This window comes from Plectropomus leopardus, chromosome 14 (assembly GCF_008729295.1).
Source record: "Plectropomus leopardus isolate mb chromosome 14, YSFRI_Pleo_2.0, whole genome shotgun sequence".
NCBI classification, from domain to species: domain Eukaryota; kingdom Metazoa; phylum Chordata; class Actinopteri; order Perciformes; family Serranidae; genus Plectropomus; species Plectropomus leopardus.
The window spans coordinates 29,624,594-29,696,682 of record NC_056476.1 but is presented as its reverse complement, the minus strand read 5'-3'; the positions used below and the strand labels follow the sequence as shown (position 1 = coordinate 29,696,682).

The 72,089-nt window shown below is 38.0% G+C and overlaps 1 protein-coding gene and 1 pseudogene across 1 annotated transcript; one reads left to right on the top strand and one right to left on the bottom strand.

Annotated features, from left to right (window-relative positions):
• Positions 1-19,187: 19,187 nt before the first annotated feature.
• rragd (ras-related GTP binding D) lies at positions 19,188-62,937 on the bottom strand. Its single transcript, XM_042501177.1, has 7 exons — positions 62,673-62,937; positions 58,372-58,667; positions 57,987-58,186; positions 56,729-56,843; positions 47,559-47,701; positions 29,436-29,584; positions 19,188-19,867 (listed from the first exon to the last, which is right to left on the bottom strand). Exons 1-7 carry the CDS (start codon positions 62,797-62,799, stop codon positions 19,716-19,718), a joined length of 1,182 nt encoding a protein of 393 aa, XP_042357111.1. The 5' UTR covers positions 62,800-62,937; the 3' UTR covers positions 19,188-19,715.
• LOC121953649 lies at positions 62,895-67,018 on the top strand (annotated as a pseudogene).
• The last annotated feature ends 5,071 nt before the right edge of the window (positions 67,019-72,089 follow it).

Below are 72,089 nucleotides of genomic sequence, written 5' to 3'. Positions count from 1 at the left end.
AAACAGACAAAAGGGCAAATGAACCAGTTAACACTGTGGTGACAAATCTATCTCAGCCTGGTAGTTTATTTATCCAAAGAAACAGTTTGAGGCAAAGAGACAGATTAAAACTGAGACAGAGATCTTGGAACGAATTCAGAGGTTGAATGGAGAAAGAGATCTTGAAAACCAGAGACAACCAGAGACCAGAGGTGGGAGGGGGCTGCAGCCTATCCCAGTTGTCATTGGGTGACAGACGGGGTACACCCTGGACAAGTTGCAGGACTCTTGCAAAACTGACACATAGAGACAGACAACTACTCATGCTCAAATTAATCACAACTGGCAACTTAGAGGCACCAATTAACCTCATCTGCATGTCTTTGGAATGTGGGAGGAAATTTGAGATCCAGGAGTATACCCATGCTCCACACAGAATGGCTCCCTCGGACAAGGACCGAACCTTACCTAAACCCAGGCTTGAATCAGGGACCTTCTTGGTGTGAGGTGACAGTGCTACCCACTACACCACCGTGCCGCCTTTCCTGCCAGTGTCCAGCGAGAAGAGAAGAACTGAGACAGAGACCTCGAAACAAACAGAAAGAGTTTGAAACAAACAGACATAAATCTTAAAAAAAAAAAAGATGAATCAGAGACAGAGCTCTTGAAACAAAGAGAGAGTTTAAAACAAAGAGACAGATCTTGAAACAAATGTGGAATAAATGACTTTGTGGAAATAAAAAGACTATACCTATAGTTTTGGTCGGAGGAAGTCGCTTGCGTCAGGAGGCGTGTCTTAAGGGGGGCACTGTGATGACTGTGATGATTCTGTTTTGGCTTTGGACTATTTTGGTGTCTTTTTGTTCTCTTCTTCCTGCAGGGCATGTGGCGGGGGGGGGGGCTCCTCCTGAGGCTCACCTATCTGCACTCAGCTCATCAACCTGCCTATATAAGCCTTCACTCCACCAGATCATTCTGTATAGTTCTTGACTTCTAGAGTGGCTTATTTTCTAGCAGCATTTAAGTTGCCAGTTTTGCAGTGTTTCTCGTTTGCTTGTGTTTTTTGTACTTACCAGTGTATTTTTGTGTGTGTGTGTGTGTGTGTGTGTTGTGTGTGTGTGTGTGTGTGTGCTCAGGTACTCCTGTGTGGCTCCCTGTTTCACCAGCCTTAGTGGCTTCAGTGCCATGTTCCACAACACCTATTGACATGCCCTCCTGTATACACAGTTTTTTTTTATTAGCACCAGTAGCTCAGATTGCAGGTGCTCAAGCCAGCTCATTGCTAACATCATTAACACAGAGGCAAGAAAGGAATATTTGCTCCCAATATGGTGCCCCAGGAATTTGTCCTAAAACCTGGAAATCCTTTAGCATTTCAGCACCTCCAGTGCCCTTGTCTCAAAGTGAATGAGTTTTGTTTTTTTTTCGGTTAAGTGTCTGTTATGTAGTCTGTTATTAACACAAGCTGACAAGACTTTCATGTTTTGCTCTATGACATAAAATATGTTAGTTGATCTCTGCTGTAAACTTTGACGCTTTTCTGTGTCTTTAAAAGGTGGTTGCTAACAAGCAGCTAAATGAGACTACAAAACGTCCAATGGCCAAATCCCATAGGCTTTTTGACGAGGGAACCAGGGCAACACTACCCTCCACATTGGCCCACAGAAAACAGATCTAAACCAATCCAAACTCTTGTTCTTAATAAACAAGTCAATTTTCAAGATATTGAATGCATGCAATAAAAACCCGTCCACTCCAAAACTACGCCTGTCAAACCATTAAACCATTGAACCATTTAAAAACCTAAAATACACAAGTAGTTCCTTATTACATACAACTTGTATACAGTGTGAACTATGTTGTACTGAAACAACATACTGTGTACAGTGTGTAGTAAATTAATTAAATTTACATTTCACTCAAACTAACGTACAGTACTAAAGTGTTTAACAAAACACTTACTCTCACAAAATGGTTACTATTTAACCAATGCAACTATGTCCACATGGCTCATACCAACACAAACAAGTCAAGGGAGTGTGACTGATATGATGGGATGATGAATGATGAATGCCATTCAGGCTTACATAAAATTAAATGCAGGCAATTATTGTCAGATTGGAAAACTACCATTGCTTTTGCCCTATAGGCCAGCACAATGACACTCCATTTAACCCACTGAAACCTGAACTGACATCAGTTTTCTTGTTCTGTAATTAGACACATTTCAAAAGCTATTTGCCTCTATAAGACCTGAGCAAAGTGGCTTCTTTCTTAAACACGGGGGAAAAGGCAATGACCAACTTGGCAAGAAATGTACCACGAATTGCAAGAAGTTAGCAAAAGATTAAAAAAAAAAAAAACTACCTAAATTTTTGATTATTTGAAGATTATTATAATTAATATTATTATTAATGAAAAATTATATATACGGGAATACAAAGAACACGTCAATTAAGAATAGCTTTAATAGCACTGGTTCATTGGTTCTGGCACACCAATTGATGTTTTACAACAGTTTGACAAAGGTGTTAGCTCTGCACATGGGGAGGATTGGTTATTCGTTAGTTCTACTGCAGCACTCATTGGTTGTTTTTTATTTAAACCAAGAAAGAAGAATTCACATCACAATGACAAATGAATCAATCAACTCCAACTCAGTGGAGTAGGTGTGGACAAGGCCAGAATTTCACTGGATAAGTAAAAATTTTGACTTGATAATGTCCCTTGATGAAGAGTAAGAGGATCACCAGAGTCATTGGGATTCATCCTGTGGGAACAATTGGCGTCTCTACCAACGTCCTCAGCAATCCATCCAATATTGCTGATATATCTGAGCCTGGATAAAAGTGCCATGTCACTGTGTGAGGCAAATTGTGATTAGTGATAATGGGCTACATCAATAAAATTGACTTGACTGGCTCTTATTTTGGAATGTTTGTGACAGCATATTTAATGCTTGTATCTGACAAAGGACAAAGACAAATGCTTTGTTCCATCTCATGCACCACATCGTTAAACCCTCGCTCAAAGCGTGCAGTGTGTTTTGTGCGGCTGACATGTGTGTTTATGCATGTCAGGCATGACTGATCACACACAACATGTGTTGGACTTGACCTCTGGCCTGTGCTTCATGTTTTCTAACATCTGTTGATTGAAGCTGTTGATGACTTCAACATATCAGAGGCTTTTTAATCCTTGGTAGGATGATGGGCATGCTGGGTACCAAACCAGCACAGCGGGAGGCGGGATGGCGCTACAAATGGCAAACTAAGGAGCTTTGTAATCAAAATGGAAAAAAAAAGAATGCAATTCAGTTTTGAAATCTATAAGGAGATTATTATCACGTCTATTCTAAAAGAATTCTTGATGTTCAAGTTGTCATTTCTCTGAGCTCTTTAAGGACGTTTTGTGTCAGCAGCTCTGATATTTAATGTTTATTCTTGACCTTGGGAACAGTGCAAGTTGTAGAATGTTTTCTGTGGCTATGGGGGAGCTTTGTTAAGAATATAACCTGAGTGATGCCATAAGGGATATTAAATTGAGAGTTTATTCTATAATTTAGAGGGAGTGCGTTTGAAGGACATGGCTCCTAAGAGGCAGGTTGGAAGGATGGCTCAACAAGTCCCCTTAACATAATAATTCAAACTGTCACCATTACAAAAATGATTCAGAACAGCAGTTTTCTCATTAACATGCTCTGTGGTTGAAGTTGGGTTATGAGGAGGAGACTAGCTATATTACACATTCTCATTTCAAGTCATCACATCTTGCTGTTTTGTCAGTGGACTTCTGTCTCACATATTATGCTCTAGGTATCCCTCTGCATTATGCACATGCCTAAGATTAGGGAGCAAAGGCAAAGATGGTTTGGGAAAAAGGATACATGGTCAGGTATAGAAAACATGCATCACATTTAAAGAGGAAGCAAACACGACTCCCACAAGACAGTTTGGGGTATGTTGGATGCATCCACTGGCCCTCTCACCCTCCCTAAAGGGACCTTTGTGTGCCTTATATTACATTGTTACCAACAATGTTTTGACCTGACACTGTCCAGCGGTGTATCATGCTGATGTGGCAGGCACTGTCCAGCTGCATAACACCATGAATGGTTCTGTCCAACTGCGTTCTCAGCTGATGACATCCAGTACTTTAGAGCCACACTATGAGCATACTCGCACTACCTTCATAACATGGTTTCTGGCAGCGTTATTAGCTGACGCTGTCCTTAAGCGTTTCAGGTGCATGCGACCAGTTTCGTCCAGCCACGCTTGTGTGCTGAAAGCACTGACAGAGTGCCACCATTGGCGAGTTCAGAATAAGAACAGGTTGTGAAATCACAACCTTTGTTGGCTTTCGCCAAGACCTTACAGAGGAGGCTGTGTAATGATCACTAACTTTCCTTGTTAGGTAAGAATTAGCGTATGATGTTTTAGGTTTTTAGGAACATATGAATTCATCTTGGCTGGTGTTATGTGTTCTTCTACATGTCAATAAATCCCATGAAATACTCAAATCAACAAAGTTTGTTATTCAATGCTTTTTCTACTCTGTAGCCTGTGGCCTGAATAAAGGTCCTGCTCATCACGCAGAGCTACATATGTGTGTGTGTGTGTGTGTGTGTGTGTGTGTGTGTGTGTGTGTGTGTGTGTGTCAGCCTCATATTTACTGCCAGTAACCTAAAAACCCTGGTGAGTTCACACCCCTGCACCTCCCACTGTGTGCAGCAGCAGCAGGCTGCTTGGTTTTGTCAGAAGTGATCTTCAGATGCTGTTGGTAGATATTCACTCTGACATCCTCTTCATCTCTCAGATCACAGATGCCCTCCCAGGAGACACCTGCAGTATATTTAGAGTTTATTTTTACCTGCTTCATTTTACCTGTTGGGACTTTTAGATTTGTCACTCCAAAACTTTAATACTACACTCACACACAATCATCAGGAGGAGTCGGGGCTGATGGAGGATAATGTTGTTCATCTTAAAATGAAAATTTGAAGCTGCATTTCCTAAAAGTGACATATATCTCCCAACAAGGAGAAGGTGGAGGACACACCGATAGAGAAAAATGTGGCTGGAGTTTCAGGTAAACGTAGGCATTTACTAAGTCAGTTAATTCGCCTCTCTCTGTACAATAAAAAAATGCACTGATATGCTGAATGCACAGCAGCTGTAGCAAACACAAGGCAAACAGATCTTATCCATGATGATTATCCTGATTATCCCACAGAGCTACAGTATCGCTGTAACTTGTGTTTTTCATAGTGTTTCCTTGCATTTTCCTCCCCTGTGTTCCTGTCTGCCTGTGTTCCCCTGACTACTTTTGTCTGTGTGTGCTGGCTTGGACATGGTCCATTCAGTTTAGTTCAGTAAACATTTTCTTACGTTTTCATTGTGAGAAGTTGTGGATGGTTCCTTTAGCACTTTTGGAACTGTCTCATTTTTGGTCACCCCTCTGCTTGGGGTACCTAGCACACAGATACTAAAAGGTGGAGCTAGAAATTCTGCCCGCTCATTGTTCAATAGAGAATCAGCACTGTGTGCTCAGGGCTGCTTTATACACTGTTCATTGTGTTGCAAGTTTGTCATAAATTAGTAAACTGTAACTATAAAATGAAAGGATGTTTGCAGCCTCTATCAGCAGCTGTAAACTGAGAAATATAAAGTTCAGTTCACTGGGCCAACTGCCAGCAACTTTTAAAGTGGAGCATTTACTTGTAATGTAAATCAATGCATGACATGATGACGTAAATCCATTGACACAGCTTAAATTTCAATTCAACAAGTTTGACCTGTCCATCTGTTTTTATTGTCTCTCTGCCTGTACAATCTGTACTCATGCCAAGGTTTCCTATCACTGAACCACTGGCTTACTTTGACCCCTGCCGGTCCCCGGTCTTACATTGTGGTGTTGGTGCTGAATAACAAGCCTCATAAGGATATATCATCTTGACATCCTTAATATCTACACAAAAGTTTATCTCAATTCAGATATTTCCCTGGATTAAACTACCCTGGTGGTGCGCTAGAGGAAAAGTCAAAGGGGCATGTCTACACAACATTTCCTGGCAATCATTGTAATAGCTCTTGTGTAGATATTTCAGTTTGTACCAAAGTGGCGGACTGACAACAAACCAACGTGCTGACACTGCCAACCACAGAGCCACTCTACTGCTGTGGTTAAAGATATTGATTTGAGCAAATTTAACACAAATGACCTCATCTTTTATATACATTTTTAGGTTCCTGTTTTTGGTTGGGAGTTGTCTTGGGTAGGCTTAAGCAAAGGAGAACAAAACATCTCATGACATGCAATGCATCATTCCACATACTGCATGCAAGCAATTGCAAAAGGTTTTGCATCAGTGTTAATTTTGTTGACAAAAAATATGATAAAATTTTATTTTTTTTTCTTCATGATGAAAACAATGCGTTGACGAACTAAAAATAGATCTTAATAATAAAGACTAAGAGAAAATCTATGTTTCAACTACACTGATGAGACAAGAGGAAATGAGCGGTATTAGATTGTGTGTCAACTGGCTGCAAACTCCAGTTAATAGTCTGTACCATGATGTTTGGCGAGCCTGCCAAATACTCACACCACGGCAGTGTCAGTTGTTAGTGCAAGCTGTGAGCTGTAGTTCAGCAGTAAATCAGACGCTGTGTGTGTCAGACTGTGGATGGTGGAGCTGCTGAATAGATTTGTGGAATTTGTTCGGTGCAGCGGAGGCTGTTAGCCATTAGCTCAGTTTGTTAGCACCACAGCAGAGTGAGCCCTTCAGACTCAGATCCAGACCGTCAAGAAGAGGTTTCTAGTTTGATGCTGTTTGACAGGCAGGCAGGAGATCTGTGAGAGTAACTGTGCTGTATGTAAACAGTCTGATCTAAGTTTTTAATCACCAACTCTGGAGAGGACATGAGTCAAAACACTGCTGGAGAAATGCATTTTTCTAAGTGTGTAAAAAATACAGTTCTACCTCTGACATACTCCAAAATGGAAGCCTGCTGGCACCAGTGCAAGTATAAATGAAGTATAAATTTGCTTTGAAATCCTAAATCCCTGCTGGCAGCTCTTGTATCAGTTCAAATGTGCTGGGCAGGATGAACAACATTATACAATTTCCATGTTTATTGAGCTTTGCTAAAACCAGGTCTACAATTTTAAAATGTATCCTTCTTGGATTACTCATCTTCCTGAGAGCATAAAATGTGCTCAGTTAATTCATGGCAAAATAGAGTGTGGATTCTTTGATAGTGTGTATTCTGAAGAAAAGATCAGGGGTTCAAAAATATCTAGTCACTGTGTTGGTCGAACGGGGCATTCTGACCTGTCTTTAAACAGAAGGCTATGTGGTGTATTGTGTGTGTGTGTGTGTATGTGTGTATGAAACAGCTCTGAGGGGAGGTGAGCGCATGGCTCTGGATGAGGACAGCCTGGAAATCCCAGATGGGGAGCGCTCAGGCAGCACAGGCCGGATTATAACTCTGAACATCAAATTGTCTTATGTAACACATTGTAGTGCAGACGACAGCCACCAGCAGCTGTTACGCAATCCACTGACCTGGCAAGGAGGAGACATGCCTGCACATGTGCACACACACACACATGCACACACAAGCACATGCAGATATTTGAACAGATACACAGGCAAGAAGGTGCAATAGAAATAAACAAAAAAAAAAAATGCAGCTCCAGTTTTTGGTTATTTTATTATGTTTTTTTTTAGTACTATATGTTTTTGAATGAGCTGAGAAATTACTGAACATACAAAACCATTGAAACAATATAGCAAATTGTGATTCTAGGATTAAGAACAGCATGGACTGTGAGAAGTTGAACACTGAGTAGGATCAAGACCTTTAATAACCAGCAGGTTCCAAATCAGGACCAAATCTGCACCAGGCCACACTCTTCTTTGGGAACTCTATAGCCCCCTATTGGTTGGTTGCAGAAACATCTTGGGGATATGCTTCAACAGTTTAAGGGACTACTTCTCTCAAAAATGACCATTTGTATATTACTGGGCCTCATGCAGAAACGTTCATTTAAACATCTCTCATATTTTCACTTTATTATCTGGTGAGAGAAAATATAAAAGAAGTCAACTCCAGTTGCACCAAACACTCCCAACCATCCAAATCTGCTCTGACCAGGTGTGCTCAGTGATTAATTCCTCTTGATCATAAGTCACCTATTAGCACAGGTAACGCCCCCTAAACACTAAATAAGGACAAGGTTTGTGTCGTGTGCAAAAACTCTGACACATAACCAAGATTGGAGAGATGACACCAAAAAGGCTATAAGAGGAAGAAGAACTTCTGCATTAGTGACATTGACGTAGGTCTACTGTTAAATAAACTTAAAGTTTCTGTGATCTCAGATAAATGTATTGAAATATGAAAAGCAAAAGTACACATGAAGAAAGAAATGTATTGAATCAAAATAATTCAAAGGAAAAGCAGTGAGTTCTCATGCATACAGTTTAAAGGAGAAGGAATCTTGAAATGTTTTGGGTGTTTTTTTGCATGAAAAATGATAAACACAGTTATACAATAGTTGCCAGCTTATTTTCTGATCAATCAACTAATTATTTCAGCTGCAATTATACTTTCATAACATGGTTTGTGAGCAAAAATCTTCATTTGTAAAGTAGTTATTTAATGTAGTAGTGGAGTAAAAAGTACAATATTTCCCTCTAAAGTGTGGTTGAGTAGAAGTGGGAAGTAGCATGAGATTAAAATACTCAAGCAAGTTCCTCCAATTTGTATAGCAGATGCACAGTAACTAAAATTACAGTAACTGGGATCAATGCACGAAGTATAGCAGTATTTTCTTTAACCCTGAAGTCATTATAATTACTATTAATCAGTATCTCATTTTGATGAAATGATATTCATGCATTTTTTAACATTCCTCAATTATAAAACCTATTTTGTGAAAACAATATGTTTTTGTGTTATCTCGGTACAAGTGCTCTGGACCATTCGTAAAAAATGTAGCTTACCTAAGAGAAAAGTAAAAATAAGAAACCATAGGTGAATCCCCAAAATCCGGGTACTGCAAAAGACAAACAAATCCTGGATACGAGCAAAAATAAGAGAAAATCTGTTCATATATAGTTTCTTGCATGTGAGTAAATTTGGTTCATCTGGCACGTCTACATGGAAGAATGTATACATATTGATTTACTGATTGATTTGGGATCACAAAATACAAAACTATATAAAAACATCAGTTTGCAAGCTGTCATGCAACTTGTGCAGTATAATCCAAATACCTCTCTAAACACACGTGTTTTTACTAAAGACCCTTGTATTAGTATCTGAGTCTGGCTTTGAACAGAGCATAGATACGTTAGACTTTTAGTTCAGTTTTAAATAGTGATGTTCTAAGGAAAATCAGTTTTGTCAGTCAAGTAATAATACTTTCTGACAATGTTTAAGTATTTTTGGGGAGTATCTGTTCTTTACTTAAGTTTTTTTTTTTTATAGTTTGTCAATGTCAATTTTATATATATAGCACATTTGTGCTGAAAATCCTAAAAGCAAGGGACAAAAAAACTAGAAACTAGTAAAACATAATTTCAACAATTCACTTTAAGCCACAACATGTCCTAAATAAAATGTATACTTGCATTCCACTGCCTTTCTTTGCACTTTTATTTTTTTTACTTAACCTTTAATTAACCAAGAATAGTCCCATTGAGATTAAGAATCTCTTTTCTTAGGGAGTCCTGGTCAAGACAGCAGCACAAAAATTTCACACAAAAAAAAGAAGCAGAATAAAAAAACAACAGCAAACAGCATGTAGTGATGGAAAAGCATTTTACTCCAGTTTTACCGCTTATATTACGTTCTAAGCATTCTAGGTATTACATGTTGTAATGCCCTCCCAGGCTAATTATGATTTGTGACAAAGTGGCCCTATCATGCCCCTTTAACAATTTAATATTTTAATTTTAGTGGTCAATTTATATAAACTATCATGCTTTTATGGTCCAAAAACACCTAGTTAGAGCTGAAGCAGCCCTGAAGTCTGGCCCTCACACACACTCAAGGCAAGGCAAGGCAAGGCAAGTTTATTTGTATAGCACGTTTCAGCAACAAGGCAATTCAAGGTGCTTCACACAGAACATGGAAATACAACAACAGGGGGAAAGGAAACACATTTAAAACATTATAAAAGAAGCATGTAAAAGGTGATTAAAAAAAAGCAAGTGGGAAAACAACAGATAAAACCCAAAAATATAAAAACACATATATTGAAATAAGAGTTGCAGTGCAGAGTTTCGAAGTAAAATATAAAATTTAAAAAGTAAAAAGCCTTTTAGTCAAAGGCAGCGGTGAACAGGTGAGTCTTTAACCTTGACTTAAAAGAACTCAGACTCTCAGCAGACCTGATATTTTCTGGTAGTTTGTTCCAGATATACGGAGCATAGAAACTGAATGCTGATTCTCCATGTTTAGTTCTGACTTTTGGAACACAGAGCAGACCTGCACCAGATGACCTGAGTGGTCTTGATGGTTCATACTGGACTAGAAGGTCTTTGATGTATTTTGGGCCTAAACCATTCAGTGCTTTATATGCTAGCAAGAGAATTTTAAAGTCTATTCTCTGAGAGACAGGGAGCCAGTGTAGAGACCTCAGAACTGGAGTGATGTGGTCCGCTCTCTTGGTCTTAGTAAGGGCTCGAGCAGCAGCGTTCTGGATCAGCTGCAATTGCAGCTGCAATTGCCCCCTCCCCCACTGAAATGCCCACTCTTTTGTGATTGGCCAGCTGCCCAGAGCATGTTGGAACGATGCGCCCCCTGGACGGAACCAGTTCCGTGCATCTGCAATGCTGAAGGACAGTGTCAGGTAATAACAGGTAATAAACACTGCCATGTTCTTAATAAATTGCATTTGTAACCTAAACAAAGTTTCATCAAAACAGCTGAAATGCAACCCCAAACCTAAAACTGTGCTGAAGTTTTCATCACCTTTAGTATGTGAATACATCACTCCTTTGTGAGTGGGGATGTGAGTTCAGTCCTGCACAGGAGACACAGACTCAGCCAATGACAATTCAGTTTTACAAAAGCAAATACACTGAAAGGCTACATTAGTTATAAATAGCATCACAATGGGGCTTAATATAAAAATCAAGAGGATTATAACATAAAGCTTAAAGCTGCACGACAGTTGGCATTTAAGAGATATACAAGGTTTGTAACAGAGGTATATTTTGGTTATAATGGTAAGTGATTTGTGTCAGCCACTAAATACATTTGCATAGAAAACGTGACTGACATGAGGTTAAGCGTTTGTCTACAGCATTTTGGTTTGTGATTGAGGACAGTTTTATCATGCAGTGAATTATGCTCTGACAGCCTGTCACTGAGCGCCAGTCTGGTCCTCATGTTGTGGATGTACCTGCAGTGTCAGTTCATTACTATCAGATGACTCTAATGAGGGGTTTCAGCTCCACAGTCTAATTAAGGAGCGCTGTGACGGCCATGTGTGAAATCTGCTGTGAGCCAATGAACTCGTCTTTATCTGTAAAAGTTAGTTTGTTTATTCCTGATGCCCGTCATGTCATGTTAGGAGCTCATCACATCTCTGATCTCACCTGTCACTGCTTTATTAGTTAGGTGCAGAAGTGAAGGTGTTGTTATTGCTCCCTGAAGACTTCCTGCGTCTGACTGTGCCACCACAATCTGCTCTTTGCTTTCTTTAAACCGTCAGTATTGAACCAGCATTTTTCCATAACCTTAGTGAGTGACCAAGCCAGCAGGAAACACTCCCACAACATTGGCTAACGTTACCTACAAGTTACAACAATACTTTAAAGAAAACTTTTTAATCTACTGTTCAAAGAATGTTTTAAGGATATTTATCATTAAAAATAATGTCTCTATAAGGTTCAATGCTGACTGATGTAACGTTATGAGTTCAACATTCTGAGGATGTTGTATTGACGTTGAGAGGTGTACAGATCATAGAATTTTCTTTAATATAACATTCCCACAATGTTACAGGAGAACAAAGGAAGAACATTTACAAAATGACATTCAGAATATGTTATTGGGGCCTGAGATTATGCAACATTTTTGAAATGCAAATGTAATGTAATGTGATATATTAACAAAAACAAAAACAAAAAACAACATTTTTTTATGTTTATAGAGAATTTTACCCTACCTTTAAGACCATTCTGGGAACTAAAAGAAAGCTGCAGCTGAAAACATGACTAAACCATTGCATTGGTTGCATTGTACCATTCTCATAGTGTTTTTAGAACCAAAGATTGCCAGCTGGGAATGCTCATGACACGAGATGTAGCATTGTAAAAAAAAAAATGATCCAGCTTACTCAGTGTGAAAGTCCATGGAACAGGTCGGTGTTCCAAGCATGCGTCTGAGGTGCTTTGATTGTTGTTAAAAATCCTTTATTAACCCTTTGAAACCTGAGCAAATTGGCTTGATTTCTTCCAAAAACATGGGAATAAGGCGACGAGCAAAAAAAAGGGCCCAAAAACTGACAAGAATATTATCTGAAAATTTGTAAAAAAAGAAAAAAAAGAGGAAACATTACAATATTTCTGTAAAATCATTTTAAATATGTCATTACAATAATTCTAAATATAGTTTTCCTGAGCTCTTCTTCTTTTTTCCAAGACTTTTTCCCCATTTTTTTAAAAATTCTATTTTTAAATCCTCTACTTTCTTGCAAGTGGTAGAACATTTCTCACCAAGTTGCCCACTGCCGTTTTTCCCATGATATAACGCCTTTTCCCCGTTAACCTCCGTCATGTGTTTTGTGGACTATAAAACTTCACCATACGTTCCATCAGCATGAGGGTGAGTAGATAGTAACTGACTTTTCATTTACTACTACTACTTTAAGGTAGTGAGTCTGTATAATCTGATTTGAGCACTTTGTTGATTTTGTATTGAACTCACTTTCCTCCCTACAGGTTTGTCAGTGCTGCTCAGTGACTGCAGATATGTTTTGTGGAGTTTCTACCTCAGATTTCCAGTTTGTGTCCTCTGGGTTTGGTTTCCACTTCATTTCAATTCAGCTTGCTGAACGGCACTGATGCAAACCTGAATCAACAGCTTGTGCAACGAGCAAACAAAACAACACAAGCACCAACAGCACAGTTAACAACAGAGACAAGTAAACACATATTTAACACAGCGTGTCGCTGCTGAATCTAATTAGTTTTTTCTCTCACTTTAGCACAAAGAAAATGTCTAAAACAAGACAGGAAATAGACAGAGCAAGAAAAAAGCATCCAGTCAACAATGGTGGTAATGATGCTTCAATACAATCACACAAAAAGCATAAACAACAGAGTTAGCATTATACTTAAAATTAAGAGAGAAAAACAGGGGATTTAAAACAACAAAAAAGAGAAACAGTGAAACAGATGAAGACCCATCTGTAAATGACTCTCACACTCTGCTGCATTTGTTGTGTATAACCAAACAAACAAACAGGATTTTATGATAGCAGATACGGGATTCTTTTTTCCTTTTATACTTTATTTTTTCCCCAGCCATTTTAGTTTTCCCCAGCCATTACAAATAAATTTTTCAATTAAAAATTAAAATATATATTAAAAGACATAAGTAACCAATATATCTGCCAAAAAAAAGAAAAAGAAAAAAAAGTTGGAGAGATGCAGACAGTTTAGTAGAGGTAATGACTTAAGGAGTCTTGTTGGTCATATACTGTTCACATTTGTATAGATTAAATTAATACAATTTAATGGTGTAGTTACAGTTCCCCATAGCAGTTATGGGATTTAAGCACAATTTCCATACCTATTTATTCATCCAATTAGCATGGTAACGTCAGCAGGGGCATTTTCCCTGATTAGTTTGTCAAAGGCTGTTCAAACTGCTGTGCTTGTATCCAGCTCTCTGCAGGCCACTCTGTCAGTTCATTAAGTCCATTAAAACGTGTGTGTCAGCACTCTCACTGTCATAAAAGCCAAATTACATGCTGATGATTTGCTCTCTCATAATACTAGTAATGCTTATGATCTTATAATCTTTGATCCGTTATTTCTTGGTTAGCTCTTTGTGATATAAAAGAACATACATGTATATATTCAAAAGCTAGCTTTGTTTTTCATTTCTTTTTTACCAACACATGATTTTTTCATTAACAAAAAAACATTTCAGACAAAAAGAGAAAATTTTATTTTTTTCAAAGAAAGTCATTTTCAAGAGCAAAATCAATTTCATGTTTACTTTTTGTACTTTTTATTTTCTTATGTCAACTTGAATAGTACAAACAATACCAAAAATACTATTCTGTTTGACTTATAGTGGAACTTTAGAGTGGAACATTCCCCAAAATATCAGGAAGCACCATAGCTACAGAACAGTCCCTCACCAACAGCTTCATTACAAACTGCAGATTTAAACATTGTTCTGCTTTTTGGGAGTTGGCAGGAATCATATATTCAGATATAAATTTATTCTTTCAAAATAACCAGGCTGGAAACTCACTACAACTGAACTCACACTGCGAGCAGCCTCTCCTCTTGTCCTGCCTGTCAGCCCGTCTCTCACACACACAGAATATTAATAATAATAGTAATAAACTGCTAAATGTTGCTTTTTGAAATTAATGTCGCTGAGACGCTCTGAAAAGCCGGCAAATAGCGATAAAATTGGCACATTAGCAGTTTTCTCCTCCCGTTATCTTAGATCATCTTGTTCGTTTGTTTTTGGATACAGAAATGTTTTTGTAATTGTACAACATCCAGCGCCCCCCCACAGATTTCTGCAATGTCTTATCAATGGCAGGAAAAGTGTTAAAGTGCTGCATAAACTTGTCTGTTGCTGGGATTTGATATCTCCACTTTGATCCTAATGATGCAGGATGACAATCACCAAAACTGCCAGAGAGTTACCTGTCAGTCAGTATAACTCCATGTTTACTTCTCTTGTTTGTAAAAAGTCTGTGTGAACAATGTGCCACAATGCAGTGGACTTCTGCGTCTACATATTACGCTCTAGGTATCCTTCTGCATGTGCAATTTACTTTCCAGGCTGCTGCTACTGTGAGGTCACAGACTCATGGGGGAATTACGCTGCACTTTTAATTTTTTTTTTTAATTTAGCCTTTGGTTATATTCAGGCATGAAAAGCACATGGCAACCAACACCAAGACATCAATAAATGCACATGCAGGCACAGATGGGCACATGGTCAGGTGTAGAAAAACACATCACATTCAGACAGGAAGCAAACACTGGGCTCCTGCATGAAAGTCTGGAATTTGTTGTCTTTTATTTTGGGACCAATTCTTTGGTTTGTCTGTCATGTTGATAGAATCAGCTGGTGGCTAAAAAAAAAAAAAAAAAGAAAATGACCTGAAAATTAGCACCAAAAAAGAAAAAAAAAGGATGTGACTTGAAAAAGTTGCTAAGGTGAAAATGTGCATATTTTCATGATTTTTGACAAAGCATTTCCTCAGAGCTTCTCACTAGCTAGGTTTCTATTACAGTTTGCACAAAACTTAAACGATATTTTCAAAATGTTGATAAAACACAATTGCGAGATGACTGTATTTCCATTGAGTGATGTAATGCGACTTCTTTTGCGATGTTACAAAACTTTCCTCTCCCGTATTTTGTATTTGCAATTTCAATATGCGTAACTTGAGGGTTAATGGAAACCTGCCTACTGTGTCCTTGATTCCCTGACACAGACTGCGTGAATCAAACCTGACTGCATCTACAAATTCACTCACTGGGCTCCTTCCTGCAGCTGGTCGTCACAGCTGTCTGATGAAGCAGGGACTGACAGGTGAATGGAGGGCTTCGCCTTCACACACAGCTCTCGTCAACCCGCTCTGCATCACAAGGTGAAATAAAGAAAGCAAGGGCCGCATCAAGTTTATGACCTATATCTGTCAGACATAACACGTGGCAAATCCTTGTCCATTTCACTGCTCAAACAGCAAACAGTCTGCTGTAAAAACGTCCAGGAGGCTCCTGCTGAGGCTGTCTTTATTAACCCTTAGGGCCTATTAAAATATTATACACACTCGTAACACTCTGTGCACAAAATGCACTTTTCAAAATAATGCATTAAAACATTTCATACATTAATGTTGTTTTGTACGTTTATTGAGATAAGTTTTTTTTTAACCAGTATCAGCCCTAATCATGAATATAACATTTTCATTAATTTTGAGAATGTCAGATTTTTGTCATGTTTGTTTTTAGATTTAATTTCGTTTTTCAAAGTAATCATTTATTTAATTATATGATCACAGCCTGGGATATGTAAATGATTTTCAACATTGATTGTGACAGTCAATCTATTGAAAATAGCATGGATTTTTTAATTAAATTTTTTAGTTTAAGAATTTTAACCCTTTGTATTTTTTTGAATATACTTCATGCAAAGTAGATGGTTTCTTTGGATAATGACAGTCTATATCAATGATTTGCAGCTGCATTGACTGTGATAGTCCACCTCGTGAAAACAGCATGTGTTTTCTCCATATGCCAAATATGGTAAAAATGACATCATCAGGTGGAAAATAGCTGCATAGCTGCATGTCCAGTCTGGCTTTTTGTTATTTTGTTTTGTACTTTTTTTGTGATGAAAAAAAAAAAAAAAACGATATTCTGAGACCTGTGGGGGATCCAGACCCCAAGGCAGGAACATTCTTGCAGATATTGTTTCACACTCAGTCTGTATGAACTCATATTACATTTCATTTTGTTCAGTGATAACCCTGCAAAGTTTACTTAGTTACTGTACAACATATACAAATGACACTAAGTAGTAGTTATTGTCAAATGTACATTGGGGCTTCTAATACACAGACTGTGGGCCTGATTTGTTTGTTTAAACATAGAACTGGACCCCCGAGCAGCTGTGCTAAATCACATGACAGACCTTCTCTGTCTTTGAAATAAAAGGATAATGTTATAAGAATGAAAAAATATCATATAAATCATATAAAACCATGTATGTCAACCCAAAGTAGAAAAATTTAATAAATAATGTGATAAACAACAATAAAACACATTTGAACAAACAGATCACACAATTTTGACTTACAGAAGCTTAACAACACGTAACCCGAAAATTTTCATCATCATAATATGTTTGTTATGTTCAGGAATTACCCCTCAGGGATATATTGAGGGTTTTTTAATTAAAATTGAACTGGATTGCAAACCAGCTGTTGCATTCCTTCCCCAACACGTTCTCATCCCAATTCATCGCATGGTGCCGCTCTGTCAATGACCTCCCACGTCTACCTATGATATTTTAGGTATCCTGCTGTGTCAGCTGTTTACGCTCCAGGATGCTGTTACTGTGATGTTAACAAATGCACATGATGGGATGGCACTGCATTGTTTTCTTTGTTTTTTGCCATGTGCGCAGTAAACATGTCATGACATACAGCTGCTGGTAATGATGTAATATAAAGAGCGCGAGGGCACTTACTGAGAGGACTGTCATGGACAAAAACATGGCATCAGGACTGGACAGGCCTTTCATTCCTTTTGCACAAACTCTTGCTCAGCATTGATGCAAAATACTATCAAATTGTTAAATAATAGAATTTTCCAGCCAGTGGGCTTTAAGGGGTTTTATACATCCAAAGAACTAATATCAAAACTAATTGCTTTTCAGCCTCAATGAAAATCATTCCCAGCATCTAACCGGGGCTCTTTCTTTTGATTCAAGTTTTACGAAAGCTAATTCAGCAAAGCTTGAATGGTACTTTTAATTTTCAAATATGTTAGCATATATTGGCTTTAATAAACAGGGCTCCAAAGGAAATACCGACCTAAACAGTTCCTCCATTTTCCTACAAAAAAAACAAACAAATTTAACACTGAGCTGAGTATAAATCCACCTGGAAAAAAAACCAAATACAGAGAGATCGACTTTAAAATGCAACGAAGTGGTTACGGACGAGATTTCAATTACAGGAATCCCGGAGATGTTAGCGGAAAAGCAGCAGGTAATTTTGGCTGTAATTAATTACTGGGGTGGGCCTTTTACCCACATGCTCACTCCAAACAGAGTATAAATCGCTGAGGAGTGCAGGTAATGTTAAAATCACCTCAGAAAAATAACTCCAGTCCTAATTAACTGAAGCAACTTGACACTGTTTACTACACTGTATAATTGGAGGTGTAAACTGCTCATAATGCTCTGAAATTGATGAAAACAGAAGTGGACAGAAAAGAGAAAAAAAAAAGCTATACAGATTAAAAAAAACAAACAACAAAAAAAACAACTGCTGAAACAGTGTGCTCCTCTGATAATGTCCGGCGCCTCAGGCAGTGATATCCACAGAGACTCAGGGGTGTTTTGGTGTCTATATGGTGATTCATGGAGTCTTATGGAGTCATATGTTACATATACTATCCAAACATGTCAACAGACAGTCATTCTTACTCTGAACTCATCAGATAGTGCCACTCAGTCAATGCTTTTGGCGTACAAGTGTGACGCCAAAAGCCACCTTCCACGTCCAAATGTAAAGTGACTGGACGGCGTCAGATGAGAACACGATCGGACAGAACCGGTGGTGCTGTTATTGCGCACCTGCGGGTGGCTGGACGGCAGAGTGCGTTCACATACAATGCACATGGGCGATGACATGTGAGGACGCAGTTGGAAGGAACAGGTCACGTGTGCCTGAAACGCTTGAAGGATAGCGTCAAGTAATAACGCTGCCAGTAACCACATCATATACGGAGCATGAGAGGAGTCTGGAGTTCACTTCCCCTGTGGATGTGTGAGGTTTTTCCTACACTTTACCATGTGCCTCTTTGCCTAAACTTAACCATCTGTGACTTTCTTGCCTAATCCCAACTGTTGTCACTGTGCTGTTGAGTAAAAAGAAGGACCAAGCTGCTTTGCACATAGTGGATTTGTTGGCATCACTGTAACAGCATCCCTGATCCCAGCTGCCGAAGAAGGATACCTAAAACATCATAGATAGACACCAAAGGTCACTAACAGAGTGGTACCATGTGATGAGTTTGGACAGAGAACATGTTGGTCATAACCATTTGGCATTCATTCAGACTTCATACGGCCTGTTTCCCAAGATTCAACTCCACAGCCTCAGCCTGTATTAGCATGTAGTCACACATGAAATTTTAGCATTTCTAATGTGTCTTCATGTTCAATCAGTGCTGTGCATCTCAGGCTCTGCCGGGGGGGATTGTTAGCTCAAGCTTGCTCAGATTTGTCACATGAGCAGGTTAAACACCACCAAACAAAATAAATACTGTTTCAATCAATGGTTAAAATCTTGTTGTGAGTATCTTCACTGAAGTACACAAAGCGTTTTTCGCATCTGCCACTCGACTGTCAAAGACAATTGAATAAAACATTCAGAGTGTCACAAGTGTCATTACAGGAAGTGTGCAGTTTTTATGCACTCTATGAATTGTGGTGTGTTTTGTCAAGTCTACAAGAAGCCATTTAAATCACACAAATCTGCTGTTTATATGTTGTTCTTACTGCTTAATCAGCCTGAACAGGACAGTTTGTTCTCCCTGCTGCTGCAGTCGACTGCTTCTGAGGACAGAGACGATGGATGTTGGAGACAGTGTGGACTGAACAAACTGACTTATTCCCAGCCACAAGACAAAAATCTGTTTTTGTGAATGAGGACGGAGTCTCCTGGGTTTGTCAGGGTGCAGTGCAGGGACATTTGGCTCTTTGATGTGACGTCATCAGTCCTCAGTGGGGGTTGCTGAGCGCTCCATTGGTCATGGTCAGTTTGCTCCACCTCCTCTGACTGAGAAGTTTACGATTCTGTTGGACCTTTACCCGGACATCGAAAACCTCCTGGATGGCTTTCTTGAAACAGTGAAAATTGTAGTCAATCAGTCCTGTAAGGGACACAGAGAGGACCGTGACATTATTATATTCTTTTTTTTTTATTACTTTTTCAACTCACAACAGGTCCAAACATAATCATCATCATCATAATCTGTCATCACTACACACACAATTGGTTTGGGCTGAAAACATCAAGAAAACTCTATCTTAAGCACTGGACAAAAATTTTAATTCAAATAAATCTGACAAAAAAATAGTCAATAAAACAAAAACACACAAAACAAAATGAAGCAAAAAAAATTAAATAAAATGTAAAATAAAATAAAATAAACAAACATCCACAACATACTCCAAAGTCTATGAAGTGCAAATCTAATACATGTCTTTGTCCATACAAACAATTCAGAAAATAAGCCCCCCTACTGTGTCCACATGCAATGCGCATGAACGGCGTCAGATGATAAGTGAGACAGAACCGGCACTAGCCACTTTAATAAAGGGTTTTTAATGTAATTCCCCCTCATTTTTCATGTTTTTGGAGCACCTGGATTTCCTTCTAGTTAATCCTGTTGGTTCTGGTTTTCCATGAGCACCTGACACAAGTTTCTGGCCTATGCTATCATAGCTTAGAGAGCAAGCAATCATCTCTCTCTCTTTGGCAGCTGTTATTGTGTTTCACAACTGTTAACTGCCAGCCAACAAGCTTACTGAGTGTTTCTTTTTCCACAAAACCATCTTTGACTGAGTGGACATGCCCAGACTCTGGCATGCAGAAAGCAACAAAACAATAACCAAGAGTCTGGCTGTAGGTATGGCCAATTAGTTAACTACTTTGGTCCAGACTGAAATATCTGAACAGTTAACGATACACATTCATGTTCCCCAATGTGATGGTAATGTGATTTGGAGTTCCTCTGACTTTTCAGGTCAATATTTTTATTCATCCAATACCAAATACCAGAAAAACAAATGACAGCTTGTGTTTTGTTATTGACAAATATTAACATGATAACATGCTATACAAAGATGTGTAGAAATTGGCTTTGCTATGCCTGAATATAGCCTCCCAAAACCGCTCGGCGTAGCTGTCTTCAGCAGCTCTTAGTCTTGTGTTATTTGACCAGCTCATAGATTTAACATTATTTTCCAACAAAGGAGAAAATTAGTGCCATTATTGCTGAAATTGTCATCTTAAACTTTCAACTCCTTGGAGTTACTAAAACACTGCCTTTATTCACATAGTATATTATTAGTTATGCAGGTTATAATAACAATCCTCTCACTACTTGAAAATGACGCCTTCCATAACTGCATATCCTATTCAGGGTTGTGGGGGGGCTGGAGCCTATCCCAGCTGTCATTGGGCGAGAGGTGGGGTACTTCCTGGACAGGTCACCAGACTGTCACAGAGCTGACACATGAAACACCTGCAGGAAATTTAGAGTCCCCAGTGAACATAACCTGAATGTCTCTGGACTGTGAGAGGAAGCCAGAGAACCTGCCGAAAACCCACAGTGACACAGGAAGAACATGCAACAAGACACAACAGACTTACAATATTACAATATAAAAACATTTAATTTAAACAAATAATTGCTCACCCCTTACTTGAAAACCTGAAAAATGCAAATGGTTGCATTTTGGGAAATATAAACCTTGACCATTGGGACTAAAAGTATTTTAGTATTTTAGTTCATTCTGACGGGTGTCAAAAGTTTCTGAAGTCTGTCTCTTGTCCCCAAACTTTATCAAAACGCAAAATTAAATAGCTAGAGTACACCTTTAACATATTGTACAGATGATATTTTTGCCATGCAATGAGAGGATTTCAGAATTTTTAGCAAGATTGGAGATGCTGTGCTGAATGACCATGAGGTTAGTTTGAGAAAAAGAGTGAGTGCACATTTGTCTGAAGTGTGTGAGTGTACTGATCTTTTGTCATTAGAGGGAGAAAACAAAGCTCAATAGTGTAAAATAACCTTTAGTTTACATTTAATTAGAAACTATATTGTTGATAAAATAAAAATGAAATTTGAAATTAATAATAACATTAATAACATTTGAAATACCGGCTTAGTAAGCTACACAAGATGTAAGATCAAGAGATGTTAAGAATCTATTTTCAAGCTTATATTTTATCACTGTGTAGGGACAAATCACAAAATGCAGTTATACAATAAACAAAAACAAAATAAGTAATAAAGTTAAAGGCACAAACAGTGTCTGAATCACTCTGCCAAGATTGTAAACAGCTTATGGTATGTGCTACCCTGACTTCACAGAAACAGTCTTCCTCAGATGTGAAGCTGAACAGGAGATGATCTCAGGGGCAAAAAACCCCAAACTTCCATTGTCAGTCACTGAGTACCACTATACACACATTATCAAGGCACATAAAGCATAAGATGACTCTCATATATGAGGAAATATGCATATACATGTATATATATAAACACACATACACATACAAAAACCATATATGCACACACACACACACATATATACACACACACACACATATATACATACACACACACACACACACACACACACACACACATACATACATATACACATATACATACATATACATACACATATCACATTGACCATACATTCATAAAGCAACCAGATGTCCAACAGAAAATTACAGGAAACATGAAAAATCAGTATCTTCATTAAGACCAGGATAACTGCAAGCATCTAGCTGATGTAACCAAAAAGCCTCCCTTTGATCAAGTTTTTGTATTCTGTTGCCCCCTCTGACCAAAGGTTTGATGTGCTTGGAATCTATAGTTTTGCCTTTTTGTGTTGTTTAACAGTTTCTGTTAAAGTTAGCCTATTGAAGTTAGCATTAGCAAGTTGTACAGCTAATGCAGCTGTAGACTCCACTGTTGGCTAACAGGCTGGATCAATGTTGGAGTAACAGCTACATCATAATAAGAGAGAATAAAGCCTGTTTCCCACTGCACAAAAAAATCTCCTTACCCTGACTAACAGTAGAAAGTGTACAATCGGCATTCACACTCAGGTCAATTGACTCAGCATTTATGGAAACACAACACAAAAATATGTTCATTTTAGCCCTTTACCCAGCGAGATACAATGACGCACCACCACAAAATACAGCCTGCCAAAGCATTGCTCAAACAGCAGTCCATTAGTCTGCACTGAGTTTGAAATTTGAATGCGAGACTGAATAAGTAAGAGATATATAAAAAGGAGACACACACACACACACACACACACACACACACACACACAACAAAAACACACTCAGAGAGGCATACTTATCTGCTGTCGTGTACACAGCTCTGCTCTACTGGCAATGGGAGGGGAGTATATGACCTATTTTTAGCAAGTTTGCCCATGTTTAAAAAACCTTCATACATGAACACATTTTGCTGAGAAAGGGGATTATGTGAGTGTTGAGCCAGTTAAATAACAACAGTACTAGGTTAGATGTGTGGAATTGCTCTTTCTTACTTTGTTTTTTTTTGGGGGGGGGGGACTTTTCAGCAAAGCTCAGCTGGCTTTGTTGTTACATGAAAGTCCTTCTCTGTTCTACGATCCACACTAGTATGTGTGTGTTTCTGCTTCATTGTGTGTGTCTTTATTTACTTGACAGTTACGCCCTGAGGATACACATTTGAAAAAAAAAGGTCAAACTGCAGGAAAGTTACAAACAGTGATTCCTTTGCTTGGTATCATTGCTTTCACTAACATTAGTGTCCAGCCGCTAACAAGTTCATAACCTAAAGCTGTAGCCACCAGCTGGACTGTCTAAAGTTACACTGAGGCCAAAGAGACTATCATGATTCACAGATATGAACTGTAATACCAGTATTAGTGATCTACAGCAGCTCAGTTGCATGTGTAGAAATACCGTCAGGGTCAGTAGGTTGCTTCTGTTGCAGTCAAACAACGCTGAGTCTCACAAGATAAATGCCACTTTTTGCTTATACCATATTTAAAAGCTTTGGTCTCAGCTTTTGGGTGAGGAACAGGGAGCCAGTGGAGGTTCTGGGGGACAGGGGTGATGTGATCACAGGAGCGGGAATGGGTGAGCACACGAGGAGCAGAGATCTGGATGTACTTGAGTTGATTTAGGATGCTCGTTGCTGAAGCTCTTGTTTGATGAGGTTCTCCTCATCATGGACCCACCAGACTATTGCGGTACAGGTTTCAGGCTTCAGAGGTCAAAACTCCAGCAGTACTTGTAGTTTAAAGAACACCTTAATCGCAAGTATCACACTTCAGTCAGGAAATGGTCTAAAGACAAAAGGGCAGCCAGTAGCAACAGGAGAGTATCAGTAACCACAGGAAGACATGTCAAAATGACTCCTGAGAGAACACACTGGCAAGGCTAAAAGGGCTTTAACAAAGCTGCATAGTAACTTGCTGCCTCAAGTTATTTCAATGAGTGGAAGGCTGGTGAGGGAAGGGTTTTGAACATGGCGGTAGAGGTATGAAGCGGTTGCGCCCACAGTGATGATGTAATATTAGGAGTGTGGGGGCGCCTATAGGGCGGGCAGATGGGGCAGTGGATGGGTCCAACAAACTAAACAACAAAAAGTCTAATCCCACCATGTGCTTGTGTTGACATCAGCAGCATCTTAGAGTGTAAAGATGCAGAAAGATACCTACAGCATAATATGTAGACACAAAAGTCCACCGCAGAGCAGCAACATGTGATGACTTGGTGTGAGTATGTGTTGGTAGCTGGCCAGGGTAAGCACTAGACCTGAGATGATATGCTTAGTTTCCAATTTGATACTATTACGATACTTGGGTGCAGATTCAGTATGTATTACATTTTTAAATATGGTGATTCTACAAGTGTTGTGATTCAATATTAAGATTTAAACTTAATGATGGGAAGAAGTTGAATCAGACACTTTCAGAGACTGTTTATCGTGCAGCATATTTCTATAAACAGTACACATCTCATATCAGTCAGTCTTTCTGACATTTATTTCAGTAGCATAATGTACCGTACAGAAAATTGGCTATTAACAAATGTAAAGAAGAAATAACTCATTTGAAAATATATATAAATTGCAGGGAAGAACTCTGTGACCTTGCTGTGTAAAAGAAGCTGTATGTTAAAGTTGCATCATTAAATAAACTTTTCTTACTTACTAAAGTGTACAAGTAGAATAGAGTGAGTTTAAAAAAAAAACTTTCTGATGTAAACTTAAATTGTTACATTCAGCTGTCTATGCAGTGTTTGCACTGTTTTCCACACATTGATTTATTGTTGGCAGCTCTAAACTTGATAACAGGTCAACACAGTTTAAGCTTCAAACTATGTAGTTGCACAATGACTGCAAGAAACACAAGACCTGCAGAGGCAGAAACATAACCCAAACAGTGAACCCCTCAGACATCTTTTTAACGATTAGATGAGAGCAATCTGTCACCGGGTGAGTTAGAAATGATCATCAAGTTCAACACTGCCTTTAACATAGCAAAAAGGAACTCCTGTTCACAAAACTGAAATCCCAGATCACACTGGTGTGATAGAACTGGTTGAGTGTGAATCCAGCCTATTCTACCTATCATTTATGGTAGATGGTGCCTTTGACTTCTCGCCCAAATAATGTGAGATTGTCTTTGCCTGTGTCATTGACAACAGAAGACCGTCTGATATCATAGATGGAAATATTAAGGTTGAACATGCCCATGCACTAGGAGTGTGTGTGTGTCTAATTTGATAATGATAAATGATAAATTCAATAATAATTAAAAATTTGCTCTGAGGGGATTTAATTTATTTGACACACATACACTCTAGTGTTAACTGTGAATGTGATGTCCTCACGACAAACAAACAAAATAAAAGCATCACTTTTAAAATATTGGTCCAGTTTGTGATTTTTTTCTGTCTTTATTTTTTGCTTTATCCTCAGCTGAAAACAGACCTCCAAGACCAGCTTCAACAAAAATATCTTGTAAACTGTGCAACAGATAGACTGTGGAGCTGTCACTTACATCAGTGGAGCAGTTCAACTTTGCTGCTCTTATCCACTTAAATGGCTGCTCAGGAGCAAGGTGAATGCTCTATTGAGAGAACTTCTTGGTATAATCTGTATTATCGTTTTTTTGCAGGAAATCCACATCAAGATCATCCCACAATCTGCAACAGCCTGCAAAAGAGGCCTCTCATCACAGACCACAATCAAGTCAGGGAAAGTCTGCATACTGATGCTGTGGAGGACCTCTGTACGATCAGTGTTGAGGAGCCAGAACTGATGGACCATGATACCACACAGGATGTTAGGCTGTTTGATGTTTAATTTGTTGTTTTCTTTGAAAACTCAATAACACAGGATAATCTTATTTATGAAGGTAGTATTAAGGGCAGAGAAATTTCAATTCAGATAGAAATATTGTGTAAATTCTGAGCCTCAAGTCACTGCCAATCTATACATCAATGAAAAACTAGGGTGCACAACTTAATAAAAACTAATAATCGGGATATAAGGTCACTGACTGATACCATGCTACACCACAAAAAGAAAAGATGCAATGAAATGTGCTGGTGCAACCAACTTAGAAAGTGGGCAGCACCACTGCTACAAGTGGAAAAGTTAGTGTAGAGCCCTGCCCAATAATGAGCCCAAGGAAAGAGTCACTTGGATCTTCTCTTCCTGCTATCTTGATACAAAAATCAGAATCAACTGCGCCTGATCAGCAATTTCTATTAAAATCAGCTGTTATTTGGTTATGTGTTAATGTGTGGAAGCATGTGCATACATTATACATTATGTTTGTCAGACTGCTGTTATGTGCAAGGTGATCAAAAGCAGTATTAGATTTGGGCAGCATGTAATATTTTCTATTAACCACTTCATTCTAATGCAACAGAAACAAAAAGAGAGGCATTCAATAGCACTTGGTTTCATTAAAAATGTTTATGCAAGTGCCACGACAACACTTTTAGTAGCAAAACCAAACGTATATTTCCCTGCTGTAAGAAACATAAACATGTTTTTGACAGATCCTTTAAGTTTTAAAGTTTAAAATATCTCTAAACACAAGCAATGGTACGACAACTCGATCTAAATAAAATACAGTCGAAAGCTGGCAACAAAATATACAATGAGAGTTTAAACTTTTTTGTCATCGATCTGTGTACAGCATGCTACAGTTCATGGAGGAAACAATGTGTTTCTCCTGGTCCCCGGTGCAAAACGAGGGATGAATGATGCAACTTTCAGTGGGGGTGAAGCAACACTCAGACTCAACATAACGTGCAAAACAGGATGCAAGATAAGGTACAAACACGTAGTGCAATACACAGAACAAAGAGTTAAACAAATAGATCCTAAAGATAAGCAGTTCCTCTTTTTAGTGTATGTTCATGGTCTCATTCTAGTAGAGATTATTTTTGTCATAGATAAAATTATTCTTCCCTAAGTGATCTCTACTTAATTATATTTTTTATAAACCTTTATTTATTTGGATAAATCCCATTGAGATTAAAATCTAATTTTCAAGAGACCAGAGTTCACAACAAAGACATCAAACAAACAGTTTAAAATGTAAAAAAAAGGAAAGAAAAAAAAAATCATTGCATATAAAATTATAATTTTTTTAAATAATCAGAAATTATAATAAAGCAAAAATAATAGAGTACTTTCTTTAACTGGATAGGTCCCATTGAGATGACCGGAGTGCATTGTAAAGACATAAAACAAACAATTTAAAATGTAAAAAAATCATTCTAAATAAAATAATAAAAAACAAAAATTAGTATATTAATACAAGTTAAAGCTTCAAGGTGTACTGCACTTCGTTCTATGTTCGGCTGCAAAGAATCTAAAGGCTTTCTCCAAACCAGTGTTTGTTCTAGGAACCTGCAGAATTAGCCAGTCCTGTGAATGTATGTTATGTGTTCCAGCTCTCCAGCCAATAAGTGATGTCAGATATGAGGGCAATTTTTGAAAGAGCTGTTTTATACAGAAATAAAAACAGAAGCTGTTCTCTCCTAATGGAAAGAGAAGGCCAACCCATTCTTCGATAGAGAAAATAATGATGAGTGCCAGAACTGTCTCCAGTTATAAATCTAAGGGCTGAGTGGCAGACAGCGTTTAGGGGTGCACGAGTGGAAGCTGATGCATGTCGATAAATCACATCACCATAATCTAGCACTGAAAGAAAGATTGCTTCTACAATTTTCTTTCTACAAAATAAAGGAAAATGGGATTTGTTTGTGTTTGGCAAGACTCAGACCACTCTCCTTTAGCTTTAGATCTGAATTTTAAATCTCAACCCAAAGAATTCTCCTGTTTTCCTAATCCCATACAAGTCTGATTCTCACTTTTGCATCTGTATAACTTAGATTTGTTATTAGAAACTAACTGAACAAACATTGCAAACTACAAACTAACACAACAACATTAGCCCCAGTTTGCTTGAGAGACTCTTGAGGCTGTCCCTACAGAAAATCAACAAAGCAGAAAGAGAAATTATTCTTACTCGAAATCTGATTCATCCTATATGGACACAGAGAAAAGAGGTCAGTCTCACAACTGACTACTCAAAGAGAAATTGTCATGCTTCTATGTCTGTTTCTTTTTAATTTCTTCATTTTGTCCATTTCCTGTTTTAGTCTTATTTTGTTAATCTCTGTCTCCTATCATTTCAGGTTTACACATCTTGTCAGGTTTCCCTCCTGTGTGATTACCTGCCCTGCCGTGATGGCTTTCACCTGCGTCTTGTTATCTTCCTCTCCTCTTGTGTATATAAGTTGTGTGCTCCCTTCCCTCTGTGCCAGTTTGTCTTTGTCTCTTGTAGCAAGTGTTTGAAAATTATTCCCTCATGATAGCTTCCCTGTGCCTGTTTTCATTGGACTGTTCTTTGACTTTTTGGATTTGTTTCAGCTGTTATGAAATAGAGAAAATTCACAACAGCTTTGTTATTAGAACAAAACATGGCGCCATGCTGCTGAATTCAACAACTGGCTGAAAACTTGATGCATGTGTACTGATTTAATCTCAGGTGTTTTTCCACTTTCTCAACACTGTCATCTTCCACGTGCTGAACATGTTATAAAAAGTCTAAGTTTTGGATGTTGCTTGCTTACTGAAATGCACCTTGAAGTCATAGTTCAAGTCTACCTTAAAGTTTTTATACACACAAGCACGTATCTTTGAAGTCTTTCATATAAGAAACTTTTTTAAACAGAAGTTTTTGTCATTTTTCACATGATTCCACTGTCAAGGTCAAACCAAAATTGGGGAGAGAATCGAGCCTAAAGATATCTAAGGATGACTGGAACAATATTTGTTAGGGTCAGGCTAAAACCACCAACTCAAGATCCTAATGGGAGTTCTGCAGGAAAAACATAGTTTGATATTTTGTGACAAAATTGAAAATGTCCCGCTTTTCTGTCCATATTGTCAATAGATTACCAAAGAATTAATAAATAAACATTTTTTGAAATAAGGTGGATTGTTCTTTTGTCAAAATATACTTTGGGCATAACCCTGGGCAATCTCACAATCCAGTACAAATACCTTTTCACTGCACTTTTGGCTTAGCCACTGTTATATCACACTGCTAGTTTCTAAGGTGCATTAAAAAGTACTTATTGACTGTAAATAGACTGACCTTTTCTCTCAAAGCTTTCCTTGCGGACAAAGCAGACCATGGCGAGGAATTTGGTGACCTCCTTCAGGTACATGACTGTAGTGTTGTTCAGGTGGATGATGGCCATGGACTCCTTGTCATAGGGTAAACCCGCTTCACTGTCCATCAAACTTAAGGAGAGGAGACAGAAAAACATACTTCACTCAAATCCAAAGAGAAAAAAAAACAATGTATCATCTGATATACAATAGTGACTCTGTTTGAGTGTTTCAGGAAACACTCATGGTCATATTCACAAAAGGATGACAGCTTTTGTGGACAATAAACCCACACAGATAAACTAACACCTGCAAACTATGTCAACATTATTTTATACAAACTGAATATACGAGTGGACATCAACAAAAATATGAACAAATAAATGAATACATAAACAAATACAACAACAATAACATTAATAATAATAATAATAATAATAATAATAATAATAATAAATTCAATTCTTTATTCCAGACTCAGATAAAAAAGACAAAACATTGCATTCAATAGATACATACACAAACACAGTATAAAAGCATGGTATAAAAATAGATAAATCAATAATAATGTCTTACAAAGAGACAACTGTATCAGTGTCTCCACAGCTGGGATTGGTGATGTGTAGTGCTATACCTTAGGTTAGATAGAACTAGTATTATTTCATCCTCAGAGAAATAGTTTGTGTGTGCGTGTGCATGTGTGTCTTTTTGTCTCGCTGTCTAATTTAAATTTCTTGCTTTTGAGGTATGCCTCTGCACCTTGTCAATTAAAATCCTCTTGCTCACCATGTAAAAAAAAAACATTGCTTTTTGTAAGTGTCCTACCTACTGTGTTCTTGGCGCAAAAGCATCATTTATACTTTGGCGCATGGATAACTGGATAAAAAAAAAAAGGGGAAAATTACACTGAGCAGCAAAACTTAATGGACGCATTTGTGCTGTGAAATCCTAAGTGCAATATTTTCTTTTTCGTTTTCTTTTAATCGGACCTTGAGACGGGGCGGATGGCACTTGTAAGTGATGCACAATTCATGATGTTATCAGCAGCCGCAATCCGTTTTTCGTGAATTTTCCCCTGGCTGTGCTATTACAACATAGAAGCACACAGACCTCTGATTTTAGTATTCAACCACATTCATTTCAAGACGAGCAATGCGGAAGCAGTGATTGGAGAAGTCTGAGGACAGATAGGAGCCTTAGAATTCAAACAACACGCTGAGCAGCAGGACCTAAAGAAACTGAACACTGGACAAAGAGGACATGCTGTTCTTTCTTGCTTTTCTCTCATAATCCGTTTTCACAAAGGAAGTGAACAAATAAAAGAAAACTTTGTTTTCTTCATTCCCACGATGAATAATAATTTTGTCTTCTTTTTTTCTTTTTTTTTCTTTTGTATTTGGGCTTCCTTCTCTTTTTGAGCCACATGGGACTTTTCATTTTACAGGATACATACAAAGGCCCACTGTATCATCAGCCGCCACAGAACCCCAAACAACCAAATAGAGTTTATTAGTATGGCCCTTTCATCAACCGCCCTGCTGATTGAATGTGAAAACTCAGCATTAGGCCCTCAGCTCAGGATGAGGAAAAACTCCCACAGAACACAACTTGTAAAACTGGGTCAGTGCTCTGATAAGACAGCTTCATTTGCAAGTGTGAAGTTCTGTTTTCTGCTGTGGAACAGACAGGACCTGATAACATCTGCTCTGTTTACGTCCAATTCATTTTAAATCTTCTTCTTTGTATGAAGCAACAAAACTTGAGACATAATCTGAATCAGAAACCTGATTCATGCAGGCAGACGGTTTTTACTGACAGCGTTTTAACCTGACAATGACCTGTCACATGCAAGCGACAGGTTCTGTCTGCCTGTTCTCAAGTGACACAGCCCATGTGTAACCCGTACTTATTTTCCCAGTCTTTTGTTGCACATGTGATGCTTTGCACCCCTGTATCATCCCATTTTTCATATTTTTTGCATCGTCTTATAAAATGACGTGGAGACATGGCTTGGCTATTTCCCAGGTGTTTAGCATCTCCTTGACTGCCTGTTTTACATGCTCTGCTATATGGGACCTAGGAAACTGATGATCTTGCAATACTGCAAGCTTTTAATCAAAAGTGACCAAGCAATGATACAGGGCAGACATTAGAAATCCACATTTCTGTGGTAGTATAGCCAATACTTGTTTGATAAAAAACTATGTAGATGCTCACAGACCTTGCTGGAATGCCCCGGTAGGACACTGTCTAGTGTTAACCTCAGCTTTGGGCAGGTCGTCCTAAGTAATGAATTCTTCTCTGAAATCTTTCTGGCCTTATAACTGTCTCCAGTAAATTTCTCTCGCCCTTAAACAGATGGATCTTGATGTTTCTAATTTCTTTTCATGGAGGCTTGCTCTGCCCCCCATGTGGAGGTATCAGACATCCTCGTTCAGCTCATATTCTTGAGAATGGGCTTAGTATTATTAGATCAAATTATCGGTCCAATCGGATAGAGCCATAGAAGAACAACATGACAGCTGCCCAAAAAGTGCAGCCAAAACATCTGGATCATCCCCTGGTGACTGGCTGCGGTATAGTTCCTAAACCCCGCCCCTTCAATTTAGCAGATGGGACATGAGCCAGCCTAACAACTTGGAATATACGTCATATACGTCATGTAAGTTTTTTTCCAAAGATGATTTTTCTAATTTTAGGTGGAACAGTATGTTCAAGGGTTCACTTTACTATTGCTTCGTTTTAATTAAACGTTTTATGCAATATTTATGTCATGATTTACAGCTGTGTGTGCCTGCCTTCAATGGTGCAGCTTGCAATTGGTCATACAGGTGCATGTGCAGGAACTTGATTCTTGCCATTGCACAGATTCTGGCTCCAAATGATGTCACCTCCGCAAGATGGCAGCAGCCATATCCAGGATAATTTGGCTTCCTTTTTTTTTTTTTATAGAGGGGAAGATGCGTTGTCCGTTCTATGTTCCAACCTGAAAGCATATTTCCTCTTAATCATGCAGATCACAATCACCTGAGTTATGAATGTGTTTGTGTGTATATGTTGCTAAGAGCTCTATAAGATTAAAAAGTTGCACATCATAAAATTGTCTGAATGTCTTATTTCCTTTCATTTGATTTAGTATGTTAATCTAACACTAAGAACAGTCATGAAAACTTATGTACAAACTTTATTATTGCAACCTGTAGGTAACGTAAGCCAATGTTGTGGGAATGTTTCCTGCTAGCTGGGTAAAGAACACTGTGGCTGAGAAACTGAGATCAATTGCTGCATTGCATATTTCACATCTGAAATGTTTTCAGAAACACGTTTTAGCTTACTGTTTTACTGTAATACAAGATCATTCATCACCTGCCGGCAAACAGATAAATTTGTATTACGTCACCCACCAGCGGGAGTGTTTATTGGTCTGGTATGGAGCAGTGCATTCTAGTAGTTGTATGTTTTCTACCTCTTGAACAAAACCGAAGGCCACAGTCATTTTTCTCTATTTTCTCTGGTCATGTAGCACCACTTACAAAAGTTTTTGCATGTTCTTTTTCATAGACCTAGTTTCATGAAAAGGCCATCTTTCCAGCAGTGAAATACTTTCTAACAGGATGTGATGGCTTTCCGGTAAGTGTTTGTGAGTCATTTTCAGTTTCAGCATTTAGTTGACTGTTTTGCAGATTGGTTTGTTTTGCAGTTACACTCTCAGAGTTGGCACCTTATGTTAACAGTTTGGGGAAATGGAACACATTTCACAAATTGTATCTAAGTAGCTGTAACAGTTTCACAAGGAATTATTTTTAACATCAGGCAGCAATCTCTGAAAAGGCAAACAGACAGCAGCAAGCCAAACTTCAATTAATAATGAATGGCTCATATCTCTTCCTGGAGGCATTGCTGCCAACAAACGGATCATACAGCATAAATATGATAACAACCATTTCTATGAAACAGATGCAGGATTAAATGTAATTATCTAAAATAAATAATGCAATTATCTGAGTATATAAAAAGCTCTCGTGCTTAATCTCATGTTTTCATAGCCATGGGCTTAAACATGATGACATATGTGGGCTGAGAATGGGTGCAGTGCTCCACAGATTGGAGACAGCCAAAGACGAGAAACATGCATAGCTAATGAGAGTTTAGTAAAATGTAAATTCATCATTGTTGTCAAAGAGAAAAAATAAATATTGCATTTCACTAACAAAAGACTTGGCCAAGGACCATGTTTATCCACATTTGAGCTTTCCAAGTGCGGAGCATGCCAGGTTTCTCACAAGAGGAGTTCATTAATTAAATGAGGTGAGAAAAAAAAGACTCCCTTTACTAAAGCCTCTAATTAAGGATAATATCCCAGCTGTTTTGTCATGATAATGACGGCAGCCATCTGTACAACAATCTGCTGATTTCTGTGAGCATGTCCAGCTGGTACCGACAACACTCCCACACTTGTTAATGCGGAACAATTCCAGGGCACAGGTGAGTGTGCACATTATTGGGCGTAACTTAAGCGTAGAGTTACGGTTAACTAAATGGTGCATGTTTACAAAGAGGACGTAATCCACAGACATTTGGCATCCACCTCTATCCACGATGAAATTAGCAGGAGTCCTGTTGGTGCTCTAGGCTACACATTCCCCAACACAGCTGTGATGGGTTAAACATTCACTCACTTCAGGCCAAATGTGGCCTACTTCTGTTAAAACTCCCAGCTGGGATGCCTAAGGTGTATCACTCACTCACTCACACACACACACACACACACACACACACACACACACACACACACACACACACACACACACACACCTATTAATTTGACAACAAACATGGGTCAAACGGGGATCAGCTAAGTCATTCCATAATTCGGTTTGCATGGTTCTTTCGCACTTACCTGTGACTTCCCTACCAACATCACAAAACATTGTGTTGACCTTTAACCCTTTCCATTCAGGGCTTCTTTCTTGTCTACACATGTATAGACCTAGACATAGAGTGGCTGAGCAGCCTGTTCTCATTCCAAGGTCATCAGATGCAGATGCTTTGTCATGTCCCTCGGCTTGTGATTTTCGACCTTCTATGTGAAAAGGCACCTTCTATGTGATGTACAGACTTTTATCTAACTCCAATGTAAAACCAATATTTAACACTCAAGGCAACTGACGTAGTATAAACAATGAGGAAGAGAACGTAGGGTGGTAGGTGAGATGGACGGGTCAAACAAACCAGCAGACTTTTGTCCAGGAGCCCATTCCCTTTCAGGAGTCATTGAATACTGCCGCTGCAGAGATTTTGGCATAAGATCCTGACCTTTCATGTCCATCATACACTGCTGGATGATGTCAGCTGAGAATGAGGCCAGACAGAACTATTCATTGTTATTACACGCTGCAAGACAACCGGTCGACATCTGCCACTGTAGCAAGATACACGGATAGGCGGCATCAATTGAGAATAAGGCCGGACAGAACCTGTCTGTCATCTGTTTGGTGACCTCAGGATTGGGTCGCTGCTTTTCGCAGATGATGTGGTCCTATTGGCTTCATCAGGCCATGACCTTCAGCTCTCACTGGATTGGTTCACAGCCGAGTGTGAAGCGGCCGTAATGAGAATCAGCACCTCCAAATCCGAAGCCATGGTTCTCAGCCGGAAAAGGGTCCATATCGGGGAGGAGATCCTGCCCCAAGTGGAGGAGTTTAAGTACCTTGGGGTCTTGTTCACGAGTGGGGGAAGGATGGAGCAGGAGATCGACAGGCGGATCGGTGCAGCTTCTGCAGTAATGCGGACTCTGCACCGATCTGTCGTGGTGAAGAGGGAGCTGAACTGAAGGGCAAAGCTCTCGATTTATCGTCGATCTTTGTTCCTACCCTCACCTATGGTCACGAGCTTTGGGTAGTGACCGAAAGAACAAGATTGCGGGTACAAGCGGCCGAAATGAGCTTCTTCCGTAGGGTGGCTGGGCTTTCCCTCAGAGATAGGGTGAGAAGCTCGGTCATCCGGGAGGAGCTCAGAGTAGAGCCGCTACTCCTCCGCGTTGAGAAGAGCCAGATGAGGTGGCTCCCGGACGCCTCCCTGGTGAGGTGTTCATGGCACGACCCACAGTTAGGAGACCCCGCGGAAGACCCAGAACATGCTGGAAAGACTATGTCTCTCAGCAGGCCTGGGAACGCCTCGGGAAGAGCTGGACGAAGTGGCTGGGGAGAGGGAAGTCTGGGCTTCCGTGCTTAGGCTGTTGCCCCCGCGATCCGACCCCAAATGGGCGGAGGAAAATAGTTGGATGGATGGATGGATGGAACCTGTCATGTCTGCATGAGGCGCCACTGGAGGGTGTCAGGGTGAATGGCTGCTGGTAACAATATAATAAAAGGAGCAAGTTGGCCCCTAAAAGCTGGGTGTGAGGGGTTGTGGAAGGATCAAATAAACCCCTAACTTTTCATGCAGGAGTCCAATGTTTGCTTCCCATCTAAATGTAATGGGGTTGTTTTTCGACACCTTACCAACCCAAACCATGTTTTTTTCTAAATCTAACCCAGCAGTTTTGTTGCCTGAAACTAACCATGATTTACCATCTTTAACCACGTTGTAGCAAATTTCACCCGGGAAACAGCTATGTCACACATCGGGGGTGCAAACTCTTTAGGGGTGAAAAGGGTGACAAAGACACAATAGCCATAGGGAATTCTAGGGGCAAGCTCCCATGGAATTGTTTTTCATTTTTATTATTATTATTACAACATATAATGACATAATATAAGGAGTGCCGGAGCGACACTGGATGGGTCCGACAAACCCTGGGCTTTCATTCAGGAGTCTGATGGTCACATCCCATCTAAATGTGATGGGTATTTTTCTACACATTAATATTTGCCTCATTCCTCAATTTCTAACCATCCGTGACTTTGTTACCTACTCCAAAGCATCCATGTCAGCATGTGCATTTGTTGACGTCTTGGCGATGGTTGCTATGTGCAGTTGTTACCTAAACATGACCAAGGGCAGTGTTACCCAACCATGTGATTGTGTTGGCATCATGGTAGCGGCATCCCACAACATAAAGAGCAGAAGCAGAGGGAAACCTAGAGCGTAGTATGTAGACATGGAAATCCACCGCAAAGCAGCAACATGTGACAACTTGATGAGAATTGATATGTTGTGTGTGCCCATGTTTACAAGGGTTGCATGTTGCATTTATAACTGCGCTAATGTTACACTCCTACAAATGTATGGATGGGCACGTCCATGCAATATGACACCCAATTTTGTTTTAGTACAACTGTGTGTATATCTGTTTTGGGATTATATCTGCCAACAAGATCTGGAGCAGATAGAGACAGAACCTGGACTCTGTATTTGATTGTGTTTCTCTATTTGATTGTGTGATTTGTGATTTGTTTATTTGCTGTTTTTTTTTTTCTCTAAATGCAAAGTATATGATGTCAAAGTGTTTACAATATGTTCTTAAAATGCTTGCTTTGTTAAAAGTCGTAATGTGCTGAGCTCTGTCTGCCAGGAGTTGGGAACCTGACACTCCTTTAGTTTATTTGGTGACAGATACCTCTTTCAGACAAGCTAATTAATGTCAGCCAATGGAAAGAGTGTGCTCTCTATATTGTCCTCTTACTGCTGCCTTTGATTCGGAAACAAGTGAAATAATGACAGATGCGAGTGAATGTGAGACTTTTGTGGCTTGATCACGGCTTTTCATGCAATGCTGCTTTCAGCTGACGACAAGACTTGTTCAGAAAGAAACACTGGCAAGCCTTTGACATTGCCACAGGAAGCTGGGGCTAAGGTTAAGAAGTGGGATTTTCTCAAGATCCGAAATTGTCATCAGTGAGTTACTAAGGGGACAAAGTTAAAGAGTGTACAATGTGGACTACTCATCCAAACTTCTGTTACCCCTTTCTTTTTTCTGGTCTAAACTGACAGCATCAGTTGACATGTCATGAGTGCATGACTGGTGAATGTATTCCTCCACACAGGAGCTGACAGAAATAAAGCAATGAGACTAAAAGCCAAAGAACAAAATAAAGGGGGCAGGAGGGAATTTTATATGGAGCCTGAAGGTCGAACTAAAATCTGAAGCCTCCTCCTACCTTTTGTGATGAAATAGAAATTGTAATAATACTATATCTACTGGGCATATTTTTCCCTTTCTTAAAAACTGTTTTTGGACATATCTGTGGAAACAGATTTCTCAGCCTCCAGCCTGAGTGGGTGTTTCACATGGCATTGTTTGGCTGACAGCTCTGAGCTGGCTTTGCTAACAGACACACTGTCATGTTCTGTGGCGCATTACTGACTGGATGTGATACAAGATGCATTTTTTGTTTTCCAACTATTGTTAGTTATTGAATATTAGGAATTTAAAAGTTCCTTCTCCAACTTTTCACAGCTCAACAAGTAGAAGCTAGTTAGACTAGCTTGCATGATAGAAAGTAGGGATGCACCAATTTATCTACTGAACATCATCAGTTCATATTCGCCTTGTTGGCTGTTATTAGTCTCTTGTCTATTGGTATATCAGATGAGGACACACCCTAGTGCTTCCCTGATTACAGCAGGAGAGCTTGTTAACTTTAGCTGTTGGATGTAACTAACACTAACAGCAGTTGGAGGCTGCATTGAGGTACAGTAAAAATGCATTGAGTAGTAAAAATTAGTATTAGGGGAAGGTTTATTACATTATAAGCTTTTAAAATATATTTGTTGGTGAAAAACTTGAATAAATATAGCTGTTTGATGGATACATGATTTATCATGATATTTAGTAGAAAGGGTTTTTTTGTTGTTTTTTTCTTGAAAAAGGTTAAATTAAAGGTTTTGTTTCATTAATGTATGATTGAATTTGTGCTCAGTCTAAGGTAGAATAATAAAGAGCTTGATTACTTAAAACAAAAAATATATTTCTTTGTCTCCTTGGCAAAAAAGAGCAAATAAATAATTATATATATATATATATATATATATATATATATATAAACCTAATAACCAGAGCTGTACCCAACTCAGAATAATGCCAGTCATATAAGATTTGGCTGTACGAAATTATTTTATTTCCATGTAAAGATTGAAAGTTTGAACGGGCAGGTGGGAAGTTGGGTACAGCAGCATATATTATATTTAGACGTCTCAGATAATAAGAAATCAAGAAAAACTCTAGGGGTATACTTGTATCTAAAGATTCTTTTTGCATTGGAAAATATCTGTCATAGTACCTTCAATCTCATTTGGAACAGCAGCTCATACAAAAGTCTCTGTCACTCTCCATCACATACTCCTCCTCCTCTCTCTGCCACTCTTTTTTCTTTGCCAGTTCCTTCTCTCTCTCAAACTGCAACCTTGTTTATATCAAGAAAAACTAATTTCAGAGACATCACCTTGCTTTTCTTTGACAGTATCACAAAAGGAGGAAGAAAGAGCAGAGGGATCATGTAGCACGGCTCCAGTTCTGTCTTACACTTCAGGTTGTTTCACAATGTTCTAATTTAAAAATCTGTGGCATGTACTGTATGAACAAAGTGGTGTAAAATATTTCAGTGTGTGCATGTCATAACAGTGGGCCAAGTTGTTTTTTTAAATGTAAACCCCACTGCTCCATTTTCTAAAGTCAGTGTTCCAGAAATGCAACATATTTGTCAAAATCCTACAACTTGCACATCATTCTACAGTACTCTTTGTCTCATAATAGCACCTTTACTTCTGCTTTTGCAATTTCATAAGGAGCAAAGAGATACTTATTACCAATGCATGAAATTATCCAGACTTTTATGACACAAAATCTTGGCTTTACAGAGATATATTAATAAGACATTTCCTGTAGAGCTACTTTGAGTACCTCTTCCTGGTGAGAAGGAAAGACTCTGCGGCATCCAACTAAATTCACTCTATTTGCTTTTGAAGGCCTGTTTTTGGCACATCTGATATATGCTAGGGGTGTCATCTGACCCTGATCATACAGGTATGACACATGGCACAATGTTTTGTGACTTTGCACCCTGTTGAAAGCTGTTCACAGATCTAGATTAGGACCTAATTAAACTCCCAGCTGGAGTGATAATTGAAGTGAGGATAGTGAGCAGATCAGAGAGGATCTGCTGAGAGATCAGGGGCACAGAGAGCGTGCCTTGAGCTTCACTTCACATTCAGCTCTGTACTGCGGTTATATCCAGTATGCCAATTTACTCTGTTCCTTTGACACGGAACGAGCATGCATACTTCACCTTGAAAAGGACAATGGGCTCAGCCACTGCAGCATCTCTTGCCACATCTCAAGGCAGTGATGCTTTAACATCTTAATAATTTCTATATATATGTAGACCAGCACAGACATCAGTGCACATAAATCTGTGCAAGCTTTTGATATTTTGTCGAGACATCACCTGTATGTTAAGGTTGTGATCATCATTGCTATGATGACAGCAGTGCATGTAGATGCAGCAGCCAGTAGCTCCTCAAATCCATGCTACTTTTTTGCTAGAATTTTCTATTTTACCATATCCATGGCCCCTTCTGTTAAAGCATAACTGTTCTACGATAGAGAAGCACTTATCAACATTGAGAAAAGTTGTGTGGGCTTTGAAATGAAGGCAGCGAACCCAAGAGGATCCCCACCAACAGCATATGCCCCGCTGCGAGTCAGACCAGAGGCGAGAAATGAAACCAAAGGCGCCGGACAAAGAGAGGGAGGAGAGCTGGCATCAGGGTGTGACTGACCTGACTTGGACCAAGAGCTGTTCCTCTACCAAGCCTTCTTCCGGCTAATGTCCACTTGCAAGAGAATAAAGTGGATGAGATGTGATTGAGGCTCACTCAACAACGGGAGATCAGAGACTGCTCACATTTGCGCACACAAGACAAGGACACAAGACTCTGATGCAAATTCAAAAAATGCACTGCAGGAATTGAATGATACCATCAGCAGCAACATGCCTGAGCAACCAGATGGAATTTTCATAGCAGATTTTAATCAACTCATCCTTCAACTCCAAAGATGTAGCAGGATCATGGATGAATTATAATTAATAAATCTAACTTGTACCTTAAAACACAACCTTATATGTTATCAAATGTAGAAACTGGAATAGCTATTAAACAGATCAGCCCCAACATCAAAAAACTGATAGGTGGAATGACTAACAACTAACTAACTAATATTGTTACAATTCAACGTTATGCTCACCTAAGGTCCTGTCAAACATTGTCTCAATCTACTTGATCACCTGTTGCGACCTCCAGGTACCCATGAAGTCCTGTGTCCATGCCCCGACAAAGCCAAGTCTGATCTAATTTGTGGGGCCTGCCTGGTCAAGGCATGTAAACAGGACCTCTAGGGGTATCCTGTGGTGTCTGGTAGTAGCAAATGATCCTTTGACATGTCCTGGGGGTTGCAAGTTTGGGTAGCAGGCAGGGAACGTCCCACAGATGAGATCTGAGGAAGTTGGAGGCCTTAAACTCTTAATCACGTTCCTCAGGCCACTCCTGAGCAGTTTTTGCAGTGCACAGAACTCCAAATCTTTAACAGTGAAAGTATCAGGTGCACGGCAGTGGCAAAGATCAAAACAGAACTGTGAGACACACAGATAATTGTTGTTAATCCCATCGGTCACAATAGTGGCCGCAAAAAATGTTTTCAGTTTTAAGGCACTAAAAGTGTTACTGAATGATTTATCAATACATTTACAGCAAACACTGAAATCATAAAGGGTCTCAATGATGTGCCTCTGCCATTGAGGAGAACAGTTGCCATGAGGGGATGTATGCCATCAGTAACCAAAGGTTTCCCAGCAGCACTTTGCATCACAAAGGTGGGATCAGTGTTGGTAATTTTTACCTGTCAGTGCTTTTAATGTTGTGGCTGGTCAGTGTATATTTGATAAAGTGTAATACTCTATCTACACACTTCAGCACTTTCTAAAATTCTTGATATAAGTAAGTACAAGTTGTGTCTTTTCAGTTTTCTTCTTCAATCTTCTTTTTTTCATACACAATACAGTATAAATACATTGATATTGATTGATATTTTGTAACTTAGTTTATACTGAACATTTCTCTTTTAGTGTCATACCCTATGTTCATGCCTCCGAGGCTATAATTTCTCCTTACACATCTCGCCAAGTTCACTCATTTGTGAAGTTTGAGAAGAAGTGATTTATTACATGCTCCTACATAAGCGTAGAAAAATTCTCTAGTGCTTTGCACACATAAAATCCTTTCACTACTTATACAATGATCTAAAAAAAAAGTCAGTTCCTGATATGTTGGCTGTTTTAAAGTACAAGCTTTTCTTCTTCTTTTTCTGATTTACGAACTACAGTGATGAAATCAGTTTGACTGTGGTCATTAATGAATTATCCCATCAGATCTGGCCTCAGTATAACGTCTGTAGCTCCTGCAATAAATGACACTGTAAGGTTGTTACAGTACATCTCTTTCAAGGCTTTAAGCTAATCATATATGGCTTCTATAGAGGCTACTTGCTGTTAATGGTGAGAAAGAACAATACACCAGACAGATGTCAAGGTTTATTGAGTTGAGAAACTTCTTACAGTTCCCAAACACTTCACATCCATTATTCAGGTGAGACCTTGCTGAAACCTCTCACACTGATTCTGGTGTGAAACTTGTCCATGTTGTTAAAAGAATGAATGGCAGATCTATTGTGCAACTTACACGAGGCCATTTAACATGAATATTGATGTATCAAGGCTGTTCATATTGCGAAGTTGTGAAATACTGCTGCTTTTGCAGTGATTGTGGCATAAGATCCCAATGCCAAAAGTCTCCTTTCGGAACCATTTGCGGTGCTATTATAAGCCGCCAGACAGTACCTGCCATGCCAGCAATGAGACATGGACGGGCCGTGTCATTTGAGAGTGTGGCCAATAAAAACATAATATAAAGAGCATAAAGGTCCCTATAGTGCAGGCAGGCAGGAAGGAGGGTGATAGATCAAACAAACCCCACACTTTCATGGGCGAGTCCAGTGTTTGCCTACTGTCTGAATGTGATGTTTTTCTACACCTTACCATGTGCCTCTTTTGCCTACTCCTAACCCCAGATGCCCTGGTTGCATGATCCTAACCCCACGTGCCAGCATGTGCTTTTGATGACACCCCAGCGTTGGCTGCCATGTGCTTGTGTTGCGTAAACATAATCACATACAACATAATCCTACCACGTGCTTGTGTTGATATCACCGCAGTGCCATCCCGGAATGTAAAGAGCAGACACAGAAGGATACCTAGAGCCTTAGTGTAGACATGGAATTCTACTGCAAAGCAGCAAGATGTGACGGCTTGGGATGAAAACATGACATTACCCCTAATTTTTGACTGATGACTGACTGTTGACATTTCATACAGGTCAAACGACACTGGTGAGTGAACTGATGGTGTGTGAACAGTGTCAAATTCCAAACAAACAAACAGTTCAGCTTATTGCTTATTGCAATTGTAGAGCTGCATATAGTGTATTGCTTTACTCAGCATCTCCTTGCCCATGTGTCACTCTCTCTTTCTCTTTCATAATAATGCTACTACTGCTGTGCTCCGCACCAGGGATGTTAAGAGTCTGCCCACCCTGCACCCAGTGACAGGGCTAACTGTGAACAACAAACCGCTAACCACCCTGCATCCAGTGAAAGGGCTAACTGTGACCACACACTGTAAACCACCCTGCACCAGTGACAGGGGTAACTGTGAACAACACACCGCACTGCACCCAGTGACAGGGCTAACTGTGAACAACACACAGCTACCTGATGGGTTTAATAACAGAGTCAGGTTGGTGAGTTTGTTTGGACTGTTTCACAGCTCTGTTTCTGATGTTTGCAGCTGACGCTGTGTTAGCTTGTGCTAACCGGACAGATGTTAAACCATTTTGATGGTATGTATGGCATTAGCTTGGTGAGGGGCGTAGTTGTCTCATCATCTCTCTCCTGTAGTGTCAGCCATGTATTTCTATGTTTAACTGGTAATACTAATGGTCACTATTCTTAATGTATGTTTATGACTAAATGGCTAATTATCAAAATCCCTAACAGTAATTATTAATGCAAACAACTGTGATGGTGAGAGATCTGATTCATGTGCTCTTCTCTTGCAGACTGCCTGGTGTGTCACTGTGAGTGCTCTCAAAGTGTGGATGTATTTTGTGCCTTTTCTTTGGTTTAAGAAATAAATAGAATTTCAACAACTCTGAGCTTTAGTAACAACACTGCAAGCTGCAGTGGGATAAAAATGATGACAGTTTTGAGAATGGGGCCAAAGTTTGTGTTGCTGCCACTTCCGCCGGGCCAAACAAAGCTCAGAAGTTAAGCTTACTTTGGACAAGGTTAAGCTCAGATAAACAGAAATGTTTCAAGTTACAGCATCTGACAAGTGTTTCAATACAAACATGAGGTCAGACCCTGTTTCAAAGAGGAACCCCCACTCTCATTTTTGTTTTCATTCTGTGCACATAAGCAGAGAGATTCCTGCTGGCATGTGATGTTAAAGGAATAGTTCAACCAAAAATAATATAAATTGTCTTTGGTCCCTGAAAACGTTTCAGTCGAATGGGGTTAAGGAGAGTGGAGCACCCGAAAAATCAGTGCAAAGAGGTTTCTACGTAGGCCTTATGAAAATTCCTGTGCAGCATTATTCAGCTGTCTTTTATCCATCTGTCTGACCCCTACATGTTAAGACCATCAAGGTGTTTTCAGACATTTTTTCAGCCCACAAGACTAACAAGTAGATTTTAACTGATACTGGAGGCCAATGATGATAACATTAATTGAAAGTCATAAAATTTAGATATTTAAAATGTGCATTTCATTAATATTTCATGGTTGTTTTTCATATAAAATATTCAAATTATAAAAAAAAAAAAACATAACATAAGAATAATGCTGGCATTGAATGTTTCTGCAAATCATGAATATGTTACATTTCCGTATATGTGCTGGCTTTGTCAATGGAAGGTGGAATTTCTTTTTTGTTTTGTTTTTAACAGAGCACCTGCTGCTTTTGTTGCAAAAATAGTATTTAAGTCAAAATATGATCTTTTCCTAACCATAACCAAGTAGTTTTTGTGTCAACCATACATTAATGTTGAAATAAAATGTAGTGTATCTGTGGTCTGCACAAATGACAATGTCACATTTATTCTGGGGATTGGGTTGCAAGCAAGGTACGAAATTAACACTCGGCAGTAATATAATATTAATACTCTTTAAGAAGGAAGCAAATGATTATGATTATTATTAATATTATTATTGTTGTCATTGTTATTATCTTAATTAGGCCTAATTTGCTCTATGCGTACTCACCTTTTGTTTCATGCACATTAAAAAGGGACAACTCTGTGAAAATAAAAGGTAATAAAGGCTCCCAGTCACAGAAGAGAAATGTAATAGTGTCACAGAAGATGGTTGCTCACACTCACTCTCTTTCCCCTCATATTTATTGCCATGTATGTATAGTTGATTTCCCAGAGCGGCTGAGGTGGTGCTTCACTTTAAATGTTGCCGGCGCAAGGAATTGTGGGTTGCAATTACTTTCTTTCCTTCAGGAAAGGATGGTCCAGTGTATCCTATGCTGAAAGAGATTATAAAGGAGGCATTGATGCACCTTTCCTTAATATTAAGGAAACTCAAACAGCTTTTATCATGGCAGCCGCTCAGATACTTCCGGGTCATTTCACTCAGTTGGGAACCTTCCTAAGCAAAAAGGGGTATTCAGCCACAGCCGTGGTTTGTTTCCCTCCTGATTTTTATTAAACCTTTGATTGTTAGCCAATCCCTGTGTGCCCCTCCTTTTCCCTGAGTCCTCCTCCCCAGCTGTGTCTCGTTCTCCTGATTAGCTCTTTCTGTGTATTTATACCTGTGTGTCTCTCTTTGTTCATGTCAGTTTGTCTGTGATCCTCTCTGTTGTCCCCATTGTGTTTGCTCCTGTCTTTTCCCCTGTGTTCTTCCTTGTGATCCTGGTTGCTTTCAGTTTAGTTATTGATTTGTGCTTCATTTGTACTTTTGTGTTTTGGTTACCTGCTTGGTTTTTTTTAATATTTTCATCAGAATTAAAGCTCACTTTTCATTTGTACACCTGTCTGCCTCTTATGTTCCGCATTTCAGCATACTCATGACATTACCATTTTATCACCAAATGTACTAAAATTGCATCATAAATAATTGTATCTATGTCACTTGCTCTTACTGACCCTTTGCTGTCTTTTTTTTGGCGATACAAGGGATATCATCAAAATATGAATTTTTAAAAATGGAATATTTGAGTGGTGTACAGTAGCAATCAAATCCTCACAATTTATTGGTCTGCTAAAAAAGGGGCGGCCTTAGAGTTTAGCCTGATACAGAGCTACGTAGGTTTGAGTCTGGACTCCACAAACACCTCCCTCACTGTTCCTCGAAGTATGCATCAGTGTGCAAACAAGCTTTGAGCTACATTTCCTCGTGGGTATGGTGTGTGTCAGAGGTGCAACCTCATCAGTGGCGACATGTAGTTGAACCCGCTGTATGAAAAGGCAGTGAGTTTTCATAACACAACTTCAGTGAACCACCATTTCCATATCAAATCCCTTTGGCTACATGTCGTCAGGGCTGAACTCGCCTGAACTTGTTGTCACATCAGTAGGAGGAGGAGGAGGGAGAGATGAATGAATTCCACTTCAGCAATATTGTTGCAGGAATTTAAAAAAAGGGTGTTTCTTTCTGATATGCAAACACTTATCTCTTCTTTTCTTTCTCTGTATTGCTCTGTTAACTACTACAACCAGCAACCAGTGAAGTGTATGTGTGTCATAAGTGTGTTTTAAATGACCAGTGTGGCAGTGCCCTTTATTTGGAGTCATGTTAGTGTTCACCTGATGAAGTACAGTGTTCACTCTCCTTTGATCTTAAAATATAAAAGCGAAACTATACAACCATGGAAACTAAAAAGAGTGTCAATGGTGCATTCACATCAGATAATTTAGAAAACTGATTGATAAACCTTGTTTGTCAATTAAATTCAAAGGGAAGTTAAAATCAACAACTCTCTAACATCTCTCAAACACGTGTCCAATGTATCGCATAGCCTTATAGCAGGTGGTATAACAGAGTACATACTGTATTTTTTTTTCAGCTGGTAAATTATTGTTGGAATATTACACAGCATGTGTTGTACTAAAAGAATTTATTTATTTTCATCTTCAGATGAAAGCAAAACTAGAATTACTGCCTCACAGATGTATGCCTCCAAAAACCAGTGATGTTTCACATACAGCTTATATGCAGTCTAGTCTGTGAAAACATGGATGCTTCATACACAGAAGATCTCTACAATCAGCACACTTTACAGATTCATGTCACCAATTCAGCATCTGACTAAATGTCTCCTCTGTTGAGATATGAAATTCAGTAATAGCCAAAGAAGTGTTTTTGCAGAACATTATGATGTCACCGTTGACCTTTGGCCTCTTGGGTATAAAATGTAATCACTTCATTGTTATGTCTTTATAAACATTTCTGTGAAAATTTAGAATATGAATTCTTGAGTTACAGCCACTAGCATGTTTAATAAGGTGACAGTGACCTTTAAATGTTTTGTGCCGAATTTGAGCAAAGTCCTTCAAAGCCTTTCTCAGAGATTGTGTTAACGCAAAGTCACATTGACCTTGACCTTCAAATTGTTATCAGTTCATCGTTCAGACAAAGTGGACATTTGTGGCAAATTTTTTAAAAAATCACCAAGGTGTTTTCTGAGATATCAAGTTCACAAGAATGAGAAGGATGCAAGGTCAAAATTGAACTTTGAGTACCAAAATCTAAGCAGTTTATCCTTGAGTGGACATCTGTGCCAATTTAAAAAAAAAATCTCTCAACCCCTTCTTGAGATATTGCATTCACAGAAATGGGATGAACAGACATATGCATGACCACCCCAAAAAGATCATTCCTCCAGCCACAGCTATCGTTGTCATGGAGACATATATATGACCAGCATTAATACTGTTGACCACCCAAAATGAATCAATTCTTGAAAGACTATTTCTAAAGTATCTGCAACAATGTTTTGTGACATTCCAGAACTTTAAAATGGTTTGCAGAGAGTGTCTCTTGGCTTACCCATAGATGCAGGAGATGTCAATGACCACATCGATCATGTCACAGCACAGTTCATAGGTCTGCATATCCACTGGACTGCTGTCTGTGGCGATGTAAATCTTACTGACCACATCGAACAGGAAGGCCTTCTCAATACCTGAGTTCTGAAAACAGAGACAAAGACGAGCATCACTCACTGCAAACCACTTCTATTACAACAAATGAGCTCTAGTGGCCATTAAGAGCTTCACATAACCAAGATGAGGCAAAGATTATCTCTACAATAGTGGTTCCCAACCTTTTTTCTTGAGGGACCCCTTTTCTATCACTAGGTGGGTTTCCATCAAAGATTTGCACAAAACTAAAGCGATATTTTCAAAATGTCGATAAAACACAATTGTGAGATGACTGAGTTTCCACTGAGTGATGTTCTGCGACTTCTCCGGTGATAACATTCCAATAAACATGGTGATAGATGTTCAAAACATTAGCAGCTTTATTTCTATTGCAGCCACCTCACTAGCTATCATTATTTCCAATTGCAGATGATGCATAGGCGTGTTATGGAGCAATAATGGAAAGGCAAGCGAGGCAGCCACGTATGAGGGATTTCTGGGAGGTGATAGTTCAGGATTTCATAGAGAAATTGTGGATTCAAAACTTCCGGATGATCCACTCAACCTTTGAAGAGTTATGTGATGCAATAACAGCTCTTGTAGCTCCTCCTGCATCATGAGGGAGCCAGTTCCTACTGATAAGCACATAGCCATAGCATCATGTGACCTAGAAAAGCCAAAAAAGTGTTTCCATTGCAGTTTTGCAAAATATGGCAAGTGTCTAAATCCCACCTCATGTGAGCATAAAAACTTTTTTGCAATAAATGGGATTTTTTTGTTGTTGTTTTTTTCTTGAAATTGATGTGTTTCTTTTTTGAGGGGTACCCGCCGATTGAGTGAACTGACGACCCCTGACAAAGAGACATATTTTATGGATATTTCATATCCCACTCAATGCATAAAACAGATAAACTGTTACCCAAAAAGTGACACTTGTGTAAAATGAGAAATTTAGGTGAATTTTGATCAGATATCAGTTTTTTTAATTTACTTTGTATATCAATCATGCATACGAATCCCATCTGCAAAAAAAGGTGTGATGAAGATCAATCAATGTTTACAGACCTAAGCGTGCAGATGTTGCTGTATGAAGTCATGCACCAATTTATAAAAATATCATAACATACCATATATTCAAGATTTTTTAAATGAAAGTTTAAAAAAAAGTCAAGCTAAATTTTTCAAACTTCAGGCAGCAACCTACTCATTGCCAATCCTCCCGGATGTCCAGGCCCTATTAATATTCACTTTAAACTTTTAGAACTTATAAAGGCTCTATCAAGACTGGCAATTTTTATATAGCAAAAATAGTATGTCTGGCAATGAATGATCTGAAAAATTAAATCTGACAGTTAAAATAAACTGCAAATATTAAATTATGGGAAACTACAAATATTTTTACTTCTGTTATAATATATGCAGATTTACGAAGGAACACAATGTCCAGCTCCAGTCAGCTAAACTAAACACATTAAGAACAAATTTTGAAAGTTGTCGCCTGTTTTGTTTTTGCATCACTTTATTTTAATATCACAGTGTGCTTAAGATGAGTACTTTTTAAGTATAAAATTGCTTTGCTCTTGTAATGGCATTCTAATTTATTCCAGAGAGACGAGTCGTAAATACCAGCGTCTCTCAAGTGACAGCGTACCCAACTGTTCCTACAAAGAACAATGTGAACAAATTGAAATTGTCAGATCTGAAAAATGTCTGCAAAGTAAATTGTTCTAAATAGATTTACCAGGGGAATAACATTTAAGTGTACCTCAGTAATAACCCTCAAAAAACATTTGCTCCACAGGACAATAAGAGTAAGTGGACAGTAAGTGAACCCTGAGTTTAGATGATTTTTAAACCTTTCACTGTAGGTGATACTTTAAATGTACATGGCACAAGAGGTAATGTTAAGGCTGTTAATCTAGGTAATAGAGCTAACATGGAGGGAGTAATGAAAAGGTTCCAAATAAGTAAACTAGGCTGCTTTGCGCACATTAACAAAATAGAGTACACTGTCGACTAATGCTGAGAGAGTTGGCAAAAAGTTGCTAAAATGATTGTTTGGATAAAAGCATCATCAAAAATGATGATCAAAGAGGCCACAGAAAATTTGCTTTCGGGCTTTTTTTTATCATAATTACAGAGTTCATACCCCACAGCAGTAATCTCATGATAAACAGAGAGAGTGAGTGAATTAATACACTTCACATAGCTCTACAATAAAATTAGGTTTTCCCATTTCAAATAGTCACATTTACAGTTCAGTTGCAGTGACTGGACAAAATTGCAATGCTGCGCAGAATTCACAGCTAATGGCTGAATTTGCGTTCATTGTTGCGATAACAAAATCCCCTTTCTTTCTCACACTTATTTATTTTCAAGGCTTATTTGTGTGTTAAGAGGATAAACAGTAAAAAATCATACCTGAACCAAACTTTCAAGATTTAAGAAGATACATGCAAGCAGGTTAACCCTTTGAAACCGGTACATACATGGCTTTTTTTCTTTCAAAAACACAGAAAGAAGTTAATTAGATACAGCTTCTGCTCATTACATGCAGACAGTCCTTTTTAAAATAAATGTACAATGTCAGAGCAACACCTCATATTCACATTATTTCCTTGTGCAACAAAAGCACGTGGTTAGGTTTAGAAAGAAAGACAACACCATGGTTTGGCAGGAAGCCTGTAGGGACTTTCCAGTTTCTTTTATTAAATCGTTACCTGCACTGATTCTAATTAACACCGTCTGCCAGCAAATCATGCAGCTGCATAGGGTGCTTTTTGCATCTATGTCTGATGCTGATATCATTGACCAAACAGCTGTATTTGACGAGTTTGGAATGAGAACGATCTGGAGAGGACATCAGTTAGAAAGCTAATGCAGCTTCACAATGTCAGCTTATTTCATCTTTTGTTGCTGCAGTTGTCATGTTGCCTGTGTCCAAACTGAGCAACATGGCTGAAATCATTAACAAAACATTTATCTGAATATTGATCACATTTCTCAATAATACCAAAAAAGTAAAATTGCATGAAACCAAATGTGTATATACTTTAAAGAAAGAACCACTATTTATTACTCATTTTGTTGTTAGTTCGTCATTACAAAATGCTCCAAAGCATTAAGTTTGACTTTAGAATTTTGTAGAAGTACAACATCAAATTCCAATAAAAACAAATTTCACGTCATCTTCACGTCAGCTTTCAGTTCATTTCAACATTTTCCCTTACAGCTATCACACAGAAAATCAACATTAAAGAGAGTCTTAAATAGAGATCTGGACCTTTGTGCATCAACAGCACATAGTTATAGAGGGAGAAATACTCAAAGACAGAAGCCTTACTTGCTCTAGGTGGGTTTAAAGGTAACAGAAGATCACAGAAGGGAAAATCTTTATTTGATTAATTACCGCATCTTAATTCACTGCTTTTTTAATTAAATTTACCTTGAGGAAAGACTAAAATATCTACTGTTGTTTTAAAGGGTCCATATTCAATTAGAAAGATAAAATCTCTCATTTTTCAGCCTGTCATAACACCATGCAACGTTTAAAACATTTAAATGTCAAGTTTAAAATGTTAAATACGACAGCTTCGACAATGCTCACAGTAAGCGTGGGAGATGTGACTGAATAATATCAGCGAACGTACAGCCTTCAAAAGCTGAAGATTTAATTAACACTTCAACTCTGAACTATAAATTGTGTCAAGCATCATAATGAATAAAAGCAAAACCTACAGTTTGTTGGCAGAACCTTTCAGCTCTGAAACATATTGAAGCAACTTGTATGTACAGGGCAACTTAATACATTATGAAGGGTCCATATTTGTTTTCCAGTATTCCAGGTCTACTTGCAAAAATTTGATTAATTTGATATATCTAACAATCCGTCAGAAAACATGTCAAAAATTGATAAAAGAATGATCATCTTAGATTTCTTGGGCAAAAATGCCAAATTTGCTGATTCCAGCTTCTCAAATTTGTGGATTAGTAAATTTTCATTGCCATACATGATAATTAACTGCATACTTTTGGGTTTTGGACTGTAGTTAATGACTCTAGTTAATGGCATATTAAAACATTAATATGCCATTAACTAAACAAAAATAATAATATTAAAATAATGATAAATGATAAAATGTGAAATATTTATTGTTGTTTTAAATTGCTTCTGTATTTATTTCACCTTGTATTAATTCCTGTATTTATTTACTTCCCTTTAAAGTCTTGTATTTTATTCATTTTAACATAAATTTTTATATTTTTAAATCAATCTATTTATTCTTTGATGTATTTTCTTTCAAATTCAAATTAGCTTTAATGGCAACACCAATATGTCATTGTCGAAGCTTTGAGGAAGCTTGTTAATGTTATTCATTTATTTATGGAGAGGGGGTTGGAAGCAAATAAGTTTTACTTCTTCTCACTCCCTTTCCAATATGTATGTCTTTCCTTATGTTTCTTTTTATTTTGCTTCACTATGCTTTTGTGCCATTTTTTTCTCAATTCTTTTTTTTTTTTTTTTATTGCTTGGTTCATTGCATATTAAAAATAAACGTTTCAATTAAAATCTAATCAATCAAATGAATCAATCAATCAAAGCAGTTTACCAAAGAAACATATTTTGCACATATTATATTCATTCATTTCATATTAAATATGGAGGTGCCATGCATAGGTTCTGCATATGTGGGTGTTGGACAGTTGATTGGACAAAACAAGACATCTGAAAACTATAGTGATGGTGGACAAAAGCTTCCGAAATCCAAAATAAAATAAATGAATACATATTCCATTAAATCTAACTAAAATTAAATTTAAAATAAATAAATATTTATTTATTGAATAATTAATTGACAAAATGTAAAATACATTTATATTTGTTTTAATATATTTCTGTATTATTTTAGTTTTTTTTCAATTGATTGCCCTCTGTACTTACTTTCTATGCTATCTACTTTTCATTTCATTGATTATTTTATTCATCAGTCTCTCTTTATTTATATATTTCTTGTTTTCCCTTTGTAAATATGAAAAAAGTTAAGTATTTATAATTTTGAGCAAGTGGATGTAATATGAAAAGTTTCATGGACCAGTGCATGTACGTCAAAAGGTATTTGAAGCCCTGCTTAAAACATAAATGTGGCTTCTTTTTTTTAAAGCAATACAGTTATGCACTGCAGTCAGTGATATTTTGAAAACTAAGTGTAACAGAACCACAGGGGTGTGGGCATCTTAATGACATTGTGGCCGATGCCATGTAGCAGTCAGCGGGGCTCATCTATTGATTTATTCATTGTTTATTTGTATATGGGGACAAGTATGCAGCATTAATCAATGCCACACACACACACACACAGCATTTATAGCTGGAGCTAATTAGCGATGCTTGTCCCTGGACATCACATAAAAATACATAAAACTCAACAACAAATACACACAGTACAAAACATAAACTCAGCAATAAATCTGTATATTAACCCTTAGGGCGCCCTTTAATATTACACACACTTGTGTTGCACTGCGCACAAAATTAGCTTTTCAAAATCCAGCTTTAAAAAAATATTGTACAATAATATTATTTTTTACTTTCATTGAGTTTTTTTTAACCAAAATCAGTCCCAATCAAAAATATCCATATTCTTTCATTTTCTGAATTTTATCCTTTTCAATGCTAGGTTTTTGACATGATGCAACTATGTTTTAGATGATATATATATATCATATCATATATATTGCATCATATACATATATATATATATATATGTATTTCAATATAGTACATGCTAAGAATATTAATATTCTTTTGATTATCACAGTGCAGGATACGTCAATGATTAGGAGCAACATTGATTTCTCAAAATCAGGCAAAAAAATACTACATATTAATATGATTTTCCATTTTCATTGAGTTATTTTTTTAACCAACATCAGTCCTAATCATAAATATCAAATATTCATTACTTTTCAGAATTGTTATTATGTCGCTATGTTTTAAGATGAAAAACAAAAAATCTAAAAAAAATAATAATAATTTTTCAATTTACTACATGCGAAGTAACAATTCTTATCATTATTATTAGTTTATCACAGCCTGGGATATTTCATTGATTAGCAGCAGCACTGACTGTGACAGTGCACCTCGGGAGTATTCCATGAAGCTCACATAGCATAAAGTCTAGCTTAAAGTGCCAAATCCCACTTATTTTAGCGGGCATTCTGTTCCATCAACGTGGTTTACGTGAGTTCTCTCTGAGTAATCATAGCAACTTGTATGGGCAAACAAGTCTGCTCCCAACCAGGCTAAAAGTCAAGCTAAGCTTAAACGTGTGTCAAAGAATGTCCGACGGCCAGAGACCGAGACACCCAAAGGACCGTTCCGCCAGATAAATGTCCACGCTTATGTCACTCATGTCATGTCAGAAAAATAAATAGAATAGAAACTCACATCTCAGGACTTTGTCTCCGAAATAAATCAGTAAATAAAAACCTTAATCACATTGTAAAGGTCACACATTATATGCAACTAAAAGTGAATATAAGGCAAAAAGAATATGATTACATTAAAAAGCCTTCTGGCATTTCAGCATCTGTAGATGCAGTGTCCTCATCAAAGGCCCTAGATGCACTGGGGCCCTCTAACTGTAAAAAGAGAGGCCCTGATGTTACTGAAGCAAGGGAGGACAGGACTGGATGACAATACAATACAAAGAAATAGGACCTACTTACACATGGCTCAGGTGTGCTGGGCCAGCTGTGGCTGGGGGATCCAGCAGACATATGGTGTCTCCTCTCACTGACAGGCATACCATTAGTTATTAAAACTGAGAGACTGACGCATGGAGGGAAAGTAGTGGACAAAAGCCTAGCTTCAACATATTTCTGCCAGTCACCTGGGGGAATAATTTCTATTGATGCCCCCCATCCCTTCAACCTGGGGCCATCCTAGATTGAGGATCAGTGCCAGCTCCTCTGTGGTGAGCTCCTCAGGTGGGGGCCCCCAACCTCTAGCGTGGCCTGGGCCTTTTTTTGTGGCTGCAAATGCACATATTAATTATTTTCTGAGTTAATGTGGGAGAAGTATTTACATTTTACTGAAGGCTACTAACCACTGTGAAAGATATTTTTATATTTTATCTTGACCTGTTGCCAGGTTGCATTTGGCTGCTGAGTTGGCTTCTGTTAAGATGTAAGGAAGGACGAATGGTAAGGTCAAGGGTTATGAGGTTAGTGGGGTTCATACACTCACTCAAGATTATTCGTGCAACAGCATTATAAACAGATACACCTTAATGTGCTTTACGGAGGAGCACAGAATAAATCACAGTCCAGTCATTGTCTGTACCATCACCCAGAACAGATCGCCAGTCTACAGAATAATATTATGAAGTGAAATACACATGTAACATGAAACAGTTGTAACACTCGCATCACTTACGCATTTAGTCTGGTGCGATTTTCTGCCAATTTCTGCCTCCCAGGCCTTATTAATAGCGGCAGTGTTTCCTTTTTTGGTTATGATGTCCTTGTAATCTTCATAGAGCTCCATGAAGAGCGTCTGTTCCGATGCTGAAAACAGCGGCGCTCTGACTTTCCCCTCTTTCTGACGCCTTAGCTGAAAGCGACACTTTGCAGGTCTGGCTTGGGTTAGCCTTGATAGATGCGGCTGAACCTCGTTAGTGGAACAACTTTAGCCTTAAATCAGAGATGGCGCTAATCTGAGTCTGATTTTACCCCGTAAATCTCACTTTCATAAGTGACTTTGATGAAATACGCCCCTTGTGGAAAGAGCATGTGTTGTCTCCATTTGCCAAATATGGTTAAAAAAAGGACATCATCATGTAGAAAATAGTAAAAATGACAAATGTCAAGGCAAAAGCACAGAATGACACCCAGAAATAAATAAATGTATGTTTTATGCTTTGATGACTGTGGGATCAAATATGTAAGTTTGAATGGGTGTCACTGGAGCATTTTTTGCACTTAACAGTCTGAATGGAACTATTTAGTTTCCACAGTGTATTTTAGACTTATTGTCGGAGCTGAACTGAAAATTCACAGATTAAACAAAAATACGCAATCTTTCCAAGATTTATGCCATATGCATGAACACAAATCATCAAAAATTAAAGAATGAAAAGCAACTAAAATGCACCAAACAGTCTCTTAGGGTTAAGAACATGAACCCAGAACACAACTTGAAGGTACAGACAGAAAAAAAAACAAAACGCTATGATACAATAAAGCAGTGGTCCCAAACTGGTCTAGATTTCTCCATAGTCATTAGTTCATGTTCCACACATTAATTAATTACTTGTAATTGTATATGTGGTAATTAGTTAAATTACCACATATACAATTTTATTTCACAAAATGTAAACAAAACGTTGAATTAGAACACAAAGAAATAAAACATTCATTTATAAAAAAATAAATATATAATAAAAAAGAAACAAACAAAATGACACTTCAGAATAAAGCTTTGAGCTGGAATTCACTGTAATTTTAAAAAGTGTGTTTTTAACAAACTTAACATGTTTACAGTCCATTAAGAGTTGACCCGCGACCCACTTTTGGACCTCTACCCACCAGTTGGGAACCACTGCAATCAAGCCCATATAACTAGAAGCACCAGTTCATTCACGACTACATGACTGGTCCCTCTACAAAAAGTGTCTCTCTTTATTTGCTTTGGTTTCCTCATTAATGAATGCTTTTTTTTGGCAGAACTGAATTCAGTCACACACATATGATAAGAAGTGGTGCCATTCAATGAAATGTCTGTATTCATAAAATACAACCAGTAGATCTGTTGTGTATTACTACCACCTAGTGAGTGGATTGTAAAAAGACAAAGAGGACACACACATGCAGTGTAGTGTATTCCATCTTATATGCCCTTCCAGCAGCACACTGGATTAAGGTTTCCATAGAGATCGGACTAAAGGACGTCTTAGTTCCCAGATAAATTCAGTCCATTCAGTAGACTGCCTGACTTACAATAGAAGGTGTTGCAGTGCTGGAGTGCAGGGCCCATTTAAGTCACGTGTGTGTCACAGCAGCAGATTTACTCACAGATATGAAGATGTTGAGCAGGTTCTCCAGTGTGGGCAGCTGTGGAATGAGTTTCTGGACCACCTTACTGAAAGCCTCGAATATGGAGTGATCGTATATACTGGTTAAATAGAAGCTGTAGAAATCAGAGAAAAAAATCTGAATCAGAACAGATTTCAAAAACAACATGCTTCATAATTTGATGCTTCTTTGCTTTGCACAGATATGACAGGACACAGCAGAAGTCACAACTCCGAAGATGATCATTTCAAGGCCATCACACACATTTCTAGATATTTCAGTCCCAAGGAAATTTAAGGAAAAGCCCGATGAGAATATTTAGTCATATTCTGTGATGTTTTTCATCTTGTTAAGGGTTAGATGTCTTTTGGAGATGTCTGATTATCAATGCAGATATTATACCTAAGATTCGATACAGATACCAAAACAAGACTTTCCGCCTTGTTTTAAGGAATATAGACATATTTTTCTACAAAATGCTTTTGTTTTTTAACCCTTTGTAACCTGGATCGAAATAAATTTTCTTGTGCTGTGTCCAGATGCCTTCACAAATATTTAAACCTTGAAGGCCAAAGCAAATTGGCTTGCTTTCTTTTGGGGAAAAAGGCAATAAGCAGCTTATTGCAGGTGTCCCAGAAATTGTAAATTTGTAAATTTTGATTTTTCTTTTTTTTTAAGCTAGGGAAAAAATGTCCAAAAAACTTCACCTATAAGAATCTTTATTATATATTTAAAATTATTTCACAAATCATTATTTAAGCATATTTATCCAGAACATTTCCTTGTTTGCTCATTTTTTGTAGTTGAATTTTTGTAGTTTATATTTCTTTTTATTTCATTTTATTTTGTTGTGTTTTTTTATTGTATTTTATTTAGTTTAGTTTAGTTTTGTTCTGTTTTGTTTTGGCTATGTTTTTTATGTGAAATAAAAAAAACATAATAGCACTTACATTCTGATCACTCTGCAGCAATATTCAACAAGTTAAATTTAGCTAGAAATTATTTATCCAAAGAATATATGTAACAACATGTGGACTACAAGTCAGCAGGTACAGTGTAGAAAGTTATACATTGAATTGATCAGTATAGAATGTGTCCCAGTCCATGTGGGTCTCAAGGTCTAAAAATATATCAAATTTAGGTCCGATGAATCAGTTAGTCAGTTCAGACTGACTTACTTAGAGGAATGTGAAGATTTACAAACATCTGTACAAACAGTGAAACCAAAAACAACCCAAAAGCTGCAGGTCAAGCCCACCTCAGGTGAATTCGTTCCAGGCCGGCATCTGCAAGGTCATCGTTGGCTCGCTTGTGAATGTCCCGCTGCTTCTCGATCTTATGGTCATCGGACAGGCCGTCCACTTTGTGAATGAACACCTCGAAGTTGATTTCGGGGTTGACTTCGTAGGCCCTGGTCACGGTGAGATGCAGTCTACTCAGAGCCTCCACATAGTCATCCTATCACAAGGAAGAGAAAAGACTCACACAACAGTTCCATCTAGCCTTCAGCTTTTGGTCTGAACTACAATATGTTTTCTTGGATTCTTGCATCGGTGATTTGTTTGAGGTCATATTGAAACTGAAACTTAATAATTTTAGGGTAACGTTATAAAGGACTGTTTTTTGTCAGGTTTTGGGCTGACCTGCGAGTCGATGACAAAGATTAGCGCTCCGGTGCCTCTGAAGATCATTTCATAATCAAAGGTGGGGTCGAAGAAGTCGATCTGGCCCGGGAAGTCCCAGATCTGGAAGCTGACAAAGGAGCTGCTGGAGACGTCCTCTCTGCAGATCTTGTTGGTGCTTTCTAGGAACAGGGTCTCATTGGGAGACATTTTGTGGAAAACCACCTTCTGGATGGAAGACTTCCCACTCCTCCTCAGGCCCATCAGCAGTATTCGAGGTTTGACCTCTCCATTCAGAGAGTCACTGAAGCCCAGCACTACACAACAGCAAAGCAACACAGGCATAAGCTAGGTTGGTAAAACCTCTGGGGATCGACCGATATTGGTTTTTCAAGGCTGATACCAATACCAATTATTGGTAGCTAATGAGACTGATAACTGTTATCTGGAACTGCTATGCATTTACAATAAAAATTGAAATCTTTCTGCAAATATTTAGAATTTGGAATTACTGAACTCCAACACAAAATTCTGTTTAAATGCCTTTAGCAAATGCCTAATCTAAACTGAAACTTTTAACATCATGTACAGCAAGTTCCCAGCAACTTTTTTTCAAGTAAAAATTTAAATAAAAAAATGAATAAATTAAAATAGCTAGCCAAGGTGTTACAAAGTAAAAGTTCCTCCCATGCTGACACTTTCTTGCACTTTTTAATTAATTAATTGTATCCGGATCATTGACATAAAACGCAGATACAGATAATCATCAGATTGCCAAATACTGGTTCCAGTAATCGGCCAGGCCGATAATCTGTCGACCCCTGAAAACTACAAAAGGAAACCACTGCTAACAACACATTGGTTTAAAGATAACTTCCTGGGGTACTTCACTGGTTTTACATGTCAAGGTCAGTTTACTAGGTGTATATATCGCAAGTTTCATCATAATACAACATTAAAGGATTTCAATTTGATTCATTTCAGGGGCCACATATCCTTTTCTCATGGCTGCTTGTCATTTTGTGCCTGGCCCTGGCCCTAGGCTGCGAGCATTGTTTGAATGTTTAGGAAGGGTTGGATTTTGATAACAATGTGCCATGGGAATTTCAAAATAAAGGAAAATTCTAAAATGACAACATGTATCAATGTTTTCACTTTGCATCAATGGTATTGGACCATTGATAAACGATAATATATAAAAATCCAGATGGATGGTTACACCCCTACAATTTAATAGCCAATTCACAAATAAAACTCTGCAGAGGAGGGTGATATTAGGCTTGTTTCCATTACAGATTTATGCAAAACTTAAGCAAAATTTTTGAAATGGAAAAATAAAAATAAAACAATTGTGAGATGACTTCTCCTCTGGTGATAACATTCTAGGAAGCATGCTGATGGATGTTCAAAACATTAGCAGCTTTATTTCTATTGCAGCCACCACACTAGCCAACATATTTTCCAATCCAAGGCCACAGAGCAGAGGCGTGTTATGGAGCCATAATGGAAAGGCGAGCCACTTATACGTAGGAGCAGCCACGAATGAGGGATTTATGGGAGGTGATAGTCCACGATTTCACAGAGGAATTGTGGATTCAAAACTTCCGGATGATCTGTTTAACTTTTGAAGAGTTATGTGATGCAATAACAGCTCTTGTAGCTCCTGCTGCATCATGAGGGAGTCAGTTCCTGCTGACAAGCACATAGCCATAGCATCATGTGACCTAGAGAAGCCAAATAAGTGTTTCCATTGAAGTCTTGCAAATATGGCTTTTTAGAATTGTCTTAAATACCACCTTCTGAGTGTAAAAGCTTTTTTGCAATAAAGAGTGTTTTTCAAAACTGACGTGTTTCAAAAAGGCATATTTGATATTCGCAATTTTAATTTGCGCATTTTGAGGGTTAATGGAATCTCGTCTACTGACTCAAAACAACATCATGCACAGTAAGTCTAATCAGATTTTTCATGACAGTGTGATCAAATAGTGGCAAATAATTTAATGCTGTGCTGAAAGATCACATGAAACATAAGGAACTGTCTAGCAGAGTTGTGGTGTCTCCAGATCTCAAAAATAATGCTGTTCAGGATTTTGAGTTAAGAGGTAACATTAGGATGTTAGTTTAGGTGTTTAATTGTTATTTACGACATCTGTTGTATGTCTGTCCATCTTGGAAGAGGGATCCCTCCTCAGTCGCTCTTCCTGAGGTTTCTTCCATTTTTTTCCCCTTTACAGGGTTTTTTTGGGGGAGTTCTTCCTTAGGCGATATGAGGGTCTAGGGACAGAGGGATGTGGTATGCTGTAAAGCCCTCTGAAGCAAACTGTGTTTTGTGATAATGGGTTTTATAAATAAAATTGACTTGACTTGACTTGACTTAAAGGGGCTCTATGCCAACTTCAGAACTACAACATGTAGCTGTAAATATTACAAATGTAGCACAAGTGACTCCAAACAATATAACAGAAAACTAACCATTGTACTAATACACGTTTCACCCTGTAAGCATGAAGAAGTAAGAACTTGAGAGGATTGTGGGTAAAAATAGAGTGTATATGAGATTCATATTCCCCCACACACTGGAGGGATGAATATTCCCCCTTGGACACTGTGACCTTGATTGCTCCATGTTAAGGAATGTCATGTCCATTCTAACAAAGTCTTTCTGCTGTAAGACAGTGAGGAGGCCACACACTCTATCAAATGCTGAACCTTCAGTCAGTGTGCAGGGAGTCAATAACACAGTGTTTGGTAAAACAACTGCTCCCATTGTTTCTCAACTAAAACTGACTCTACCAATGCACTCTTCTCATTTTGTATTCCAGTGCGGACATCAAGAAGTGCAGAGCTGAAAGCCACTGGGTTTGCAACTGTTTATATACACACATAACAAAAACCACACCAATTTTCATGCCTCTCTCTCCCACTTAGCTCCTGAATGCAATTCACTTGAAGGAAGAAAGGGAGACGGAAAGGAGACAGAATCCAAACAGCTGTTTGCTTGTATCATGGTAAAATCTATGTCCATGGCACGTCTAAGTGGCTCTCTACCACACCACAATCCAGAAGTACTCGAAACTAATGTGTCAAAACCCAAGCAAATTTAACCTAAATACTCTGAACTCAAATTAACTTTTTTTTTATGAGGTACTTTGCAACGAAAATCATTTAGCACTTGGGAGTAGCAAAGAATATGTAGGCCTATATGTACACATATTTTCATGCAGATGCAGTGCATATGTTCATTATTGCATTAAAATCATCAACTAAACTGGGTTATTAATCTTTCTATGCTAATTACTCAGATTGGAATCTGTTATTTGGCTGAGACTTTCACCGTTTTCTGACATTGTAAATAGACTGAACAGTTATTTTAAAAAAACTAATAATAATAACTAGACAATGAGTCTATAGCCTGGCTAGAATTTCTGTGATGCTGTACTCATAGGTGCAGCAGTGCTTTAAGCTAAATGCTACAGTCAGCATGCTAATATGCTCACAATGACATTGTTATGCTACTGCTGAGCTGATTTAAGCAGGTATAATGTTTACCATGTTCACAGTTAGGGCTGCAACAGGACATCAATTTCAAGGTATAGCGTGGTATGAAAACAGAGTACTGTGTACATTAGCTTATCTATGACATTGGAAAAAAATATGAACCTTTATTTTATTTATTTAAAAAACTTCAGTGCAGGTTTCAAGTTCCGATTGAATTATGAACCCCCACCCCCCCCCCCCCCGGGAACGTTAAATGGATGATTACAGCCCTGTTTGTCATTGTTGCTGTGGACCTGCTGTGTACTCAGTTTTTTATGAAATCTTATTAAACTTAAGTTAGGTTATCTTTGTTTTTTAACCCGTACAAATAAAAAAAAAGACTATAAGAGGCTATACTTATCCAAATATCCAAACTCAGAGATAAAACACAGGAAAAGATTTGGCATATACACCAAATATCTATTTAACTGAAACACTGATGTGTGTCAGCTTTCACACCAGTTTAAAACTCAAACACAGCAGGTCTATTTTAACTCTGACACATTCTGAAAAGCTGTTATCTAATACACTAATGTTACAGCGGTCAGATGAGTGTAGTCAGTGTCTAACATGACGCCCACTGACAGTGAAGTTGCAGCTGACGCAGAGGGAAATGTTGGAAACAGCCTCTGATAGCTAACGGAAGGACGGGCTAGCTGAAGTTAGGAGCACTACTGTCCTCTGAGGCGTCTCTGTGAGTGAGCAGAGTCGAGAAGACAGAGTCCTGTCTCCCCTCTGTGTCTGTCTGTGTGTGACCTTCCTCAGCAGCGGTAATATCCGCCTACCTCCGTCCTCACAGCCCAGCTCGCCGTCTGAAAACGCCTCCAGCTCGTCTTCGTCGTCGTCGTAATATCTCAGCGCGGAGTCCTCCTCCTGCTCCCCGCTCACTGCTGAAGCCCTCTCACTCGTCATGCCCTCTCCTGCTGCTTGTCGCCCTGTTTTTGCTTCGGACTTAAGCCGCTGCTTGTGTCCAACTTTCCCACATTGTCACCTGATACTGTAGAGCCATGCTGGTGAACTTTCACCCCCCTTGCTTCCAGTCCTCCAGTCCTCCAGTCCCACAGACTGCAGCCGGACACAGAGACTCCATTCTGCTGGATATGAAGTCAGTGGGCGGCCAAGGCAACCCATGGTCTGTAATAGATTTATATTAAAATAATATTAATAGCAGAAGTATAATAGTTGCTACCAATAATGAAAATAATAACGACAACATATAACATGTACCTAACAAGACTTTATATGAATAAATATTGGCTACTCCATCCACCAAATAGGCTGTTTAAAACATTTAAAGGTGAACATATGGTTAAATTTCTGAAAAAGAACGTTTCATTTTGGTGAAGAGGAAAAAAATGTAGTCAATACTACATAGCCCCTAAAGTCCTGAAAGCTATATTATTATTTCATTTTATTTATTTATTTATTTATTTATTGATTTTTTGTAGCAGTAGTAGTAGTGGTAGCAGTAATCCCTTTAAAGTCCAAAAAAAAAAAGAAATAAGGCTAAAAAATTAGACTTTGCTTTTTTATTTCCTTGGGGCTATAATAACAAAACTTTATATGAAACTTTATTGAATGCCGAAGGATCTCGATATAATTTTCATAGCAGCTGCTGATTTTAATCACCTTATCCTTAAACTCCAAAGATGTAGCAGGATCAAGTACAAACAGTAATTTAAAAAAAATGACAACTAAATCTACTTTCTACCTGCTATATTAATGAATAATAGCAACTCCATCCATTGAATAGGCTATTTAGAAAAGGTGTCTGTACATAAGGTTACATTTCTGGAAAGAGTCTTACATTTTGGTACAGACAGAAGAAAAAAATGCAAGACCATAAACATACAAACCATCAAAAGAATAGTGAATAAAAAGTAAAAAAGACACAGTGAAATCCAATGTTCGAAAAGGAGCAGGAATAACTGTAAACTTATATGATCCCAGCCCCTCGCCATTGTTCATTAACTAATAAATCTACACATGCTTCCTTACTTAAAAACTTAACTCATGAATACAAAACAGATAGAGATGAAATATACATGCACACACACATACACACATATATAATTAAAATAATAAGAATTATTATTATTATTATTGTTGTTGTTTTATTGTTGTTATTATTATAATTATTAGTATTATTATGCCTTTAAAGGCCTCACCAAAAACCAAAACAATAACAATGGAAAAAATATTTTGTTGTATTTTTATGCCTGTTGGACTATGATAACAAAAATCTTACTTGTTTTGTTTTTTTTTAACAGCAACCATTAAATTTTAAATATTGGCCTTTACCAAATGAGATGGCCGCTCGTGGTAAAAGTAAAACACAAAGAAAAAAATCCAAATTACAAATAAATTAGTTATAATGCTTGTAATATGTTAGTATATCAACATATATCAATTTTTAACCATGAAATAAGTAGTAATACTACGACTAGTGTTATTTCCATGCATATTTACCATAACAATACTTTGAAAACGTCTGAGAAATAGTGAAAAAATCATACTAACATACTTGCTTTCACCAAATATAGAATGTAATAACACTTAATATATGATTTAAAAACAGTGTGAATATTTATACTTTTTTGTTATAAAAACTGCAAATTTATTATCAAAGCACACTACTTTTGCCATAAAGGTAAAGGTGTTCTTTGGATATCACGTTCACAATAATGAGACGGACAAGGTCACTGTGACCTTCACCTTTGATCTTTGACCACAACAATCTAATCAGTTCATTCTTGGGTCTAAGTGAATGTATGTGCCAAATCTGAATTATTTCCCTCAAGGTGCTCATGAGATAACGTGTTCACAAGAATGAGACAGATGCAAGATCATAGTAACTTTGACCTTTGACCTATGACCACCATAAATCAAATCAGTTCATCCTTAAGTCCAAGTGAACCTGTATGAAAAAACCCTCAACATTTTCTATATCATGTTCACAAGAATGACACAGGCGAGGTCACAGTCACCTTGACCTTTGACCTATGACTAATGAAGTCTATGTTTGTGCTAAAAAATTGAAATGTTGAAAGGCAATAATGTGCCAGAGTAATTTCTAACATGACTAATTTTACAAACAAACAAACTGATATAACTATTAAAAAGTTTGCTCTCATAGGATTTTTTATTTTCGTATCTTTTGGCACTTTGTGTATCATTATAGTATAATCAGACTAGAGGTAAAAACAACACAAGCCATCACAACCTTGTCACGGCTTGTATGTTATTATATTAGGTAAACTCTAGAGGCAAGTTAGCTATGTCATTGTGAGCATGCTTGAAAGTATTTTGTTTTATTGGAAGTCAGGAGCAAAGGTGAAAGTAGCTGCTCATCAGTAGATGCTGTGACCCCTTTACCCCTTGGTCTTTGATATTTGTCTCTCTGAAGAGCTACATATATTTGCCAAGCTCACTAACAATGCAGCCCAGCTACTGCTGAACTGCTGAGGTGACGTGTGATGACAAATCAGTGAGCTCAGTGCATCTGATTGGAGATGGGGCTTCAAAAGCCAGATGGATCAATGTAACTGGACCAGGGCCCTCTGGAGACGGATCTGTGATCCTCAGACTGACAGCTCGGATTTTCCAGAGCCAAACCACCAACACATTCGGCTGCACAGTACAAACAGGAGATCACAACATCACTTTCTATTGAGGTGAGTTCTTTTTTTGAGATAGGGCAACTGATAGGGTTTGAAAATAAAATGAAATTCTAAGGTAAAGCTTTAGTTAGTACTATTCCATAATACTTCCTTATATACCCAAGGACTGGCCAGCTCCAATTTATGTCCAATGCTAACTTTCAGTTTCTGTGTGCTATAGATGGTTGAAATAGCACTCGTTCATTTTATAGTCACATTTTTTATATGCCCAGTTTAAAACAAAGTGGACAGAATGGACTACTTTGGTGGTCAGAATGGGTTTTCAGGATCTTGTTTCATTACAGGTGGCAACACTCTCGACGGCAAACACCTTCTTCACCAGTCGAATGTCCATTGGAAAATTCTGACAGTAATCTTGGGAATCTGCTGCATTGTGATTACAATCACTGTTCTGTCCTGTGCAACAATATTTCTGCTCACATGTGGTAAGACTTATTATTTCTGTCATCAGACTTTAGCAGAATCACTAGAGCTAAAGCAGCAAAGCATTTGGTGCCTCAATGAGTGATTTGTTAACATGAAAATCTGATTGTGCAGTTTGTGATTTGTGATTAACCTTCCACCAGGTTGACAGGGTTTTGGCAGTTACTGTGTTTTTAAAGCGGTTGTACAGTATTTATTAATAGTTTTACGAAGAAGGAAGCATCTTGGATTGCATTTATTGAGATTTGGTTTGTTCTGTATCCAGTCAAGAGTAATGATGTTGTTTTTTTTTTTTTTTTTTGGGCCTGTGTGGTAATATATTATTGGTGGCTGACTAGGAAATACAGTGGGAAGTTAGGGGCTTCATGCAACTTTTATTGTGTGTGTGTGTGTGTGTGTTTTTTTTTCCCAAAACATTTTTGAGATGTAGTATTTCAACTATGGTAAAACTGCAGTAAGATGTTTGGTTTGTTCAAGTTTATTAAATAGTTAGCAATAGTTAACAAGTTAGAATAGGCATTAATACTTTTTTAACAGGAAAAATATTATATCATCGGCGTAAAGAATGATTTGTGTGTTATGTAGTTTGTTGTGATGCCAGTTATGGTGTTATTTTGACATATTGTCACAACTAATTCTTCAACAAATGAGGCAAACAGTGATGGTGATGGAGGACATCTGTGCCTGAGTGTGAAGCTTTGTGAAGTTAGTCAGTTTGTAGTGACGGTTGCCATGGCTCTCAGTGTATGAGATGACACGGCCAATGTGTTCTTAATTTAAGTCCAGTTCTCTTTGTAGTGAAGATAAAGAAGTCCTCTCCACCTTCAAGAGTTGATCCAGAGCTGATGGAGAAGTTTTCCACAGTCATGCAGAGTGTTACTTCTCCAGATCTGCAGACCATTGTTGTGTCATTCACCCGGAGTACAGAGAGAAACAGAGAGTTCCAGGACCAGTGGGAGGTGAGCATTAGGTTAAGGGATCAACATTACTATGATACAGAGTACTTTGCTCATCAGGTCAATAATTAGCTTAGAGTTAAGCAGGAATTTGAAATTGGAGAAACAGAAAAATGTAAAATATCAAAAATAAGCATCAGGTTTTTACTGTCAGCCTCTTTCATTTTGCACTAATTCCAACAGAGTAAAATGACTGAATTTTCACCCTATTTGATTTTACCCAAATGTGCTTTTTTTTTAAAAAACAAAAAAAAAAAAATCTGGTTTCATCTTGGCAATTTTCAACAGCAGGGGTTGCTTCATAACACAGATTTAGGAAAAGTCACAGACTGGGGGACTTGAATCTTTATTGGAACAAAGTTACACCCAATTGAAAGCAACTGCAGGTAATTTAAACATATTGGCAGTTTTAGTTATATGGCCATGTGGCACAAGTGTGGATGAGGAATGAGGAATTTCTGTAAAAATACAGTGTATGAATGGGCTTCGTGCAAAAAAAAATGATGTATGAACAAATTGTGTTTGTTTTCATATTTTTGCTATAATTTTTGGGGTTTTTTTTTTCGAAGATTATTTTTTTGGCAAGAGAGAGAGAGGGGATGACATGCAGCAAAGGGCCATAAGCTGGACTCTAACCTGCGGCTGCTGTGGCAAGGACAATGCCATTATTCACGGGGTGCCTGCTTTATCCACTAAGCCACCGGACGCCCCTTTCTGCTGTAATTTTAATGCAAAAAAAAAAACATTTCATGGTTGCAGCCTCTCATAAATATTGTATGTAGGAGGAGGCTTTTCTTTTTAATTACTTTCATATGTATGTTGTCAAAAATACTGTTTTATGTGTAGCATATTTTGTGCAATAAAAACAAATGTAAAACAAACTCTTACTGTCCCCTCTTTAATTTAGTATGAGTTGTAATGGAGTTTACATGAATTCATTTTCACATTGACACTGAATTACATCTCATTCTGGGTGTTTAATACTTTATGTTTCAGTATTTCAGATATTTTAGATGATTTTTCTCTTCTTAAAGACATTAATCAAAATGGCATATTGACCTCTGTGTTTGTAAGTCTGTTTATTATTAAAAAAAAAAACTCAAAGTCAGTCCATGAGTTGCTCTTATTACAACAACCACGAGAGGGAGACAGAACACACAGCATCAGTGTGCATTACAGTCAGATACGTCACTGACTCAACTTCAACTTGTGTTTGTTGGCACAGCTGCCAGATAGTGTGTCTGAAATATCTGTTTGTTTTATAATCTCAGGGATTTAATATTGTTTGTTTTTATTGTATTGATGCTGTTTTTAGTATATTAATGTTTTTAGTATATGTATTATTGCCTTTTCAACAGCACAGAACTCAAATACACTGTTGTGAGCTAGTGAGGGTTAGGGTTAGGTATTTTATTTGATTCTATGTATGCAAATACTCAATAAAATGAATCTTGAAAATAAATTAATACTGTATATATTTTTGATAATTATTTATATATTTTTTATTTTTTACATGCTTTTTAAAAACTAATTTTCCAAATCTAGTAATTTCCTCTAAAACATTTTTTTTTTGTTGTTGTTGCTAAATTGCTCATTGCCTTTCCATTGTTAGATTATCCCATAGGCTGGACTTTTAACATGATAGCTGTAGAAAATCATCCTTCCTGGCCAGTTCTAGAGGGACTTAATCTCAACCTGGAAGTCCACATCTGGGGCACGTTCTATATCTAAACAGTGTGCATCATTTTGCTACAGTTTCCAGGTTGAACAACATGTTTCCTCAAAACAGTGTGAAAGGAGCTTTGAGGTGTGTCCTCTCTCAGTTGGTGAGTGTGTCAGAGGTGTTCCCAGTCAGCAGACAACTGCATATTGACCAAGATCTTTACCCATTACAATTTTTTTTTTTTCACAGTTGTTTTGGTATAGTAAATGTGTGTTTCCCAAACCAATAAAGCCCCTCGGAAAGAACTGAATTAAACCCTGCCTCATTAAAAGGTAGCACACTTGCGTAGCACCACAGGGTGTTCAGCGCTCCTCTGTTTCTGTTTGAAGTCACATTTTGCTACGTTTTGTCGGGGCTGAACGCAGCCCTGCACTGATAAGAGGCCTGAATCCTAGGTCCATGTCTGAATCACGGCTTGCTCAGGCTTTGCCTTTTTGCTGCAGCATGTTGCTCTGCGTGTGGTCCATCTTCTCCAGCTGACCATGTGCCTGATGCTTTATTTTAGTAAGTTATTAATATTTGTTCTAGTTAATGCTCTTTCTGTGTTTAATGGTCAGCAAGTGCTTTGATTTGAACACCTCACATCCCAAAAATAAAAAGATGGGGCCAAATTTTATTCCCAGTCTGACCCTTCTGTCTTTAGGTATCCTTCTGCATCTGCAGATGAGATTACTGACACCGGGATGTCAACAAAAGCACATGGTGGGATTACAATACAAAAGCTTATGGTTATATTTAGGAGAAAAAAGCAGTCCCAACCATACATTCCAAATGATAAACTCGATGAGTCGTATCATTTTGTTCTCAGCCTTGTTCACATGTTGCAATGTTCATAGAGAGAGGAGGCAACAGGCAAAATTTGAATTATTAACCCCTCTACACAAGCTCGACAAAGCCACAGCCCAGCACTGGCCATTGGGCCATTGAAAATTCCAATAAATAAGGAGACAAAAAACAAAATAACTAGTCAAATTTACGTTGTTCTTTATTTTTATTTATTTCTTTTCTTATTTCCCATGGTGTACTTCTGCTGCAGCTCCACGTTTTGGGCATGCACCGCCAGAAGAGTGACACTCAGAGTGGAGCACATGACAGTGGAGAAGATATCAAAAAATATTTCAGGTCGTATGGTCGTCAGAGCCGAGGTCACCAACCAAACTTATGCCTGGCTGTAAAGTCCGACTTGGAGCTAAGAGTTGCGACCAACTTAATGTTAAGACATTTTGGAAAAGAAAGGAAAAAATAGAAAGCTAAGGTCAATACTGTGGAGCCCCAAAAGTCTTAAAGGGTGATTTGTTACTATTATTATTATTATTATTATTATTATTATTATTATTATTTATTATTAATTTCAATTTAACATCCTCACCAAGAAAAAGCAATGTAAAAATATGTTTTCTATATATATATATATTTATATTTAATGAAGAATGCAAATTTATTATTTTGTCATTAAAGGTGAAAGTGTTCTTTAGATGAGACAGACAAGGTCACCATGACCGTCTCAGATATCCTATAACCAATGACAACTTATCAGAACATTTTTGAGTCTAAGTGGATATTTGTGCTAAATTTTTAAAAAATTCCTCAAGGCGCTCTTTAGATATCATGTTCACAAAAATAAGACAGACAAGGTCACAGTGACCTTGACCTTTGACCTATGACTGATAAAATCTAATCAGTTCATACTTGAGTCCAAGTCTATGTTTGTGCTAAATCTAAAGAAATTCCCTCAAGGTGTTCTTAAAATATTGTGTTCTTAAGAATGGGCCAGTCAGATGTTAGGACAGACAACCCAAAAACATAATGCCATAAACATAAACACTGAATTCATTTATCTAGTTTCAAAATTTTCATGTTCTTTAGGCCCATGGAAAAGTGAACCAATAAGCATTTCACAGACCCTTAGTAACACAGGTACTTTGGTAATGTATTTATTTAACATGAAGTGGCATACTGTAATTCAACAGATGAAAAGTGAAATGGTTCTATGGTAAACACAGCAGCTGTCTGCCTTCTACTAATTTCTCACCCAAAACACCAACCCTTTCTCTTTCATCGACTTTACTGTGCAACTCATGAACATGTCCTTGTTTGACTGTCAATGGAAAATTCAAATACACTCATATCAGCACAGCACATCTAAGTCACCATTAAACTAGCTGGCCCCATTTCCCTAAAGAAGATCATCACCATCTCCTTACAGTAATGGTGATGTCTTTATCATAGTTTAAACTTCGCACCTGTATTTGCGTATGTGAATGAGGCTACAGTGAGAATGCAGATCTGTCTTTAATCACATATTAAGAAACATTACATGCGATGGAATTATGCCTTTGTGTTATAATTTTTGAGGAAATGTCTATACTAGGCAATATCTCTTTTTGCAATCGAACAAATGGCAAAATGTTTAGATGTGTGATTTGTAACTCGTATATTGTGATCGCATTTTAGGTGGTTGAAAACATGGTGAAAAGAGATGTATATTCATTCTGAATTCAGATATATTGAATAGGCTATTCATATTTAATATCAGCCAGTTTTCAACCAGAAAATCGTTTCTTGGTTCTTATGAGAAATGAGACACACGTGTTGACGACTTGCCATCATTTTGTGAAAGTGATTGATCAATTGAACGAATGAATTAGTGGACTTAATAAACTAGTAGTATTTAAAGCTATGCATTTTTTCCCATGCTATCTCATGTTGTTAGGCTGAAGCTGCCATATTATCTTTTTAATTTTTTATTTTTTGAAAATATTTTCATGTTCCACATACGTGATCATTAAAATCTCTATTTTAGATAGGGGGAAATAAGTAGCTGTGCTTTTAACTCCTAACTGATGGCTCTCTGTGCTCACCGTGAATGCGCCTCTCACAGGCTGAACACATTTAGAGTTGACTGATCTTATTCTGATCAGCTGTTCTAAAACCAAAAAACTCAGAGTTTCTCTGCTCAGTCTCAGCCAACTCAGAGGTCGGGATCAGGCTCAGAGATTGTTGAGCCTGCTTTTAGAGAAAGGGGCCCTGGTTTTATCAGACCTATGAAGTGCAGCTGCTCTGGGCCTAACATTTGCTGAACTTCATGCCCAAGTTCAAGTGAATGAAGCTCCAACAGAACACATTGTTACTGCTGAATACTAAAGAGCAACCAGCAGTGATCAAAGGTTTTAAAGCTGAAATTTAGTACACAGAACAACAAAAAACATCACTTTTTAACAGGGAGAAATTTTTAACAAATCCAGCTGTCTGAAGCCACTTTCAAACATTTGTCCTTTATCTTCATGGTGTACAGGAATAATTACATATTCATGCCTTTATTTAAAACTGAAAAGACCTATTATTAGATCTGCAGAGTAATATCATTCCTACAGAGCTTCTCTAAAAGACAAAAAAACAGAGCTTCATTTGTTTGTGAGA

Coding starts and splice junctions, on each gene's coding strand:
- rragd (XM_042501177.1), bottom strand. CDS start 62,799: ATGACGAGTGAGAGGGCTTCAGCAGTGAGCGGGGAGCAGGAGGAGGAC. Junction 47,702..56,728: donor TGCTCAACATCTTCATATCT/GTGAGTAAATCT, acceptor CTCTGTTTTCAG/AACTCAGGTATTGAGAAGGC. Junction 29,585..47,558: donor GACATCTCCTGCATCTATGG/GTAAGCCAAGAG, acceptor CCTCTCCTTAAG/TTTGATGGACAGTGAAGCGG.